The sequence below is a fragment of the Macaca fascicularis genome, chromosome 5, assembly GCF_037993035.2.
Source record: "Macaca fascicularis isolate 582-1 chromosome 5, T2T-MFA8v1.1".
Lineage (NCBI taxonomy): Eukaryota > Metazoa > Chordata > Mammalia > Primates > Cercopithecidae > Macaca > Macaca fascicularis.
Window position 1 is genome coordinate 859749 of NC_088379.1, and position 52296 is coordinate 912044.

A 52296-nucleotide genomic window follows, 5' to 3' on the forward strand; every position below is an offset into this window, starting at 1 on the left:
CTGCAGCCTCTGCTTCTCAGGTTCAAGTGTGGCATGATCTCAGCTCACTGCAACCTCTGCCTCCCAAGTTCAAGCAATTCTCCCATCTCAGCCTCCTGAGTAGCTGGGATTACAGGCGCATGCCACCACACCCGGCTAATTTTTGTATTTTTAGTAGAGATGGGGTTTCACCATGTTAGTCAGGCTGGTCTCCAACTCCTAACCTTGTGATCCACCTGTCTTGGCCTCTCAAAGTGTTGGGATTACAGGCGTGAGCCACCACACCGGGCCTTTTTTTGTTTTTTTGCTTTTTTTTTTTTTTGAGACAGAGTTCCACTCTTGGTGCTCAGGCTGGAGCGCAATGGTGTGATCTCGGCTCACTGCAACCTCTGCTTCCTGGGTTCAAGCGATTCTCCTGCCTCAGCCTCTTCAGTAGCTGGGATTACAGGTGCATGCCACCATGCCCGACTAGTGTTTCTATTTTTAGACAGGGGGTTTCACCATGTTGGTCAGGCTGGTCTCGAACTCCTGACCTTAGGCCATCCACCAGCCTCAGCCTCAGCCTCCCAAAGTGCTGGAATTACAGGCATGAGCCACTGCACGCAGCACTAAGATTAATTTGTATGTGTTACTGGTGAACATGCCAAACTCACTTACTGGCTCTACAAAGGTCTTTGCTGCAATCACTGCTGTTGCTTTAGATGAGTGTTCTCTATATAGACAATCATGTAGTCTGTGAATAAGGAAGTTTTATATCTCACCTGTAATCCCAGTACTTTGGGAGGCTAAAGTGGGAAGATCACCTGAACCCAGGAGTTCAAGCAGCCTGGGCAACACAGTGAGACCCTGTCTTGACTAAAAATACAAAAATTAGTCAGGCTGGTGGTGCATGTCTATAATCCCAGCTACTCTGGAGGCTGAGGCACATGTTCTCTGGAAGGAGGTGCCCACATGTGGCTCACCCTCCTCCTTTTCCCTGCTACCTAAAAGGAGGTCCCAGGTGAGGCTCCCTCACAACTCAGGAAGTTCAGGTCACCTCTGTGAGGGCATATCTGCATACACTATTCGGACTCAGCTGGATGTGCATGCTTGTAGTTCCAGCTACTTGGGACGCTGAGGTGGGACAACTGCCTGAGTCCAGGAGGTCCAGGCTGCAGTAAGGCAACAGTGTGCCATTGCACTCCAGCCTTCTGAATGACAGAGTAAAATCCTGTCTCAAAGAAAAAATATTTGGATTCCTCTTGCATGGTCAATTGTCTCCTCTCTCCCATCTACTTATTTATTCAGTCCTTTGTTTTTTGAAATGGGATATTGCTATGTTGCCCAGGCTGGCCTCGACTCCCGAGCTCAACTGATGCTCCCACTTCAGCCTCTGAGTAGCTGAACTACAGGTCCCACTTTGCCCGGCTCATTCAGTCACTTATTACATCAGCAAAGAATCATCGATATTTCTTTAGCACTGTGCATTATAATCCAACGCTACTCTATTGTGCTATTCAAGTCATTCCAGCCTCGGCCACTGGGACCCCTTGCTGCTGTGTCCCTTTGGCTCACTGTTGTGGTTTTTTTTTTTTTTTTTTTTTTGAGACGGAGTTTCACTCTTGCTGTCCTGGCTGGATTGCAATTGTGTGATCTTAGCTCACCCCAACCTCCGTCTCTCAGGTTCAAGTGATTCTCCTGCCTCAGCTTCCCCAGGAGCTGGGATTACAGGCATGTACCACCATGCCTGGCTAATTTTGTATTTTTAGTAGAGACGGGGTTTCTCCATGTTGGTCAGGCTGGTCTCGAACTTGTGACCTCAAGTGATTTGCCCGCCTCAGTCTCCCAAAGTGCTGGGACAACAGGTGTAAGCCACCACGCCCAGCCTGTGTTCATTGTTTTTTTAATCATTTCCAGGCTCATGGTGTATACCTTCTGCCCCAGTCCTAGGTGAATTTCTCCTGGTTGGTGAGTTTCGATTATTTACCTCTGCTCACACAGGGACTCGAGGAGGGAGACTCGGACTCAGAGTCCTCCTTCATCTCGTCACTTCTCCCAACAATTACTTTTTGTTGGCCGGGCGCGGTGGCTCAAGCCTGTAATCCCAGCACTTTGGGAGGCCGAGACGGGCGGATCACGAGGTCAGGAGATCGAGACCATCCTGGCTAATATGGTGAAACCCCGTCTCTACTAAAAATACAAAAAACTAGCCGGGCGAGGTGGTGGGCGTCTGTAGTCCCAGCTACTCGGGAGGCTGAGGCAGGAGAATGGCGTAAACCCGGGAGGCGGAGCTTGCAGTGAGCTGAGATCCGGCCACTGCACTCCAGCCTGGGCGACAGAGCGAGACTCCGTCTCAAAAAAAAAAAAAAAAAAAAATTACTTTTTGTTGAAGACGCCACATAAGCTGGTTTGAACTGTGTGAAATAATCGTGCTAAACTGCTATTCTCCTTTAATCGTTCCAACCAAGCACCCACGGGGGCCGTTATTCCTCTCCTACAACTGCAAGGCAGTGCCTCACCAACTGGCTTTGATCCTGAGGCAAGCGGCAGGGACCCCTCTGCTTTACTCAGTGGGCAACCAGCTCCTGACCCTGGCGGGTGAGTTTTCTCTTCACAGCCCCCGTCCCTGCCGCCCACTGGGCCAGCCAGCCTCAGTGGAAAAGTCATTCTGGCTCTGAGCTTCCAGCACAGTCCGGGAGAGTACGTGGGTCCTGGGGAGGATGGCTATGCCCGAGGGGCTTTATAGGACGAGTCATAAGAAAGTCCTTCTGGAGGAGCCTCCCTGACTCCCCTCCACTGTCCCCGGCTCACGGGCAGGAAGGCACGGCTGAGGGGGCTGGGGCAGGAAAGAGCTGAGGTCTCTCCCCACCTCTACTGCCAACGCCCTGCAGACCCCCAGGCCACAGCCTTTCCCGGGACTCCTCCAAGGTCTGGGAGGTGGGGCGGGTCCAGTTTACGCTGATTTCGAAGAAGGGAGAGCGCCCCGCCTCCCTGTCGTGGAGGGTCCCGCGCCCCCACCCCTTGCCTGGGGTCGCGTGTGGGCAGCCGCAGAAAGGTCCCCGACGGCAGGAGCGGGGTTCCAGGCTGAGGCCTCGGCGGCGCCCAGGGCCAGCCAGGGCCACCGGGAGCGCGAAGGCCGGTTATGGGCTTGCTGGGGGGGGTCTGGTCCCTACCGCCAGCCTAGGGGGGAACGCGGGGCAGGAGAAGGTCCGGGAGAAACCTGCTTCCGAGGCCTCGGCTTCAGGGCGTCTTCCTGAGCTGGCGCCAACCCGCGCAGGGCCGGGCAGGGACGCCGGCCTAAGGGTGGGGACCGGCAGGGCCTGGGGGCAGGACGAGACAAGCACGCAAGCGACGGGGCGAGGCCAGGCGAGGGCAGGGGGCCGGAGAAGCTTCTGCCAGGCCCGAGACCCGCGCGTACTGGCCTGGGTAGGCGCGAAGGTGCTGCCGCGCGGCGAGCTGCGGACTGACCCAGCGCCAGCTCTCCTCAGAGTCTTGCAATGGTGTCTCTCGGGCTCTGATTGGTCAGGCCTCCACACGTGAGCCTCTGGGAGCCAATCATGACAGCCCGCCTAGCATGCGCTGATTGGCTCAGGCTGGCCAGGGGCGGGCCCGGTCCCTCCCAGGAATGGTGCCGGCTCCCTTCCCCAGGCCCCGAGGCCCAGCCCGAACGGCTTTGCTGGGGGCAGTTCTGCTGGGGGCGGTTCTGAGGGAGAGGCCCGATCTGCGGGGGAGGTGGATATTCTGGAAGGGCGGATCTACTCGGGGAGGGGGCGTAGGGGCGTATCTGCTGGGAAGGCCGGATCTGCCGTGAGGGGCGGGTCTTCTGGAGGGGCAGATCTGCTGAGGGGGCCGGATCTGCTGCGGGGGGTGGATCTTCTGGATGTGCTGGGGGTGGGTCTTTGGGGGAGGATCTGATGAGGAGGTGGATCTTCTGCGGGAGGCGGATCTGCTGGAGGGACGGATCTCCAGGGGAGTGGATCTTGGTGGGTGGATCTACTGGGGGGCAGATTTTCTGGAGGGGCGGATCTGTGTGACGGGGAGGTGGGGCAGATCCCCTGCGGGGTGGATGTGCTGGGTGGGGTGGATGTGCTGGAGGGGGCGGATGTGCTGGAGGGGGCGGATGTGCTGGGGGCCGTGTCTCCGGCAGTCTCACCTGGGCGCCTTCCCTGAGGCCCTTTCCATCCACACAGCCAGGTGTGTGGGTCCCTCAAGCTGTTCCCAGGACTCCTTCCTGGCTTGTGCCCCTCCCCACACACCATTCCCTGCATCACCTGAGGGGCAGCTGCCTGCAACAGCAGCAGAGCTGCTTCCAGGTCGCCTGGGCGCAGTGGCCCCACTGGCCGGCGGTGGGCGGCAGGGCTGGACTGGCTGCGGACTTCCGGTGCCAGGAAAATGGCCTTTAATTGCCAGGCCTCTTAGAATTTGTCCTGAAAGCTCATAGTCAGGTGGCTTGTGATTCAGTAGCCGCTACTGCCCCCAGTGCAGGGCGCTGGAGAGGAGGGGCCCTGGGGGAGGAGGCGGTCAGAGGAGAGATGGCTTCCTGGCCTGGGGAGGAGGCCGTGTCTGGAGCTTGAAAGCCAGCCCAGCTGTGTTCAAGATACAGTTAAACATTCAGAAGGAGACTCCCGGGGCAGGGTGGTGCCCAGCCAGTGCCTGGGGTCAGGGCCACGTTGGTGGCACCCAGGCAGCGCTGTCTCCTGGCTCTTGAATGCCTGTTCCTTTGCCCAGAATGCTCTCCCAGGGGACACCCGCCTTCCTCCGGGTCTGTGCACATCACTCTGACAGAGAGGCCCCCTGACCACTCATGAAATAGTAACCCTCACCATTGCTCTCTGCTCCCTGTCCTGCTCGATTTTCCTCCAGAGCAGACACCACCACTTACATGTTTATCATCTGCCTTCCATCACTAGGAAAACCAGTTCCAGGAGGGAGGGACTAGTATTCCCAGCCCCTAGAACAGAGCGCCACAAATCACAGGGGCACAGTAAACATCTGGGGAGGAGTGCCTTTCCCAGGAGGACTCGGACCCCATCACCTGAGGTGAGAGCTGGATCCAGGAGAAGCTCAGGTCTGACCCAGCTGTAGGAAGGGCTGGTCTAGACTCCAAGGGAGCCGGGCGTGGTGGCTCATGCCTGTAATCCCAGCACTTTGGGAGGCCGAGGTGGGCGGATCATGAGGTCAGGAGATCCAGACCATCCTGGCTAACATGGTGAAACCCCGTCTCTACTAAAAAAATACCAAAAAAAAATTAGCTGGGCATGGTGGTGGGCGCCTGTAGTCCCAGCTACTCTGGACGCTGAGGCAGGAGAATGGCGTGAACCCGGGAGGTGGAGCTTGTAGTGAGCCGAGATCTCGCCACTGCACTCCAGCCTGGGCGACAGAGCGAGACTCCGTCTCAAAAAAAAAAAAGGCCGGGCGCGGTGGCTCAAGCCTGTAATCCCAGCACTTTGGGAGGCCGAGACGGGCGGATCACGAGGTCAGGAGATCGAGACCATCCTGGCTAACACGGTGAAACCCCGTCTCTACTAAAAATACAAAAAACTAGCCGGGCGAGGTGGCGGGCGCCTGTAGTCCCAGCTACTCCGGAGGCTGAGGCAGGAGAATGGCTTAAACCCGGGAGGCGGAGCTTGCAGTGAGCTGAGATCGGGCCACTGCACTCCAGCCTGGGCTACAGAGCAAGACTCCGTCTCAAAAAAAAAAAAAAAAAAAAAAAAGACTCAGAGGGAAAGCTGCCTGGGTCGTTGCCTGGCACGTCCAAGTTGCTGCTCAGGCTTGCAAGGGGGTCCAGACCAGGTTATGGGTGGGAAATGGGAGGCTGGGGGAGGATGGAGGCCGAGCAGTGGCTGGATGTTGAGGTGGCCTTCTAAGAGCAGCCCTGCTGGGGAGCAGCCACAGGCACAGGGGTGGGTGCAAAGACACTGAGTTTCAGTTCCAGGGAGGAAGAGGGGCCAGCTGCTGCCTACTCGGCAGGGGAGAGTTCACCCTGGGCAATTTGGTGGTGCCTGGGGTCCACACTTCCCCAGAGGCAGCAGGAGGAAGAGCAGGATACACCCCTCCATGGGCTTGGAGGAGAGCACATTCCCTCCCAGATCCCACCTGGCATCCAGGAGGGCCCGGCCTGGGGGCAGGGCACATGGGGTCCTCCTGCCCTGGGACTGGGCAGCTCCCTGGGGCATTCCCAGCCAGAAGCGTCAGGAAGATTACAGGAGACCCAGACATGCTGCTCCCTAGAGAGGGCTCCTGACAAAGATTTTTTGTGTGGTCAAACTTTAATTAACTTCCTGAATCTTCTGGTAGGCCCATTGGCCCACTTCCTTGTAAAATTCTGTTTTAGCAAAGAATCTGGCTAGGTCAGTTTAGCAACAAACCCTCATCCTGGAGATTTAATTGGGGTCCTCATCCTCCACCGCCTGACGGGTCTGTCTGATTGCCCTGCCTGTCTCCAGCTAGAATCCAGTTAGATGGGGTTAGTCAGAATCCCCCAACCCTTGATGTTCCTCAGTCATCTTCTGTCCACTGAGCCCACTCTGCTCCTTGGCAACACACCCATTGCAAGCCCTATTGCATGGTCCCTGTACCTATGGCGCTGGTCCTGAGCAAAGCCTTCCTCACCAAGCTTTAACAAATGTCATGGAATCATCTTCGCTTTTTTTTTTTTTTTTGAGATGGAGTCTCGCTCTGTCGCCGAGGCTGGAGTGCAGTGGTGCAATCTCAGCTTACTGCAACCTCCGACTCCCAGGTTCAAGCGATTCTCCTGCCTCAGCCTCCCAAGTAGCTGGGACTACAGTTGCATGCCACCATGCCCGGCTATTTTTTTCTTTTGTATTTTTAGTAGAGACGGGGTTTCACCATGTTAGCCAGGATGGTCTCCATCTCCTGACCTCGTGATCTGCCCACCTTGGCCTCCCAAAGTGCTGGGATTACACGCATGAGCCACCGTGCCTGTCCTGAGCCACCGCACCTGGCCAGAGTCACCGCACCTGGCCGGAATCATCTTTTTTTTTTTTTTTTTTTTTTTTTTTTGAGACCGAGTCTGGCTCTGTTGCCCAGGCTGGAGTGCAGTGGCCGGATCTCAGCTCACTGCAAGCTCCGCCTCCCGGGTTTACGCCATTCTCCTGCCTCAGCCTCCAGAGTAGCTGGGATCACAGGCGCCCGCCACCTCGCCCGGCTAGTTTTTTGTATTTTGTAGTAGAGACGGGGTTTCACCGTGTTAGCCAGGATGGTCTCGATCTCCTGACCTTGTGATCCGCCCGTCTCGGCCTCCCAAAGTGCTGGGATTACAGGCTTGAGCCACCGCGCCCGGCTGGAATCATCTTTTAACAGCTTCCAAACATGGAGGTCAAACAAGGACGTTCTGGGGAAGCAAGTGGTGGGCAGCAGCTAGGGGTGGGCTGAGCATCCAGCGGATTGAGTGTGGGCGGGACCCCCAGCAACCAGGCAGAGGGGCTGTTCTCTGGGCTGGGGTGAGGAACCTCCTCTGGCCTTAACCCAAGTTGGCAGACATTTCCCTTCAGGGATCCCAGTCTGGGACTCAGGAGGAGGGACAGTCCCACGGGGATGCTTGTCGGGGCAGGAATTCCTGGTTGGGCAGAGGCAAGGGCAGCACAGGGTGACCTGGGGCCCCGGGCCGGTGGAACTGAGGAGAGGCACAGGCCCGTGGTCGGGATCTAGGTGGGAGGGAGAGCAGAGGGCAGAGGCTTTGAGGTTCCGTGGAAGACCCAACCTGGGGTCAGGTCCCTGAAGGCGCAGGTCTGCGGTTTAGATGGAGGTTGCTGTGGCTGGACGGCCTGGGGAAAATGAGTCTGAGTGGACGGAGCAGGGTGAGAATGGTGGGATGCCCTGCAGCTGCCCGTGGAAAGAACATGGACTGGGGAAGGCCCGGTCCTCCCACCGGCTGGCGGAATGGACCACTGGAAGGAATGGCCACACGGTATGAAATCACTGGTGTTTATTGGCTGTGATTCCATCCGGAGAGAACACACGCAGGGGCCCCGACATGCAGGAGGAGGCGCAGGCGCAGGACAAACGGACAGAGGACACCACGGTCTAAGCTAAGCTCGCGGCCCCGGGCGCCATGCGCTGGGAACGGGGTGCGCAGGTTCTAAGAGAGGACGCCCTGTCTGCTCAGAGCTGGCTTTGAAAGGTGTGAAAACAGGAGTTTTTTTAAGACACGACCCGGGAGAAGTCAGCGAGAGGGCACAGGGCGAGCAGGACGGACAGCGGCGTCCCCGTGGGCCGCGTCGCTGGGGCGCAGAGGGGCGCGGTGGTCTCTGCCGGGAGGGGCGTAGGTCGTTAGTATTGCAGTCTAACGTTATGGCTTCTCTAAAGCTATGTAAGGTCATGAAGGTCAATGCCAAGCCAACCCTGGCCCGAAACACGTGTGGACTTGATGCATTTGTGATGTGGACGGAAAGGGCCTGGGGGGCGAGGCGACGCCTGTCAAGGTAAAACTCATTAAATGCAAAGACCTCATTTACCTGAGATTCAACAAATTGTGATGCAAATTAAACATGAATGGAGGAGAAACAGGGACTCGGAGGCCGCCCCGCAGGGCCACCAGGTGGATTCGGCCACACTCGCGCCCGCTGCGCGCAGGGAACCCCGCAGGCCCCACCCGAGGAGCTGCCCACGGAGGAGGTGCTGGGCAGGGTCGCAGGGTCTCCAGCGTCCGGAGACCCCCTGGGTGCCTCGGGCCTCTGCGGCTCCTGTGGAGGGTGCAGAGTTCAATGGGCGAGGGCAGGGGTCCTCCCCAGGGAGAAGCAGCAGCCGCGTCGGCGGAGAGGCCAGGAGGCTGGGTGGGGGGCGAGGGGCGAGGACTCGGGAAGAGCGGGGTGACGGGGGTGGGGGGCTTAGCGTCCCCCAAACCTATTGCTTTGTTTCCTTTAGTTTAGTAGTGAACACGGCCGTGGCGTTCGTAAGAAGCAAAACCTTCCAGAGAGGAGAGGAAAGGATGGGGACAGAGACTGACGGACAGGGGCGCGAGGGGGGCAGCCTGGGGGGCGGAGAGCGGCCACGTGCGGGCGCGAACACTCACCGCGGCGCGATCCGAACCCCGGAATCCGCGCGCGGGAGGGGGGCCCAGGCCCCGCCGCCCCCGCCCCGCCCGCACCCCCCCATCTGCTATGGCTGTGCTCCTGAGTGCGGGCCCGACAGGCGCCCACCGCCGCTAATGAGTGCACAGGGGTGGTCGCGGGGCTGCCCTTCCGGCGGCCCTGGCCTCGGGCGCTGCTGGGTGGGCGGTAAACGGCAAGAGGAAGGGGCGTCCCAGGCGATGGGGCTCCAGCCACCGGCGGGCAGAGGAGCACCGGGCGGACTGGGGGGTCCTGGGGGCGCACGCCCCTCGGGTAAGAGAGGGGGCAGGCGCAGGCAGGGCGGGCCTGGGGCTATGGCTTATATCGGCGTAGGGGCTGCACTCTGCTCGTCCCTTGGGGGCCTCCGCGGAGGGTCTGCAGGGGGGAGGGGCGGGGCTCCGCGGGGCCGCTGTCCCGCGCGGGGCTACTTCTTGAGCATGTCCTGCAGCGGCCCGGGCAGGTACTTGATGACGGTGTCCAGGATGCTCTCGTCCTCCTCCTCGACCTCGTCCCCACAACCCGGCGGGATGGCCTTCTTGGGCCGCGTCAGGCTCCCCTCGGAGTTGGCCTCCATGGCGGCCTGCGCCTCGGCCTCGCGCTCCTCCTTCTTCTTGATGCCGTACTGCGAGGGAGGTGGGGGTCAGGGCGGGGGTCCCGGCGGCTCCTAGGCAGGCTGCAGCCTCCCTGGGCCAGGGACTGGCCCAGGAACCCCAGGAGGCGTGTGCGCGGCCCCCTGGCCCACGAGACAAACGAGGACCCCAGAGGGAGAAGAGACCCCTCGCCGGGGGGTGCCTGGAGGAGTGGGAAGCCCCCACGGAGAATGGGGGCCAGCAGCTGAGAAGGGGGAGCAGGGGATGGGGAAGCTCCCATCTTCCTTGAGAGGAGAGGGGGCTGTGGCCCCACCTCTGGCTCCAAACCCAGCCCAGCCCCTGGCATTCTGCCTTCCAGGAAGCCTCCAGCTTGGGGCAGGGAGGGGTGGGCAGGATGCTGTGTGGCAGAGGTGGGGAGAAACAGTCACCCTGCAGCTGACCCTCCTGCCCAGTGCCTGGTCCACGACCTGCAGTCACTCCTGGGCCTGGCCAAGGCTGCCTGCATGCGGCCACAGCCCCAGCAGGGCCACTCCCTGGCAGGCCACTTCAGCTCCATGGGCAGCTGGCAGAGGGGCCTGGGCGGCGGTTACTTCCAGGCACTGGGTGTCCTGGAATCCTGCCTAGTTGTGACCTCAGCTGGCACACCTGGGCCTCACCGAGCCCCTGCCCACCCCCGTTTCTCATCTCCTGTGTGTGTGTCTGCCCTCTGTAGCGGCTGAATACTGTCCCCCTCAAACTCATGTTGCCTGGAGCTTCAAATGTGATCTCGTTTGGAAATAGGTCTTTGTCAATGTGATTATGGTAAGGATGGGGACGAGGCCATCCTGGATTTGAGGGGCCTCAAGTCCAGTGAGAGTGTCCTTGTAAGAGACAGAAAGGACAGACACCCGGACGGGGGCGGGCATATGAAAGCGGAGGAAGTCGCAAGTGGTGAGGCCACAAGCCAAGAAACACCAGGGGTTGCAGGGCAGCCAGACGCAGGAAGGGGCAGGGAAAGGCCCTCCCCCAGAGCCTCCAGAGGGGGCATGGGATTTTGGCCTTCTGCCCTCCAGGCCTCTAAGTTTCTGATGCCAGGCAGCAGGGTTTTGGTTCTTAGATCAATACACCTCCCCACCCCACATTCCTCCAGCCCTCCTGTGAGCCGCCAGCCCAGGAAGCCTGTGGTCATGGTGAGGCCATGGAACTACGGAACAGCCTCTTGCTGCCCAGGAAGGTGGGAACCAGTGGGGTTGGGCTGGCCTGGAAGGATTGGGGGCCTGGTGTCGTACAGGAGCCGGTTGTCCATGCCCTGGGCAGGACCCCCGAGCCGGGTCCAAGGCCCTGGGTCTGAGATTAAGGATGCTCTAGAGCAGTGAAGGCGTCAGCAGCTGTGTCCAGGAGAAAACTTAGAAAGGGAGTGGGCACCAGCACTTTACAGGACCGAGGAGCACACCACGGGATCGACAGCCGCAGGGAGGAGCCTTTCTGCCCAGGAGGAGCCCCTCCCTTGCCATCTCCTGCTCCTGTCTCAGCAGCCCCTTCCCATAGAAGCGGTTGGTTCTGCTCCTGGTGCTGGGCACCCCCTGGCTCTCCAAGGAGGCCCCTCCCTCCTCCCAAATGGAGGCTGCCTGTGTGCCCCCCAACCCCACTGAGGGCAGTCTCGGCACCTCTCCCCTTCCCTGGTGCTGCAGGTGGCTCTGGGTGTGGGGGGCCAGGGCCACCTTCAGTGAGATGGAAAGGAGGGTGCCATGCTCCCAGCGGCCTGCGGCCAGAGCACCACCTGGCCACTGCGGAGAGAGAGGGGCTGTGGGCTCGCCCTGGTCCTTAGCAGCCCCTGCACACTCTTGACAGAGCTGGGACTCCAGGGATCTCCTCAGTGAGGCGAAGAGTGCAGGGTAGGAACGTCCTCCACAAGGACAGGGGCATCACCCAGAGGGCCCTGCAGGCCCAGAACAAAGCCCTGACCCCGCGGGGCAGCAAGAGCAGACTGGTTCTGGTCCTAGCCATCCACAGCAGGAGGGACAGCAGCTCCAGGTATGGAAGTAGAGGGGGCATGTGCTCCTCATCCTGTGGGGCCAGGGGTGTGCTGGGGAGAGCAATGCCACTGGAAGCTAGGTCTGGCCAGAGAGAGCCTCCTTCCAGCCAGGGGTATGGGGGTCTGTGCATGCGGCGGCCACACGTGTGCCCAGCCCAGGAGGCTGTGCTGCCCATGGCAAAGGCACTCAGGAACACGGGTGTGCTCAGAGGAGCAGGCATGTAACAGCGGGAACATAAGTTGTGTGAGCAAAGGAACCTCCTGGGTCAGGGGAGTGACCCTTGGGGCTTGGGGGACCCTGTCTGCAAAAGGTGTGGGGTCCTTCCCTCTGGGCCCAGGAAGGAGACTCCAGGCCCTGCCACCAGGCTGTGGGACACTCAGAGCTTCACTTGAAGTGCCAGTTGCTGCACTGAGGCTCCAGGTCATTCTGAGGCTGAGGTCATGCTGGACTCGGCCTGAGGGCCAGGGTCACTCCGCCGGGAACACGGGCTCTGGGGCTGGGCTGCACGCCGGAGCCTGAGACCCGGTTCTGAGGCGTCTGCTCCAGAAACAAACGCCCAGGCACACCCAGCCCTAGGCCCGCCGTGATGCTGGTCAGCTGCTCTCCAGGAAGTAACACCTGAGGATGGGAGTGGCTGCTGGGGGAGCCTAGGAGGCCCTGACACATCTGAGGTGAGACCCTGAACCCTGAAAACACTGTGTTCCTGAGAAGAAAAGGGCAGTGGGTGCTAATCAATACTGAGAACCAACAATAGGAACGATAGGACCAAACACCCAGCATTCGGCAACCAGGAGGACACCTGCTAGGCGCCGTGTGGGCTGTTGGGGGTGGGGGGGATGCAGTGTACTGGGGCAGCCTAGTGGGCCCTCAGAAGGCCCATGCAGGAAGGCCCAGGCGTGAGCTGCCCGACATGGGTGGCTGGAAGCTTATGTAAGCCAAGGGCAGGTCAGTCAGTGCGCCGAGCACAGAGGGGCCAGTCTCGCTCTCGATCCCTGGGCCTGGGCCTGTCCAGATGGCTGCCTGACTGGAGGTGCAGGTGCGGTGCTCCTCTGGGAACTGCCTGAGGGGCTGGATACTCCGAAAGGATCCAGTCCCCATCCGCAAAGAGGCCTTGGACAGGGCAGCTCAGCACCTCTTCTCTAACCAACCCCCAAGATGCCTGGGGGTGCCACGGCCCAGGGGAGGCTGGAGGCAGCAGGTGTTCTGATCAGGTGGCCACACCTGAGGGCGGGGTTCCCCTACCCCCAAAGGCTCCGTGGAGGAGGGCTCTGTGGAGAAGGTGTGGACGTGGAGTCTGGGGGGGATCCAGTGTGGTGGGGCCTCCAGAGCAGAGAGGCTGGTGCTTCCAAGGCCTGAGGGGCCAGTGGACTGTGGAGGGGGCTGTTCTTGTGGGCAGGTCTGTGGCCTCTATCCCTGCCACCTGTGTTCTCTGAGGGGCTTAGACCAAGACAGAAGCGCAGGTTAGTGCCTGGCAGCAAGGTCAGGCCAGCTCCCCATAGGCCTGACCAGAGAGCTCTGCACCCCAGCTGCCAGCTGTGGGCCCCACACGGAAACTGAGGAGGTGCTTACGCTTCCCCCTCTCCTGGGCCTCACTCTCCCTGGTGTCTCCCAGTCTCTGGAGGGTGCAGCTGCTGCATCCTGTCCGGGCCACTCAGCCACTGACACTGCTGGCCCTGTCCCCACTGCCCTTGGGGCCTGGACATGGTCCCCTGAGCCTGCCCTGTCCTGCCTCTGGGGACCCTGAGGAATGACACGGCCCGGAGCAGCCGGTGTCCCTCTAAGATCATGCCAGCAGAGGCCGGAGCCGGGGGGACCTGACCCACTCTGGAGACACCTGCCCCAGACACAGCTCTCTCAGACCCCAGCCCACCATCACTTTGTGTCCCTCCCTCAGCTGCTACCCACCGCCACCTCCACTTCTACCGAGCGTCAGCTCTCTCAGCTCTGCCGGGGGCTCTCGGGGTCTTGGGGTCTTGGCTCTCTCCTCTCTGTTCCCTGCCTGTGTTGCTGTCTCTCCCTCTCTCTGTGCCTGTCTCTCCTCTCTTTGTCTATCTCTCTGTGTCTCTCTGTCTCTCTCTCTCTGTGTCTCTCTCCCTCTCTTTGTCTTTTTCTGTCTCTCTCTCTGTGTCTCTGTCTCTCCTTGTCTCTGTCTCTCCTTCTTTCTCTGTCTCTCCCTCTCTCTGTCTCTCCCTCTGTCTCTCTGTATCTGTCTCTTTATCTCTGTGTCTCTGTCTCTCTCTGTTCTCTGACTCCTCCTCCCTTCTCCTGTCGCCGTCCCCCGCTCCTGATACCCACAGTCTCCTGAGCACATCTGAATGGGCTCTGGCTGCCTGGCTCAGATGGTGTATATTCCCCTGACTTCCTCCTGAAGCCCTGGGTCAGCTAGGGGAGCTGGAGGGCATGAGCCAGCACAGCAAAGTCCATCAACAGGAGACCCCTGGAAACGTCCAGTGACCCTGGGTGGGATGCCAGGGCACCCAGCCCCCAGTCCCTATCAGTGGCTGCTCTGCACCCTCCAGGGTGCGTGGCGGTGGCGGGGGGTTGCTGCAAGGGACTGGAGGGTGTGGGAAGAATCCGTGGGTGGGGCGGGGCAGCACTGCTGGACTGGCCTTTTGGGTATAGGGGCTGCATGTGCCCCGCCTGCCCCGCCCCTGCCCTCCCATGTCGACCTCTGTCCACTTCGGGAGCTCCAGCCTCCCCACAAGACCCCGTGGAGCCCACCCTTCCCTGGGTGCGGCTGACACAAGGCCAGGAAACAGCTTCTGCACCTGCTCGGGATGCCCCTGGCAGCAGGGAGGGGTCCCGGGAGTCTGAACCTTCCCACCCTGAAGCCAGGCCATCTTGGCCCATCCAGGGCAGGGGACTAAGGGGACCCTCTGGGAAACACAGCTTCCGGCCTGCCTGGCCTGCTGCGGCCCCTACCCTTGGGGCCTGCGCACGGGGTGAGCACTCGGCTCCAGGCAGCACCCCAGGCCCCTCCTATGTGGAATGTGAACATCTCCCACGTGCCCCCTCACCCCTGGCTGGAGGCTCCTCCAGGCTGCTGTCTGTGCCCACCCAGCTTCCAGCCAGGGCCCTGCTGGAGCCACCGAGGAAGCCAGAGCGGTTCTCGGGACCCAGGCTGCTCCCTGTACCTTGTGCCCCTCGGACCTGGCCGCTGCGGGGACCCGGCTGAGTGGGAGTGACGGCGCATGGCTGTCCCTGTGCCGGCAGCCACTCTGGGCCACCTCCTGAATCCCAGCGGGTGCCCCCCTCCCTGCATCCTCACTCCAGGCCGGGCTCACCTCAGAGCGCCCTCCCATGCCAGGTGGTCGCCCCATGACCCGTCGGCCCAGGGCCCCGGGCAGCCAGCCAGGCTCCACCTTCTCCCACAGGGCTGCGCATCGGAATGCGGGCCCAGGAAGCCCGTCAGGGCCGGCCCTGTGGTCAGGAGCAGGACGGGCTGGGCCCCACAGAGGGAACCCAATCCGAGCTCCAATCCCCTCCACCACCCTGAAGCCCCCAAAGGGGAGGAGACCCAGGGGGACGCCCGCCCCTCCTCCGGGCAGCCCCTTCCACCCAGGCGGGGTCTGGATCCCCGCTGGACTCAGGGCCGATTTCCCAGCAGGCGGGGCCCGGCCCGGCGCGCACCTTGTCTCGGATGCCCTGGCGCATGGCCTCGCGCTCCGCCTCCATCTTGGCGTACTTGGCCTTGCGCTCCTCCTCCGCCTGGCGCAGCGCCTCCTGCCGCTCCTCCTCCTTCTTGGCGGCGTCTGGGTCCTTCTCCTCGTCACCCCCGAGCATCTTCCCCATGTCCTTGGTGGCCCCTGGGACACAAGTTGGTGATTCAGACCGCCCCATTCAGACGGCCAAGGCCGGGCTAGTGTCTCAGCCACACCCCCACGCCCTCTGGCCTACTCCCCCAACCCTCCATCCACTCGACCCTCAGGCCGCCCCCAACACCCTCCAGTCGCTCTTCCCACCTCCATCTGGCCCTGACCCTCCTGCCCGGACCCTCCATCTAGCCTGCTGGGGTCTCCTGCTTTGCTTTCTGTTCCTCAAGGGACGCAGGCAACTCCGTGGGGGGCGAGAGAGTGGCGCTGTGGTTGTGCGTCTGTATGCACCTGTGTGTGACTGCGTGCTTATGCATACGTGTGGCTGTTGTGATTGTGTGTGCTCCACATGTGGTTGTATGTCTGTATGTGGTTCTGTGTGTGTTTGTGTAATATGCATGCCTGACTGTGTGGTTGTGTGTGGTTGTGCGTGTGTGTGATTTACTGCATGTGGCTTGTGGTCTTGTGGTTGTGTGTGCAGTTGTGTGTGAGCTCCCAGGGGTTGATGGGTCTTTTCTGGACCTGTGTCCAGCAGAGGCCTGGCCTCCTGGAGGTGGTACAGTTCAGCTGTTTATGCGGGCAGTAAGTGGGTTGAGGGGCAGGGCTGGCTGTCAGAGGCAAGGTCACTGAGTCTGACCCCGCGGGCAGAAGCCGGCATGCGGGCTGGCAGGGGCCCTGCTGGGGCTGCAGGGGACTGCTTGTTGCTGGCACCCAGGCCCTTATTGCTCTGCGGTGCCAGCCACCACTTTTCTCGTGAGCTCCTGATTCACAGGCCCCACAAACACCTCCCTAAACAGCTCTGCGACTCGGCCCACAGGACAGAGATGCGTAATTACAGCCTCTGAATATAGCAGGCACTGTGGGGAGCCCTGGCCCTCGGCAGCTCCAGGGAGCAGAGCAAGCTGGCTGGACCCAGCACACAGTTGTCACTGAGGGAGGTGACCTGGCAGAGCGCCCAGGCTCCCCCACGGCCACTCATAGCCCTCAGCGTTGCAGGGGTGCTCTCGGACCAGCCTCGTGTGTGTGAGGGGACTCCGGCCACAGGTTGCCCCTGCAAATGCCGCTCTCCCCTGGCGGCCACTCGGCCCCCTCGAGGTGCTCCTCAGTGCTCAGGCACTGGCTCTGCCCCTCCTTGAAGGTCTTGCCTTCGGGCTCTGCCCACTGGATGCCAGACCTCCTAAGGACTGCCCCCAGCCAGCTGAGCCAATGCCTCGCGTATAAATGTCAGGTGGAATTCTGGGTTGGGCTAATACCACCCAGCCACTTTCCACCTGGGTCCAGATGTGCCCCCCACCTTGTTTCTGTGAATTCAGCAGTTCCGTGTCCCTGGCGCTCTGGGTGCCCCCCCATTACTACTCTGATACTGGGAAGCTCCATGCTATACGGAGTCTGGGAGAACGCCCTCGCCTGTAGCTATCTGTGCCAGTGCTGCCTCTGCCAGTCATTCAGGAGTGAGCTCCCTGTCAAAGGTGGGCAGGAGCTGTCATTTGGAAGGCCCCCAGCTGTTGGTGGGAGGAGAACAGCTTGTTGCTTGAGTGCTCTGGGCTGAAGGTGTCACTCAAACAGGGCCATGCCTGCATCCTGCTGGCACCTCTGACTGCACCTGTTTTCCTGCCCCCCATACCCTGGCTGTCTGAAGCTATCACAGGCAGCAGGGTGTGGGGAGAATGAGCCCATCTTGCTGCCCTCGTCGCTGTGGGGACAGGCAGGCAGCCTATGCCAGGCACTTGGCTGATGGCACAGATCTGGACTCCTCAACAGAAAGCTAAGAGTCTTGTGGTCAGTTTTCAACCACATCTGCAATGTTTTGCAAAGCAGATTTTAGGCCCATGACTCAAGGGAAACTGGGTCACAGTAGAATTGCTCCTAGATTCTTCTAACAGTCCCCAGTCATTGGGCCAGAATCTCTCTGCCTCCTGCGCGGCTGTCTCTGGCAGGTGTGTGGGGGAGGCAAGGACAGCCCCCACAGCCCTAACTGCCTTTGTGCAAATCTTACCCCCCCGTGAGAAAAGCTAATTCACCCTAAAGTGAGTGACCCATAGCTCTTTCTCCCTCCTGGAAAGGACTGGTGTCTATAAGGAGGTAAGTAAGCCTGGCCTCTCCCCACATTGCTCTCCTGACTGAAGGGGTTCCTGGCTGGGGTGGGGGCTGCAGGGCTTCCACAGCTCAGTGGGCTGGTCCCTTCCCTCCCTCCCCTCCAGCTCATCACATAGGCTGTGGGTCTAGTGGGAGCAGGCATTTATAGAGCACTAGGTGTGCTGCCCTCTGCTCCAGGGGTGGCTGTGGGGGCCGTCCCGCTCTGTGAGTGTAGAGGCCCCACTTAAGCCCTGGGCTGGTCCAGGTGCCAAAGACTTCTGGAAGGCCCACCCCTAAGAAGGGACTGAGCCGAGGATTCGTGCTCCCCACAGGCTGCAAAGCCACTAGGCTCAGAGGCAACCCCTGCGAACCTGGGGAACGTCACAGACGCCGCCCACCACCCGGCTTTTTGGCCTGGCTACTGCGCGGAGCCGCCTCCAGAACCGCTTCCAAAAGCTGGGAATTGGGCGCAGCCAGGAGCCCAACAGAAACTGCGGGAAGCTTGTTCCTGGCACAGAAACCCAAAGTGCCATTTGCTCTCCTGGCACAGACGCCAGAACGGCGGGACAGGTGCAGAAGGGGTGGCCCTGAGCGCTGCTGCGACCCCACCAGCCTCGACCTCGACACCCCACGACCCCGCCGGCCCCTGGAAGCAGGAGCTGCACCCCGCTTCCGCAGGAGGGCGGCGCTGCCACACCCCCGGTTTCCAGATGAGGGCGCTGCGGCGCGGGGCGGTCCCAAGTGGTGCCGAGGCTGGGACACTCCGACGCTGATTGCAGGGGGGTCGGATCCGAGGCTGGGGGTCCCGCAGTCTGGCTGGGGTCCGCTACTGGCCTCGCCGCACAGGGGCCGACCCCACCCCTCCCTCGTTCTTCTCTGAGCCTCAGCTTCCCCCGTGAGAGATGGAGGCGGTCGGGGGCGCACCGGACGCGACCCCGCAGGCAATGATGGGGCTGGCAACGCCCCCCACAGCGGCACAGGCGGATAAACCCCGTGGGAAGGGAGCTCAGTCCCAGGGGGAGGGGCCCTTCCCACCCGGGAGCTCGCCCCATACCTGGGGGTGCAGATCCCGGGGCCTCCCTGCACTCTGGCCCTGCTGAGACTCCATCACCCACCCCACCTCGTGGTAGCAGAAGGGGCAGAAGCTGAGTTGTTTCCTCTGCAGACATCGGAGAGGGTGGGGTCAGGGCCGCCACGTTCCCAGCCCTGAGGCTCTTCCCGGGAACCCACCTTCCAGACCTTTGCTGGAGCAGCACCCACGTTCCCAAGACACCCAGACAGTTTCTGGGGGGGGAACTGCTTCTGTTGAGCAGACGCCCCTGAGGTCAAAACCCTGCTCAGGGTTTCCTTACAGTGTCAGTACAATGACAATGGCTGCATTCAACTTAGTGTGCACTATACATAAATTATGTATATGTACACACTACATCCATTAAAGTCATTTTTAAAGCTTCATTTTGAAATGATTGTAGATTTACAGAACAGTCACAAAGATTGTATGTGGTGCCTGGGCCTCCCTAAACGCTGCCATTGCATCCACCCAGTGTTCGTCAAAGCTGAGACCTGGACATGGTGCCGGCGATCACCCCACTGAAGACTTCCTTTGGGGTCACCACTTTTCCAGATCCACCTCCCGGGCTCAAGCGATTCTCTTGCCTCAGCCTCCTGAGTACCTGGGACTACAGATGCCTGCCACCACGCCTGGCTAATTTTTGTATTTTTAGTAGAGACGGGTTTCACCATATTGGCCAGGGTGGTCTCGAACTCCTGACCTCCTGATCCGCCTGCCTTGGCCTCCCAAAGTGCTGGGTTTACAGGCGTGAGCCACTGCACCCAGCCTAATGTTAATTTTTAAGAAGGTAAAAATTCTTTCTAACTTGAAATAAAACTATGGGGAAAATTATAGAATTGAATGAAAAATTAAATAATACCTAAATAAAGAAAGACACTTGTTATTTTTCTGGGCTAGGTAACTCCACACGTAAAGACATCCATCCTCCCCAAACTCCAAAGAGTTAAGAAGAAAATTCTGTGAAATCTGACAAGCTGAGTGTTGCATACAGACCTGCAAAAGGCCCATCTGCCAGAACAGACACCTGAAGGAAAAAGAAGAGAGTGAGGTCCACCAGATACCAAGACAGAATGATGATGGTGCAGCGGGAGGAAGACAGATAATGGGTCCAGAGTGGGGAGCCCATCCCCAGACCCCCATGGACACAGGACCCACACGTGGGAGCAGAGACAGAGGTGGAGCCTCAGGACCTTGGAGAAGGAGTGCAGTATTCCCAGATGGGACAGGATACTTGATGGGAAAGAATAAAACTGGACTCCTGCACAACACACAGACACATTCTTGTTGATTGTAGATCTAAATATGAATCCCAAATACATGCAGGCAAAGAAAAACACAGTCCCTGCCACCCTCTGGCCCGTCACCAGCTGTATTTCCCTTTGTAGTTGTGCTGTTTCCTGAACTGGTGCTGTCTGTTGTGTGTTTGGCTTCTGATTGCCAGTCTGCTAACAGAAAGCCCTGTGGGAGCAGGCGTGCCAGTCAGCTCAGAGCTGCATCCCTGGCACCGAGAGCAGAGCCTACCACTCAGCAGGTGCTCAGCAAAGAGTCAATAATAATTTTTTGTTTTTTGAGACGAAGTCTCGCTCTTGTTCCCCAGGCTGGAGTGCAGTGGCGTGATCTTGGCTCACTGCAACGTCCATCTCCCGGGCTCAAGCAATTCTCCTGCCTCAGTCTCCTGAGTAGCTGGGACTACAGGCTCCTGCCACCATGCCCGGCTAATTTTTGTATTTTTAGTAGAGACGGGGTTTCACCATGTTGGCCAGGCTGATCTCAGGTGATCCACCCGCCTTGGCCTCCGAAAGTGCTGGGATTACAGGTGTGAGCCACCGTGACTGGCCAGTTGATAAAAAATTTTTTAAATGCAAGCAGTATTTGTAATGTACTCAGCCACAAACAAAACCTTAAGAAACCCACAGCTAACAGGAAAGTTCATGATAGTGAAACAGAACACTTTCCCCTTAGGCTGAGTGACATGAAGAGGATGCTCACGCTCGTTGCTCCTGCTCACCTTTGTACCAAAGGACTTCGCCATCGCACTAAGGCAAGGAAAACAAATAAAAGGCATGAAGGTTGATAAGGAAGAAGTAATGACATAATCATCTATGTAGAAAATCCTAAGGAATCCACAAAAGTACTACTAGAAACAAGTGAATTTAGCAAGGTCGTAAGATACAAGATTAGTAACAGCAAACAAAAAGACTTTTGGCCAGGTGCAGTGGCTCACGCCTGTAATCCCAGCACTTTGGGAGGCTGAGAAGGGTGGATCACGAGGTCAGGAGTTTGAGAACATCCTGGCTAACACGGTGAAACCCCATCTCTACTAAAAATACAAAAAATTAGCCGGGTATGGCAGCGAGCGCCTGTAGTCCCAGCTACTCAGGAGGCCGAAGCAGAAGAATGGTGTGAACCCGGGAGGCGGAGCTTGCAGTGAGCTGAGATCACGCCACTGCACTCCAGCCTGGGTGATAGAGCAAGAAAGACTCAGTCTCAAAAAAAAAAAAAAGATTTTTATATACTAGCAGCAAACAATGGGAAAGTGAAATTTAAAAACAATTCCACTAATAATGCTGCCAAACCATAAAACAACCTATTGCTGTATTTTTAAATTAATGTGCAAGACCACTTCACCAAAAACTACAGAATTGCTGAGAGAAATTAAATAAAACCTAAGTGAACATAGAGATAGACCATGTTCATGAACTTAATACTGTTACATCAGTTTTCCCTCGATTGGCCTACAGATTCAGTGCAATCCCAAGCAAAATGCAAATTGACTTTTTGGGAAAAATTTACCACCTGATTCTAAAATGTATATGAATATGGCAAAAGACCTAGAATAGACAAAACAATTTTGCTAAAGGAGAAAACTTTTAGAGGACTTATACAACCTGACTTTTTTTTCTTCCGAGACAGAGTTTAGCTCTGTCGCCCAGGCTAGAGTGCAGTGGCAGGATATCGGCTCCCTGCAACCTCCACCTCACGGATTCAAGTGATTCTCCTGCCTCAGCCTCCCAAGTAGCTGGGATTACAGGTGCCTGCCACCACACTTAACTAATTTTTGTATTTTTAGTAGAGATGTGGTTTCACCATGTTGGCCAGGCTGTTCTCGAACCCTTGACCTCGTGATCTACCTGCTTTGGCCTCCCAAAGTGCTGGGATTATAAGCATGAGCCACCAAGCCTGGCCACAACCTGACTTTAAGACTTAACTATAATCAAGGTAGTATGGTATAAACAAAAGAACAGACATATAGGCCAGGCGCAGTGGCTCACACCTGTAATTCCAACACTTTGGGAGGCCGAGGTGGGCGGATCACCTAGGCTCAGGAGTTCGAGACAAGCCTGATGGACATGGTGAAACCCCGTTTCTATTAAAAATGCAAAAATTAGCTGGGTGTGGTGGTGCATGCCTGTAATTCCAGCTACTTGGAAGGCTGAGGCAGGAGAATCACTTGAACCCAAGAGGCGGACTTTGCAGTGAGCTAAGATGGCACCACTGAACTCCAGCCTGGGTGACAGTGAGACTCCGTCTCAAAAAAAAAAAAAAAAAAAAAAAAAAGAACAGACATATAGATCAATGGAACAGTATAGAAAGTCCAGAAATAGACCCATACATGTATCATCAATTGATTTTTGACAGAGCCGCAGAGGGATAGACCCATACAAATGTTGCAATCGATTTTTGACAGAGCTGCAGAGGGAATTCAGTGAGGGTGAGGATAGTCCTTACTTCTTTTTTCTTTTCTTAGACAGGGTCTTGCTCTGTTGCCCAGGCTGCAATGCAGAGGCTCAATCATAGCTCACTGCACTCTCAACTTCCTGGGCTCAACTGATCCTCCCACGTCAGCCTCCCATGTGCCACCATGCAGCTAATTTTTTAAAAACATTTTTTGTAGAGACAGAGTCTCACTATGTTGCCCAGGCTGGTCTCGAACTCCTGGGCTCAAGTGATCTGCCTGCCTCAGGCTCCAAAAGTGCTGGGATTGCAGGCGTGAGCCACCACGCCCGGCCACATAGTGCTTTCAGAAGGGCACCAGCTCAATTCATGTGCAAAATAAACACATATGTAAATGTTTTCCTTTACCTGACGCTTTATATAAAAAGAACTCACAATCAATCATAGATCTAAATGTCAAAGCTGAAATTATACAACTTCTAGAAGAAAACATAAGAAAATCTCTGGGACTTTGGCTTAAGCAAAGATTTATTGTATAAGTGACAAAAGCATAAATCTTAAAAAGAAAAATTGATAAATTGAACTTCATCACCATTAAACATTTTTGCTCTTCTGTGATATTATGAGATGTATACATATGTTTTCATCTATGGCTCCTGCCTCACACTCCCATGGCCCTTGCTATAATGTTGGGGCCCTTTAGAATCAGGAACCAGAACCCCATTCTCTGACCTTCTGCCCTCCTTTCCCCTGTGCAGGGCAGGACTCAGATCTTCCCCTGACTTGCTGATGGTGAGTCATAAGCCCTCATTTCAGAAGGGGCCCTGCCCCGCGCCCTGGAGGAAGGAACACTGCAGAGAGAGGCCAAGAATCTGGACAGGCTTTGCTGGGTTTAGATCACACCCTTTTCATTGGTCACTTTCTCCAGGGACGTCCATGCGTCTTCCATCATGCTGATCCGAGGGAGTCTCCTCAAGAGGCTGGGGTTCAGGAGCTTCCGGAGAGCTGGGCACATAGAGGCTAGAAGGAAGGCGAAGAACTCATCCGAGTGCCAGGAGGGTGGCACCCCAACTCAGGGTGGAAGCTCCACAGGGTGGAAGCTCCTGTGCTTGGGACCCTTTAGGCTGGCCATGTGTCTCTTCATCTGGCTCTGTGTATCCTTGAAAATATCCTCAGCTCACACCTGTAATCCCAGCACTTTGGGAGGCCGAGGCGGGCGGATCACCTGAGGTCTGGAGTTCGAGACCAGCCTGGCCAACATGGTGAAACCCCATCTCTACTAAAAATACAAAAATTATCCGGCCGTGGTGGCGTGTGCCTATAATCCTAGCTACTCAGGAGGCTGAGGCACGAGAATTGCTTGAACCCTGGAGGCGGAGGTTGCAGTGAGCCGAGATCGCGCCATTGTATTTTAGCCTGGGCGACAGAGTGAGACTCTATCTCAAAAAATGAGAAATAAAAAGATCCTCTGTAATAAACCATAAGCATGTGTTTCCCTGAATTCTGTGAGCTGCTCTAGCAGTTAAACCCAAGACAAGAGGGGGTCGTATGAACTCCAACATGAAGCCGGTTGTTCAGACGTTCTAGGGTCCTGGACTTGCAACTGGTGGGATGGAGGCGGCAGCCTTGTGGGACTGAGCCCTCAACGCCGGGTTTCTGACGCTGTCTCCAGGTAGACAGGTCAGAATCGAATTGATTTGGAGGACGTCCTGCTGTTGTCCACTGCAGGACTGATTGCTTGCTTGGTGGGTGGGAAAACCCTCACACATTTGGTCACAGATGTCTTCTGTGTTGATTATCCTTGTGGAGTGAGGGCAGCGGGAAAAACAGTTTGAGTTTTTCTTAACATCTTCAAAAGACACTATCTTAAAAAATGAAAAGTTTGGCCGGGCGCGGTGGCTCAAGCCTGTAATCCCAGCACTTTGGGAGGCCGAGACGGGCGGATCACGAGGTCAGGAGATCGAAACCATCCTGGCTAACACGGTGAAACCCCGTCTCTATTAAGAAATACAAAAAACTAGCCGGGCGAGGTGGCGGGCGCCTGTAGTCCCAGCTACTCGGGAGGCTGAGGCCGGAGAATGGCGTGAACCCGGGAGGCGGAGCTTGCAGTGAGCTGAGATCCGGCCACTGCACTCCAGCCTGGGTGACAGAGCGAGACTCCGTCTCAAAAAAAAAAAAAAAAAAAAATGAAAAGGTACACCACAGGCTGAGAGAATATATTTGCAGACCATACATCTGATAAAGATCTTATATTCATGACCGGGCTGAGGCGGGCAGATGACTTGAGGTCAGGAGTTCAAGACCAACCTGGGCAACATGGGGAAACCCCGTCTCTACTTAAAAAAAAAAAAAAAAAAAATATATATATATATATATATATATGTGTGTGTGTGTGTATATATGTATATACATATATATATATGTATATATATTAGCCAGGCATGGTGGCGGGCGCCCATAATCCCAGCTACTTGAGAGGCTGAGGCAGGAGAACTATTTGAACTCCGGAGGTGGAGGTTCTAGCCTGGGCGACAGGACAAGACTCTGTTTCAAAAAAACAAAAGGTTGGCTGGACACGGTGGCTCACACCTGTAATCCCAGCACTTTGGGAGACTGAGGCAGGTGGAGCACAAGGTCAGGAGATTGAGAACAGCCTGGCTAACATGGTGAAACCCCATCTCTACTAAAAAAAAAAAAAAAAAAAGTAAAAATTATCTGGGCGTGGTGGCACATGCCTGTAGTCCCAGCTACTCGGGAGGCTGAGGCAGGAGAATTGCTTGAAACCGGGAGGTGGAGGTTGCAGTGAGCTGAGATCAGGCCACTGCACTCCAGCCTGGGTGACAGAGTGAGACTCGGTCTCCAAAAAAAAAAAAGTCTTATATTCAGAATACACAAGAAAAACCTCTTACAACTCAGTAACAGGAACACAGACAACCTGATTTTTAAAGTGGACAAAAGACATTTCGCCAAAGAAGAGAAACAGATGGCAACCGAGTACAGTAATGGACCATGTAACACAACATGATGTTGCAGCCGTTGTAAGGTGTAGCACCACGTGGAACCTTTTCTATGTTTAGATGTGCTTAGGTACGCAAATACCACTGTGTTACAACTGCTGTGGCATTCAGGCAGTCACGTGCTGTGCAGGGTTGTGCCCGGGAGCACCAGGCTACCCCCAACAGCCTGAGTGTGCAGGGTTGCTCCATCTGGGTGTGCAACAGTGCACTCTTTGATGTTTGCACGGCAACAAAGTCACCTAATGACACAGTCCTCAGAACTCGTCCCCTTCGTTACATGACGCATGACTGCATGAAAAGACACATGTGGCTGTTACAAATAAAGCTGATCGACATGTCAGTCACAAGGGAATTCAAACTTAAATCACACAGAGATACCACCACATTCCTACTCAAATATCTGAAATTAAAAAGACTGACTGTGCTAAGTGTTGGTGAAGAACCTGGTGGAGGAACTGGAATGCTCATGCATACCTGTGGGAAGGTAAATGCTACAACCACTTTGCCCACAGTTTAGCATTTTCCTGTACAATTGAACACACCCACCAAATGACCCAGAAATTCCACTCCTAGGTGTTTACCCAAGATAAACAAACACCTAAGTTCACACAACAGCAGGAACAGGAATGTTCATGGTAGTTTCATTTGTAACAACCAAAACCAGAAAGCAACTCAAATGTCCATCAACAGGTGAATAGACAAACCATGGTATGTCCACACAGGGAGCACCACTTAGCAACAGAGACAGATGAACTGCTGATACACCCAACAACATGGGGGAATCTCAAAGTCTTTATGCTGAGTGTAAAAAGCCAGATACAAATTATTTAATTTCATTTGTGTACATTGGGTACAAACTAATCTATAGTGAGTTAAAGAAAATAGAGATTGCCTGGGGCCAGGCAGACTTAACCATGGTGATGGTGAAACTCAGTGGAGTCAGGAGGGCAATGGTTAGGAGGGCAATGGTTAGGAGGGCAATGGTGAAACTCAGTGGAGTTAGGAGTGGAGAAACTCAGTTGCCTTAGGAGGGCAATGGTTTTTGAAAATAAATTGCATCACTATCGAATTGATCCAAAGCCCTAACAAATTAAAAGCTAACGATATCACAGGCCATTTTCCCTGATCATAATCTAATCAAGTTACAAATGCTAAAAACATGACCAAACCCATAACTATGGAATCCCAAATATTAGAAACAAGGGCGTAAGTAACCCTTCAATTGAAGAGGACGTAAAAACTGAAACTGTAAAAATGCCAGAAAGCAGCCGGACATGGTCACTCACACCTGTAATCCCAGTACTTTGGGAGGCCAAGGCAGGAGGATCACAAGGTCAGGAGTTTGAGACCAGCCTGGTCAACATGGTGAAACTTCGTCTCTACTACAAAAAAGATACAAAAATTAGCTGGGCATGGTGGCACGTGTCTGTAATTCCAGCTACTCAGGAGGCTGAGGCAGGAGAATTGCTTGAACTCGGGAGGTGGATGTTGCAGTGAGTGGAGATCGCGCTACTGTACTCCAGCCTGAGCAACACAGTGAGACTCTGTCTCAAAAAAAATAAAAAATAAAAAATTCCAGAAAGCATGAAAGATAAACACTGAGTATCTAAACTTAGGGTCCATGATTAGAACACTTTGGGGAGGAAATTCATAGTCTTTCGTTTTAAAGAAGAGCAGAAAGTATAGGAACTTCATTGCCATCTTAAAACATTTAAAAGAAACAAAACAAAATAACCCCAAATAAGACAGGAAGAGATAATTAATGAAGAGAAAAGCAGAAAATGGACAATGGTGAACAGTAAATCTGCCTACACTAACACCAAGGGCATGACACACAGCTGCTGCTACGATTCTGCACTGTTTCGGAGGTTCTCGTGAGGTGCATGAGAAAATAAGACACAGTCATGTGCCACATAAGGCCGTTTCGGTCAACAGCAGGCCGCATGTACGACAGCGCCCTGGAAGGCAACAGCACCGAATTTTCACGTTGCATTTTCTTTTCTTTTCTTCTTTCTTTCTTTTCTTTTCTTTCTCTTTCTTTCTTTCTTTCTTTCTTTCTTTCTTTCTTTCTTTCTTTCTTTCTTTCTTTCTTTTCTTTCTTTTTTTTTTTTTTTGAGACCTGTTTCCCAGAATGGAGTGCAATGGCGTGATCTTGGCTCACTGCAACCTCCACTCCTGGGTTCAAGCCGTTCTCATGCCTCAGCCTCCCAAGTAGCATGTGCCACCATGCCTGGCCAATTTTTGCATTTTTAGCAGAGATGGGGTTTCACCATGTTGGCCAAGCTGGTCTCAAACTCCTGACCTCAAATGATCCACCCACCTTGGCCTCCCAAAGTGTTGGGATCACCACACCTGGCCTCACGGTGCCTTCTCTATGCTTAGATCTGCACAGCCTCACCCTGGTGCTGCCGCTGCTGTGGTGTTCAGTGTGGTGTCTGCTGTGCAGGTTTGCAGCCCCTGAGCAATGGCTGTGCCACATGGCCTAGGTGTGTAGGAGGCTGCATCATCTAGGCTTGTGAGGGGAGATTCCATGACAGTCCCACAGTCACGAACGTGTTCCCGTCAACACAGGATGGTAATAAGAGTTATATCATAAAAGAAGACAGCCAGTTCTCTCTGTCTCCGTTTCTCCCACCTCTCTTCTGGAAGACACGATCCTATATCTAAGAAACTCAAGACAGTGCAGTAAAAACCTCCCAGAACGCATCATGGAATGTGGTAGCATGGCTAAATACAATATCCATACCTCAGAATTAATAGTTTTCCCCCGCACTGTCAAGAACAAGCTAGAAACAGGAACAGGAATGACGTTCCACTTACAATAATGAGGAAAACATACAATAAGTAAGAAAATATAACCTACTTAGAAATAAATTTAACAAGGAAATCTGTAGAACCTATCTCAGAAAAAAAATCATCGATTTAGATTGTATGGTGCCGGATGCTTGGTGGGCAGGCTTAATATCATAATGATGTCAGCTGCATTAACATTAATGTGTAATTGTATGTAATCCGGATCGCACCTGCAGCTTAAGCTCCAACGCTTTTGTTCTCTGTGGGGCTTTGGATAAAATTAAGGTTCATATGGCAGAATCGATGTCAAAGGAGACTCAACCCAAGTGTCACAAAGAAGTGAAAATGCACCTTGCGGAGGCTCGGGACGTGCCTGCAGCGTCACAGAGACGGCTCCTGAGGCTGCCAAGCGTGGGGAGATGCACACTCAGCCCCTACGGGAAAGGTGGGCAGCCGCAGCCATTTCGGAAGGAGCACGAACACGTGCGGAGTGCACCCGCGTCCCACTCCCGGGCGGCGGCCTGCTGGGCTGGGCTCCTCTGTGGCAAACGTGCCCACACACGCTTGCGCGCCGTCTGTCTCGGCAGCGGCCCTGGCGTGTGGCTGGAGACAAGCTGGTGTCTTGGGCGTGTGGCCACAGGCCACTGCACGTCCACGGCAGGGAAGCCCCTGAGGCCTGGAGAGGGAGCAGAGGCTGCTGTGGGTGCCGCCGCCTGACAGCCACAGGCAGACAAGCGTGTCGCAGAGCCCATGTTTGGAAATCGAAAAGGAAAAACAGTCATGTATGAATATACCCATGTTGTTATGATTATCTAAAGATAGAAGGAGGATTGGAGGGTTACACACCAGGTTCACAGGGAACCCAAACTCTGAAAAACGTAACAGGTGTTCTTTCAAGCTCTCATGGAATGCTCACAAGGGCCAAGTGTCAGTCTGCACCACAATGAGATACCCACTCACACCCACCCAGACGGCTATTATCAAAAACCGGGGAAATCACAAGTGCTGGCAACAACGTGAAGAAACTGGAGTCCTGTGCCTTGTTGTTGGGAATGAGAAACAGCGCAGCTGCTGTGGAAACAGTCTGGCAGTTCCTCAAAAAATTAAACATAGAATTGCCATATGATCTAGCGATTCCATTTCTGGTTGTAGACCCACAAGAACTGAAAGCAGAGACTCTCACAGATACCTCCACACCCCTGTTCATAGCAGCATTAACCACAATAACCAAGAGGGATAAACAACCCAGGGTATCCATCAGCAGATGAATGGACAAGCACGATGTGGTGTAGACAGAATGGAATATTATGCAGCCTTAAAAAGGGATTAAGTTCTAACGCCAACTGCAACATGAATGAACCTTGAGGATACTGTGCCAAGTGAAATAAGCCAGACACAAAAGGACAAATACTGTAAGATTCCACTTACATGAGGTCCCTAGAGGAGCCAAATTCAATGATACAGGAAGTAAAGTGGTGGGTGCCAAGGGCTGGGGGAAGGAGCGTGGGGAGTGAGTGTTTAATATAGACAGAGTTTCAGTTGGAAATGATGAAAAATTCTGGAAATAGAGTGTTAGCTGCACAACATTGTGATTTTTTTTTTTTTTTTTTTTTTTTTTGAGACGGAGTCATGCTCTGTTGCCCAGACTGGAGTGCAGTGGCCAGATCTCAGCTCACTGCAAGCTCCGCCTCCCGGGTTTACGCCATTCTCCTGCCTCAGCCTCCCGAGTAGCTGGGACTACAGGCGCCCGCCACCTCGCCCGGCTAGTTTTTTGTATTTTTTAGTAGAGACGGGGTTTCACCGTGTTAGCCAAGATGGTCTCGATCTCCTGACCTCATGATCTGCCTGTCTCGGCCTCCCAAAGTGCTGGGATTACAGGCTTGAGCCACCGTGCCCGGCCTATTGTGATGTACTTAATGCCACTAAATTGTGCACTTAAAATAATTTAAATGGTAAATTTTATGCTATATATTTTACCACAAAAAAAGAGAAGCATATACCTGACTTCAAATAATAATACAAGACTACAGTAACCAAAACAGCATGGTACTGGTACAAAAACGGACACACAGACCAATGAAACAGAATAGAGAACTCAGAAATAAGACTGCCCACCTACAATCATCTGATTTTCAACAAAACTGACAAAAACAAACAATGAGGAAAGGATTCCCTATTTAATAAATAGTGCTGGGAGAACTGGCCAGCCATATGAAGAAAATGGAAACTGGACCCCTTCCTTACACCTTATGCAAAAATTAACTCAAGGTGGATTAAAGACTTAAATGTAAAACCCAAAAGTATAAGAACCATAGAAGAAAATCTAGGCAATACCATTCAGGACATAGGCATGGGCGAGAATATCATGATGAAAACATCAAAAGCAATTGTAATGAAGAAAAAATTGACAAGTGGGAGCTAATTAAATTAAAGAGCTTCTGCACAGCAAAAGAAACTTATCATCAGAGTGAGCAGACAACCTACAGAATGGGAGAAACATGTTTCAATCTTTCCATCTGACAAAGGTCTAATATCCAGAATCTACAAGGAACCCAAACAAAAGACATTTATGCGGCCAACAAACCTGTGAAAAAAAAGCTCAACATCACTGATCACTAGAGAAATGCAAATCAAAACTACAATGAGATACCATCTCACACCAGTCAGTATGATGATTATTAAAAAGTCAAGAAACAACAGATGCTGGGAAGGTTGCAGAGAAATAGAAATACTTTTACACTGTTGATGGGAGTGTAAATTAGTTCAACCACCGTGGAAGACTGTGGCAATTCCTCAGAGACCTAGAACCAGAAATACCATTTGACTCAGCAATCCCATTACTGGGTATATACCCAAAGGAATATAAATCATTCTATTATAAAGATACATGCACGTGTATGTTCATTGCAGCACTATTCACAATAGCAAAGATATGGAATCAACCCAAATGCCCATCGATGATAGACTGGATAAAGAAAATGTGGTACATATATGCCATGGAATACTATGCAGCCATAAAAAAAGAATGAGGTCGGCCAGGCGTGGTGGCTGAAGCCTGTAATCCCAGCACTTTGGGAGGCCGAGACGGGTGGATCACGAGGTCAGGAGATCAAGACCATCCTGGCTAACACGGTGAAACTCCGTTTCTACTAAAAAATACAAAAAACTAGCTGGGCGAGGTGGTGGGCGCCTGTAGTCCCAGTTACTCAGGAGGCTAAGGCAGGAGAACGGCGTGAACCTGGGAGATGGAGCTTGCAGTGAGCTGAGATCCGGCCGCTGCACTCCAGCCTGGGCGACAGAGCGAGACTCCATCTCAAAAAAAAAAAAAAAAAAAAAAAAAAAATGAGGTCATGTCCTTTGCAGGGATAGGAATGGGGCTGGAAGCCATTATCCTCAGTAAACTAACACAGGGACAGAAAACCAAACACCGCAAGTTCTCACTCATAAGTGGGAGTTGAACATTGAGAACACATGGACACAGGGAGGGGAACATCACACACTGGGGCCTGTGGAGCAGGGGAAGAGAGAGCATCAAGAAAAATAGCTAATGCATGCTGGGCTTAATACCTAGGTTTTAGGCTGGCAGGTGCAGCAAACCATCGTGGTACACGTTTACTACCTGTGTTACAAACCTGCACATCCTGCACATGTATCCTGGAACTTAAATTTTTTTTTTTTTTTTGAGATGGAGTTTCACTCTTTGTTGCCCAGGTTGGAGTGCAGCGGCACAATCTTGGCTCACTGAAACCTCTGCCCCCCGGGTTCAAGAGATTCTCCTGCCTCAGCCTCCCAAGTAGCTGAGATTATGGGCAGGTGCCACCATGCCTGGCCAATTTTTTTTTTTTTTTTTTTTTTTTAATTTTTAGTAGAGATGGGGTTTCACCTTGTTGGTTAGGCTGGTCTCAAACTGCTGACCTCAGGTGATCTGCCCTCCTCGGCCTCCCAAAGTGCTGAAATTACAGGCGTGAGCCACCTTGCTCGACCTTAAAAATTTTTTTAAAACAGAGAAGCATAAAGTTTAAATGATTTATAATCCCACCTGTCAAAAAAAATGTTAGACCACCTCTGTTGACATTTGTCTTTCTTGATGTATTAATCTCAATATGTTTTCCAGAGCAGAAATAAAGCTCCATGCTTTGGCTCAGAGTCATGGCACAGGTGCAGCACAACCAAGAATAAAAAATCCTCGTCCAGGTGCAGGGGTCACACCTGTCATCCCAGCACTTTGGGAGGGTGAGGTGGCCGGATTGCTTGAGCCCAGGACTCAAGACCAGCCTGAGTAACATGGCAAAACCCTATCTCTACAAAAAAAAATTATGAAAAATTAGCCAGGCATGGTGGCGTGCACCTGTTGTCTCAGCTACCTGGGAGGCTGAGGTGGGAGAATCTCTTGAGTTTGGGAGGTGGAGGTTGCAGTGAGTCAATACCCTGGCTCAAAAATAAATAAACAAATAAAATTAAAAAAAAAAAATCCTCCTCCTGGTCCCTTGTAAATGTAACATCTCTCTAACAACAAATGAGTTGGAAAATATTAAAACCACAGTTACCGCATCTCCAGGAACTGGATGTGTTGAGGCCTCGATCTAGCGGCACCTAGGGGTTGACCCCTGCTGTCAATTCCCTGAAACACTCACGTTCCCGGCAAGCCCAGCCACACACAGCAAAGCATACCTCACTGCAATCGCCAGAGAAAAAGCAACCAAACAAACCAAGGCAGGCAGAGGAAAGGAATTTGCAAAGCTAACGGCAAGATTAATCCATCAAGAAAGACAAATGTCAAAAGAATCAGCAGTTCAGGAGGTGGCTCTTGAACCTCCCATGAAACAGGCATCGGGCAGCTGCTCAGAGTGAAAAGACAGAAAGAAGCCCGGGACACACAAAATTAGGAGAAACAACTGGGAACTAGCCACACTCAGACGGAAAATAAGATGGTCAAATAATAGTTTACACATGCTTTCCTAATACACTTAAAAACTTGAATGAAATGGATTGTCTTTAAAACCCGTTGTAAAAATCCGAGAACGACGTCTAAGAATTCACAGATGGATTCTTTCAAACATTCAAGAAACAGATAATTCCAATGATATTTAGAATGTTCTTGGAACGGAGAAAAAGAAGGAAATCCTCTGGGTTATTTTTGTGAAATTAACATAAGAGCAATGCCAAAAATTGGTGGAGAGATAGCGATAGAGATAGAGGGAGCGCGGGTGCGCGGGCGGCAGGCCGGGCTCCAGCGAGAATGTCAGTGCTGAGCGCCGGGCCAGAGCGGGAGAGTCTGGCGTTCCTTACTGAATTCCACGGGAAACACAATGAGTACTCAGTGGGGCTCCTTTTAGCAGAGTGAGGATGGTTCAATATTCACACACAATTATGCTCCTCACACTCTGAGCCATATCTCGCGGGTGCTATTCTCAGGGCTGGCGGTGGCTCTTGGCACCCCACGTCCTCGCCCACAGACAGTGGAACGGGGATGACTCCCCAAGGCCCCTTCAGCCCTGGGTAGGGCAGGAGTGCACGGGGTAGGGCGTGGCCAAAGCTTCTCATTCTCCCCTAGGAAGGGGCCCTGTGGCCGCTGAGCCTCTGCCCTGCCTCTGGCCCTCACTCAGCCTTGAACACGGACACATGGCCTGAGGGGGTGGGGAAGACCTCAGGCCATGGGGTCCACATGTGTGACCACTTCATGACCATCACAAAGGTAGTGTCCTCCGTAACGCTCAGTGGAGTGCAGTGGCACTTTTAAACAGCTTTATGGAGGCATAATTGACATACCCTAAGTCTGTGTTGACGCATGTATACGTGTGTGAAGCCATCACCACAATCAAGACAGTGGACACGTCCAGCCCTCAGGTTTTGTGGTGGCCCGTGTGGCCCCTCCCACCCACCACTCCAGCCACTGACCAGCTCCTGTCACTGTGGATTATGGGCTTTCTCTAGAACTTTATATAAAGGAATGCACACAATATGTGGTATCTGCAGCAGAGGGGGGACTGGCCCCGTTTACTGAGTTCGCTGCTTTCCAGGATGCCCCATCACACCAGCAGTTCGCCCCTCTCCATGCTGAGCAGGACCCCACAGCATGGATGCCCACGGCTCCTTCCCCCGCCCACCTGTGCGTGAACCGTGGGTTGTTCCTGCACACGTCCGTGTCGATCTGTGCTTTCATTTCTCTTGGGTCAACATCTAGGAGCAGAATTGCTCAGTCGTGTATTAAATTTCTATTTTGCTTTTTAAGAAACAGCCAAGCTGTTTTCCAGTGTGGTTGTGCCATTGTAAGCTCCCACGGGAGTGTGTGAGGGCGTGGGTGTCTCCACACGCGTGAGTAGCTCTGTTGACTCCAGTTGCCCTAGTGGGTGTGGCGGCATCTCGCTGTGGTGTGTCCCTGTGACCAGTGCTGCCAAACATCTTCATATATCCTTAATAGTCATTCCTTTAATTCCCATATCTTCTTTGGGGGAATATCTATTCAAATCTTTTGCACATTTTCTTTCTTTCTTTTTTTTTTTTTTTTTGAGATGGAGTTTCACTCTTGTCGCCCAGGCTGGAGTGCAGTGGCGTGGTCTTGGCTCACTGCAACCTCCACCTCCTGGGTTCAAGTGATTCTCCTGCCCCAGCCTCCCAAGTAGCTGGGATTACAGGTGCCTGCCACCACACCTGGCTACTTTTTGTATTCTTAGTAGAGACGGGTTTTCACCATGTTGGCCAGGCTGGTCTCGAACGCCTGAACTCAGGTGATCCATCCGCCTCAGCCTCCCAAAGTGCTGGGATTACAGGCATGAGCCACCGGGCCCAGCCTCTAATTTCCTTTTTTTTAATAAGAAGTGGGACCTTGCTCTGTCACCCAGGCTGGAATGCAGTGGTGAGATCATGGCTCACTGCAGCCTTGAACTCCTAGTCTTAAGTGATCCTCCCACCTCTGCCTCCCAAGTATTTCAGACCATGAAGGCACACTACCATGCCCAGCTAATCTCTAAATTTTTTATAGCGATGGGATCTCACTACATTGCCCAGGTAGTCCGGGCTGGCCTCAAACTCCTGGGCTCAAGTGATCTTCCCACTTTGGCCTCCAATCAGCTAGTGCTACAGGTGCATACCACTGCGCCCAGCTACATTTCTTAAATTTTTCATAGAGATGGGATCTTGCTATGTTTCCCAAGCTGGCCTGGGACCCCTGGCCTCAGGCAATCCTTCCTCCTCAGCCTCCCAAAGTGTTGGGATTACAGACATGAGCCACTGCACCCAGCCTCTAATTTCCACTTTGATTTCTTCCTTGGCTCGTGGGCTGTTTAGAAGTATGTTGTTTAGTTTCCAACTATTTGGAGGATTTTCCAGATACTTTTCTTTCTTTATTTCTCATTGCATTTCATCGTAGCTGGAGAATATATTTTGCACGACTTGAACCCTTTCACGGGCGCTGAGACTTGTTTCGGGGCCTGGATATGGTCTGTCTTGGCAAATGCTCCCTGTGTGCTTGGAAAGAAGAAGACCTACTCTGCTGTCGTTGCTCAGAGCGTCTGTGGACATCACGCAGGACAGCCTGGCTGCCCGTGTTGCTCAAGTCCTGTCTATCCTTCCGGCTTCTCTGTCCTTTGGGTACCAGTTTTTGAGTTGAGTATCTCCAGCTAAAACTGTGGATTTGTGTGTTTCTCCTCTGATCTCCTTCTGTCTTTGCTGACATAGGATGGAGCTCAGCTGTTGGGGGCAGAAGCAGTTGAGACCATGATGTCCTCCTGATTAACTGATCTCTTCATCACCAGGAAATGACTTCCTTCATCCCTGGCAATATTTCTTGCACTGAAATCTCCTTGGTCTTGTATTAATATAGTCACTCAAGTTTTCTTCTTATTTGTCCCTATCTTTTCACTTTTACCTGACTAGAGTTTTTATATATTTATTTATTTGAGACATAGTCTTGCTCCGTCACCCAGGCTGGAGTGCAGTGGCACGATCTCGGCTCACTGCAACCTCTGCCTCCCAGGTTCAAGTGATTCTCCTGCCTCATCCTCCCAAGTAGCTGGGACTACAGGCGCCCACCATCACGCCCGGCTAGTTTTTTGTATTTTTACTAGAGATGGGTGTATCACCATGCTGGCCAGGAGGGTCTCGATCTCCTGACCTCAGGTGATCCAGTTGCCTCAGCCTCCCAAAGTGCTGGGATTACAGGCGTGAGCCACCACGCCCGGCAGAGTCTTTTTATATTTAAAGTGGGTTTCTTGTATGTAGCACAGAACTGGGTCTTGATTTTTTATCCAATCTGACAATTCTGCCTTTTAATGAGAGTGTTCCCAACAGAGAGAGGAGAAAAAGTCATAAATCACAGGGTGTCCATCACAGTACTAAGAAGGGTATAGGCTTAAGGGTGGGGAAATTACCTTCAGACAGAATACTGCTCGAATCCCACCCAGCAAAACTCCAAAACAAGAGAGGAAAGGACCAAACTGTTTCTAAGTAACTTGACCACATCCAGAATAAAACTCAAGAACATACTTAGGGGCCGGGAGCGGTGGCTCTCACCTGTAATCCCAGCATGTTCCTAATGCTGGGTGTTCTAATGCTGGGTGTCCTAACGCTGGGCATCCTAAGGCTAATGCCTGGTGTCCTAACGCTGCCTGCTCTAATGCTGGCTGTCCTAACACTGGCTATCCTAATGTCCTAACGCTGGGTGCCCTAACACTGGGCGTCCTAACACTGGGCATCCTAACACTGGGTGTCCTAATGCTCTGCATCCTAAGGCTAACGCCTGGTGTCCTAATGCTGCCTACTTTAATGCTGGCTGTCCTAACCTTGGTTATCCTAATGTCCTAATGCTGGCTGTCCTAATGCCAGACACCCTTACAAATGATAGTGTACTGAGTTTTGTTTAAACATGATGGATTGAACATATATGCTTGACACGCCCTTCCACAACCCCACTAAGATGGGAGTAAATAAACTGAATAGGTTGGGGGGGTGGCTCACACCTGTAATCCCAGCACTTTAGGAGGCCAAGGCGGGCGGATCATGAGGTCAAGAGATTGAGATCTTCCTGGCCAACATGGTGAAACCCGTCTCTACTAAAAATACAAAAAGTAGCTGGGTGTGGTGGCGGACACCTGTAGTCCCAGGTACTCGGGAGGCTGAGGCAGGAGAATCGCTTGAACCTGGGAGTTGGAGGTTGCAGTGAGCCGAGATTGTGCCACCGCACTCCAGCCTGGGTGGCTGAGCAAGACTCTGTCTCAAAAAAAAAAAAAAAAAAAAAAAAAAAGAGAGAAACTGAATAGTATAGTTTCACAAGAATAACACAACAAGAGAAGAGAGCCTGGGTAAATGTGGTATCAGATTGGCGACGGTGCACAGTATCAGATTGGGGACGATGGAAAGCAGGTGCACGGTGTCAGATTGGCGACGATGGAAAGCAGGTGCACGGATGGGCTCTGCAGAAGGAGATGCTGCTGGGAAGCTGGCCAGCCAGGTGGAACTCCAGGAAGACTCTGGGACTGGAGGCCCTGCTGTCAGGGGAGTGGCGCAGACACGAGGGATGGTGAAAGATCTGTATAAAGGGCACTGGGCCCACCACCCACGTGGCAATGAGATATCAAGAAATCACTTCCTTGGAGAAACTGAACCAGAGACCCCCAGGCTCAGACCAATCTTCAGGCACCAATCCTAAAAAGGCAGCAGTGATTCCTTGAAAACAGAGAGTTCAGGGAATGTCTGCAGCCTACAGAGCCCTCACTCAAGCCCAGCCCACTGCCCTGCTCACAGGTCCATCGTCCAGCCACACAGAATCCATTTCTGGGGAGACAGAGCCACACTCCCCAAAATACCTAAAGGACCTGACCTGTGCGGATTCCTGAGCATAAAAGCCAGCTCACCCCGTTCACCCCACAGGTAAGCCCAGAATTCCCACACATTCACAGAAGACTCCCACAGCTTTTCCTGACTCACTGAAACATAAATGTGCATCCAGGGAAAGTCTCCGATACAAAGAAAGCTGCAAGCTAAATGGACAGAAAAGGAGCTTGTAACAAAACGACACAGCAAAGCCCACTGCCTGGGCATCAGAGGCAGAGCCACACCTGGGCGACCCAAACCGGTGGCCAGACCTGTGAACTTGGAGGCTTCTCTCCTGTCCAGCAGGGGAACCCCTGCTTTTCCCGCCACTTGCTCTGAAAGGACCGTACAGGTATCTGCCTGCAAATATAAGGGACCCACACTCCACTTCCTCTTATAATCATGCTAGCTGTCCCCACTCTGATTTTTTTTTTTTTTTAAGATAGAGTCTCGCTCTGTTGCCAGGCTGGAGGGCAGTGGTGCAATGTCAGCTCACTGCAACCTCCACCTCTCAGGTTCAAGCAATTCTCCTGCCTCACCCTCTTGAGCAGCTTGGACTACAGGTGCCCGGCACCACGCCCAGCTAATTTTTGTACTTTTAGTGGAGATGGGGTTTCACCATGTTGGCCAGGCTGGTCTTGAACTCCTGACCTCAGGTGATCCACCTGCCTTGGCCTCCCACAGTGTTGGGATTACAAGCGTGAGCCACCGCGCCTGGCCCTTTGCCTGACTCTTCATCCCTGCCTCATGTGACCCGGAGATGGAGGATGGCCCCCGTGACTCACAGCATCCTCTCTGCCAAGATCTGTAGCAAAAATCTCTGAACTTGTTTCCTATTGCAGCGGTGGATTGAATCTGTGCCTTAAAGCTGAAGAACCAGGGGCTCCCCCAGGCCAGGTTTTCCCCAGGAGTCGGGGAGAAACACAAGGTTGGGGTCCCTGTGCCAGAGTGATGGCCAGGCAGGCATAGCCTGTACTTGGGGCAGACACAAGCCACGGGGCATCTGCCGGTATGAACAAGTGTCCTGTGTGAGGGGCCCCCAGCCATGGGTTGGGTAACTACGGTTCAAGCCATCCACCAGGCGAAAGAAGTATTCCATGGCAGGCACCGGGTCTAGCCCCATTCATTTCCCATTAGGGCAGGGTTGCCAGCTCCCACACACTGGACCCCAGTTTATCTAGGGGCTCCCAAAACAGAGCTCAGAGACAGCACAGAGAACAGAGGAAAATTTGTAAAGAGAACAAAAATTTAGAAAACAGAAAAGAGCTCTTGGAAATTAAAATACAAATGCAGAAATTAAAAATTCGGTTGAAGAATTAGAAGATAAAAACAAAGGGTCAGGCGTGGTGGCTCACGCCTGTCGTACCAGTATTTTGGGAGGCTGAGGTGGGTGGATCATCTGAGGTCAGGAGTTCAAGACCAGCCTGGCCAACCCGGTAAAACCCCGTCTCTACTAAAAATACAAAAATCAGCCAGGCGTGGTGGCGGGTGCCTGTAGTCCCAGCTACTCGGGAGGCTGAGGCAGGAGAATCACTTGAACCCGGGAGGTGGAGCTTGCAGTGAGCTGAGATCCGGCCACTGCACTCCAGCCTGGGCAACAGAGCGAGACTCCGTCTCAAAAAAAAAAAAAAAAATGAACTACAGAACAAACAAAAGGCTTTATAGGAGGTGTAATTGCAGTGCACTGCAGGGCTCATGGCTGAGCAGTATATACATACAGCCACGGAGGGGCATGGGAGCATTATGGGAGGTTAACACGTGGCATCTGAGATGAACACATGTGGCACTTACTCAGAAACATAAGACATACTTCTGAGTGGGGCAGCTTGAGAGTCAGTCACTGTAAGTTCCCCAGTATCTTGTTCAGTCTCAGCTGCAGTTGTGACAGGTTTCACAGGCCATAAATCTCTGCGGCACTTGGAGAAGCCCCTTGAGAGGCTGCCGATCCAAGTGTTTGCCGCTGCCCAGGCTCTTGTTACAACGGGTGGGGAAGTTGCAAACCTTACACACCACTTCCGTAACTTGGACTTAGGTCTCTACTTATTCCAGATCCCATCACCAAAAAGTTGACTTTCTGTCTAAATGTCTACAAAATAAACAAAGACGTCCCTGAAATATCCACCCATTCAAAGATCCTTGAGAATATAAATAAATGCCTGTGAAGGGAAATTATATTTGTTACATGTTTATTGTTGCGCTATTTAAGTTATATTCATCTTGGATGCTGGTTCTTCTCACCAACCTGAGACGTCAGCTCACTGACTGCACTCACAAGTCCTAATAAATCAACAGCACTAGCAACTTTGCAGTGTCTCTTAAATTCAGAAGTGGATCTGAAGGCATTCTCCATGAAAATATTCTTTTTTTTTTTTTTTTTTTTTTAAGACAGAGTCTCGCTCTGTCATCCAGGCTAGAGTGCAGTGGTGCAGTCTCTGCTCACTGCAACCTCTGCCTCCCGGTTTCAAGCAATTCTCCTGCCTCAACCTCCCAAGTAGCTGGGATTACAGGCGCCCGCCACCAGGCCCAGCTAACTTTTGTATTTTTAGTAGAGATGGTGTTTCACCACGTTGGCCAGGCTGGTCTTGAACTTCTGACCTCGTGACCCACCTGCCTCGGCCTCCCAAAGTGCTGGGATTACAGGCATGAGTCACTACGCCCGGCCAAAAATATTCTTAAATGAAGTGATGAGTGATTTCAAAACAATGCAGTATCTCAATTTTCCCAATGATTTTCTCATATCACTTCTTTATACTTTTCTATATTATTTGAATTCTCTTCCTAGCCTGGGAAACATGGTGGGACCCTGTCTTAAAAAAACAAAAAAATTAGCCAAGTGTGATGGTGCACACGTATAGTCCCAGTTACTCAGGAGGCTAAGGTAGAAGGCTCACTTGAGCCTGGGAAGTTGAGGCTGCAGTGAGCTGTGATCGCTCCACTGCACTCCATCCCGGATTACAGAGTGGGACCCCCATCTCAAAAATTGCAAAGACCAAAAGATGGGAGAGGGGTAGGATGAGTATACAGTGCACAGAACTGTCGAAAGTGTGCTGGCAAGGACTGGAAATACACTGCATCATCTTCCACTCTGACAATTAAAGCTTACGTCATGTTTTCAAAGAGCAGGCACGTTCCAAAGCACTGCAGAGGTTTTAAAGAGAAAACGTGGTCCCTAAGTTAAGTTAAAATAAATGAAACAGCAAGAAAGCATTTAAAAAGGCAACAATGAAGATGACAGAGGTTAGATCACATACGTTGGTCGAAACAGTGCACATTAAACAGATGCATTAAGGCTCCAATGAGATAAAAAATGAAATCCAACTCCATGTATTTCTGAATGGCAACCCACATAAAGCGACAGAAATGTTAAAGGCTCAGCAGGTGCATACTGGGTGAACGTTAAAAAAAAAAAAAAAAAAAAAATCAGGCCGGGCGTGGTGGCTCACGCCTGTAATCCCAGCACCTTGGGAGGCCAAGGCAGGTGGATTGCCTGAGTTCAGGAATTCGAGACCAGGCTGGGCAACACAGTGAAACCCTGTCTCTACTAAAATACAAAAAAAAAAAAAAAAAATTAGCCAGGCATGGTGGTGGGCATCTGTAGTCCCAGCTACTCAGGAGGCTGAGGCAGGAGAATCACTTGAACCCGGGAGGCAGAGGTTACATGAACTGAGCCGAGATGGCGCCATTGCACTCCAGCCTGGGCAACAGAGCGAGACTCCATCTCAAAAAAAAAAGAAAAAAAGAAAAAAAAAATCAGTCCAAGGAGACTCCTAGGCAAAAATTAAAACAAGACCCAGCATAATCAGGATAGTTTAATATTAATTAAGAGAAAAATTTTAAGTAAGGATGAAGCGTCAGGAATCCCTACACACAGATCACCTCGTGGGAGCAGATGATCTGCAGTGACAGCCTCATTCCCTTGCGCCCCCTTGGCCATGAGGACCCCCTCCAGGCCCTGGGGCTCCCTTCCCCTCCACTTCCATCTGGAGATGCTGGTGGCCAGGACCCTCCCCGGGTGCCCGTTGGAGGATGCATTGATCCCACCAGCCGTGAGGGGAGGTCCTGTGGGCACCCAGGCACCCACCAGCCGCGAGGGGAGGTCCTGGGCACCCTGGACATGGTAACTCAGTATTTTCCCCATCTGGTGTCAAGGAATAAACCAGCATCCGAGAAGCCAAGTCCCACACGGGACACTGGAGGCGCCGCCGCCCTCGGGGCTGGCTCACTGTCCACCTGTCATCCCTGAGCGCATTGGGCAAGGTCAGAAGAATGACCACAGTGAATTTGGTATAAAAGAAAGTTGGCTTTCGGCTCCTGTTCTTGCATTGCAGACAAGCCCACACCCCTCCTGAGAGCTGGGTGCCCAGCCTGGTGCTCGAGAGGCCCCAGTGCAGCTGAGCACAAGTCCAAGCCAAGCCCGGCGCGCCCCAGCCCTTGGGCGGGGAAGAGGGGAGGCACCGAGGCGCTGGAGAGGTGTTGTAGTGCCGGGCCGTGCCCACCTGACCTGCTCACCTGCTGACACCCAGGGGCCCTGGGCCTGACTGGCCGCCACCGCCTTGCCTTGTCAAGCTGACTGTGGACCAGCCCCAGCCCCGCCACGTGCCTCAACTGCCACCGTCTCAGAGAGGCTGACGCGGTGGCCTCACAGGTCCCCGGGCCCCGTGTCCGATACACGTCCTGATTTCCTGCAGTGCTTCCTCCGTTTCGCACCCACTTTGACGTGCCACAAACACTTCTTCTCTCCTCAGCAACTCTGGTGGCTTTGCAGATCTTCATTAGCTCGCCTGGGATCAGACACTGGCCTGCGCTGGGGCCGGGGTCCTGCAACCATGGCTGCGGGCACTGCTGTCCTTGCCTGCGGAGCCGAGTGCCAGGCTCTCTGAGAGAGCACCTGGTCCTGGCTTTCAGGAGGGGACATGTGGAGACAGAGGCGAGGTGGACGTGCCACTGAGTGACCCAAGCAGAGCCAAGATCAGTGGCAGATGGCGCAGCTGTCGGTTTCCAGGACAGTTGTAATCCTCGTCCCTCATTCGGCCTCTTCCGGTCACTCACATGGTGTGGGTTTCCTGGCCTCAGCAGTGCGGATGGGGGGGCCCCGGCCTCGGGCTGCCCTGGGCACCTCTTTTGCTAAGGTGGATCAGGGCCAAGGACGATGACTCCGGGTGTTGTGAGTCCTGAGGAGGGGCCCGATGAGGGTCTTCACGTGCCTCTCCAGCCTGCACGCAAGGGTCGGGCATTCCCATCAGGGCAAGGCTGCCAGGCTCCCTCAGAAACATCAGGGCAGGTGCAGGCCAAGGAGCAACCAGCCGTGCCAACAGGCCCCGTTCCTGCAGAACTGAGAGGTGCCGGCCTGGCCGCCAGCCCCATCACACCAGCTGCTCCAGGGTGTGACCCCACAGCCTTCACCCTCCTGGCCTCAGTCTGCACAAGGCACCCTCGGCCCCGAGGGAAAGCCCAGGCTTGGAGCCAACCCCTCCTGCCTTGAGAACAAAGGGGACCCGGTGGGCAAAATGGGGGATCTCTCCCCACCCTGCTGGGCTGGCCATGCTGCGAAAAGCAAGCCAGAGGCCTCAGTCCCTGCAGGGACAGAGAGGCAATGTTCACCCTGATCCATAGAGGGAAGCACAGCCTGGAGACCCAGTGTCCCCGAGGCCCCCAGCTGCTGGGTGGGGACCGCGCTGGGGAACAGCAGCACAGGCAGGTCGGGGGGCTGGGGAGACTCTGGGCCAGAAAGGGGTTCCTCTGTTCCTCGGGCAGGATGAGGGTCCGCTGGGCAGTGCCCAGCCGGCAGCAGGGACCCTGTACTCCGGATCTTTGCCCACCTACAGCAGGAGCCCCACTGTCCCAAGGACAGTGCTGGACTGGATGGTGGAGCTGGAGGGTGGGGCCTCGCCTCATCCTGGGGGACCGCCTAGGTGAGGGGCCGCTGGGCACTCAGTGTCCCCCTCGTCTGATCTCTGTGTGGACCAGGAGACCCAGGTTCTCTGAAGTTTGGCAGCGTTAGATTTGCCTGGACTCAATGTTCATTCTGAAGCTTTCATCAGTTCCTTGTTCTGTCTGACACCCCAGCATTAAACGCTCGTGCTCCCCACGCGAGTCCAGCAGCGTCTGATGGCAGCAAAGCGTGACTGAAGTAGTCCTGTCAGGAGCTGTTGAAACAAACGCTCTAACCCCAACAGGAACGTCTTGCCAATCAATGAGGCAAAAACATAAATAACGTTGTCAGTTGAAGTGCATAATATCCGTTTTATTCCCAAGTTGGGGCTGAAGTATTTATAATTGAGTTGCAGCTTAATCAACCAAGAGTGTCCTCTCCAGATGAAAGGACTGCCCTTCCTGGTTTCGGGAGGAAAGGCAGCTTCTCTGAAGTGTCCTTCCAGCCTCCCAGAAATCTGGGGTAAGAGGCATCTCTGCCGAACCCAGCAACGTGGATGAGCGCTCTCCTGACCACACGGCGTTTGTGAAGTCTGTTCTGAACGAGTGTTGGTATTTTACTGTCAGGTGTTTGCAAACTGCCTTTCAAGCACGTGCCTTGTTCCAAGGTGTCAGCCTGGGAAGGACACGCTGCTGGGGGATCACTGTCTAGGGCTTCTGCACCTCGAAGCCAAGTCTCCCCAAGTTGGGTGTGAATCAGGTACTGTGGAAGGCCTGCCCAACACCCAGCCCTTGTTTGGAGGAGGATGGGCCCACCTTGGCCCCCACCTTCCTCTTCTAGCTGTGGCGAGTAAATGGAAACCCTCCGTGAGAGTCCATAAAGACCACCACTAAACAGATGAAGGGGTTGCCCCTTAGCTCCTCTCTTTCCTTCCCTGACTATGGATGCAACGCTGGAGCAGCAGCAGCCACTTTGAGACTGTGAGGAGTGGCTCAGAATGCAAGATCCACTGAGGATGAAGGTGGCACCTGATGGCACCAGGTCCCCAGTGGCATCGCTGAGCAGCTGGGCCACCTCCTGATGCATCATCACCCCAATTCAAGCCCCTCTCACTCTGAGTGTTACTTGCAGCCAAAAGCATCTTCCCCACGTGGAATTCAAGAGTTTCTCCTCTGGATCTGCTGCTGTCCCTGCAGCTCAGCCCAGCCTGCAGCTCCACCGTCCTCCCAGGTCCAGCTCAGCCCAGCCTGCAGCTCCACCGTCCTCCCAGGTCCAGCTCAGCCCAGCCTGCAGCTCCACCACCATCCCAGACCCAGCTCAGCCCAGCCTGTAGTTCCACCGTCCTCCCAGGTCCAGCTCAGCCAGCCTGCAGCTCCACCATCCTCCCAGACCCAGCTCAGCCCAGCCTGCAGCTCCACCACCATCCCAGACCCAGCTCAGCCCAGCCTGCAGTTCCACCACCATCCCAGACCCAGCTCAGCCCAGCCTGCAGTTCCACCACCATCCCAGACCCAGCTCAGCCCAGCCTGCAGTTCCACCGTCCTCCCAGGTCCAGCTCAGCCAGCTTGCAGCTCCACCACCATCCCAGACCCAGCTCAGCCCAGCCTGCAGCTCCACCGTCCTCCCAGGTCCAGCTCAGCCCAGCCTGCAGCTCCACCACCATCCTAGACCCAGCTCAGCCCAGCCTGCAGTTCCACCATCCTCCCAGGTCCAGCTCAGCCCAGCCTGCAGCTTCACCGTCCTCCCAGGTCCAGAGAGCCTGGTCAGTGGCCCAGTGGGGCAGGAACTGGCAGAATTCCCCATTGCCTCAACCATCGGCAGCCTGTGGGGTCCCCAATAAACAGAGAAGGCTAAGCTCTAAACTGGGCAAGAAGAGAGAGGCAGGGGAGCCAGAGGGACCTCTGTCTGGGACAGGACGGACACCCAGCCTTGTCCGTGGTGTAAGTCTTGGGGGTGGACACTGGAAATCAGGGCAGGACTACCCAGATCCCAGCTGCCTCCATGGCCCTGCCTGAGGTCCCAGGTGGTGAGTGCTGAGCCCCACTTTGGTGCCAGGAAGGAGGAAGGAGGTGCCCCCTCCATCCCCGTGGAGGGCTGGGGGAGATGCTGGTGTTGGCTGCAGTGTGGCTGAGGCATCCATGGCCTGGACTCCTGGCTCTGGTGGTCTCCGTTCACAGAGGGAGATTCTTTCCCAGCTGCACCCCTCACCAGCCTCACGTGAACCCCCAAGGTGGACAGCGCTCGCCAGCCTCACGTGAACCCCCAAGGTGGACACTGGTGGCCCCCACAAGCCCCTTGGGTTGTTCTTGCCGAGAACTCACAGCCCATCCCTACAGGGGTGCGGAGGGGCTCTCCGATCGTGGATGGTCCTCGAGGCTCTCCCACAGGGCAGAGCCCTGCACTTCCTGCTTGGGCCATCCACGAGACGCTTCTCGTCCACCCCGGCCTGGGTGACCACAGTCCTCCTCCTCACACCAAACCCAGGACCATGCCCCTGAGGTGAGTTCTCCCCAGACGTTCAACTCCTTCCCTCCCCATGTAGGACTGGACACAGAACCCAACACCGCGCCACTCTCTGGGGATAAGGACAGCTTCTCCACCGAGCCTAGGCCAGGCTGCGCCCCCTGGGTTGGGCCTGGATGGGTGAGGGGCACTCACTGCAGGACACTGCCCACCGTGACTGAACCACCGGAGTCACTGGACCTGCCCACTAGCCCTCCCCACACGTGGCAGAGCCGAGCATTGGTACGTCCTGCCTTGGGCTCCGTTGCTGGGGCTGTCAGAGGCTCTCCTGAGTGTGTCCCGCTGCCTCCCACGCCCCCGCCCCCGCCCCACTCTGCACCCCACCCTCTCCACATATGCATCCTGCAAACCCTCTCCCACCTGAAGCCCCTGCCCGCCTGCCCCGCACACTCCCGAGGACCTGAGCATGTTTAAACAGGGTGTGTGTCACATCAAGGCGGAAGGACGGGAGAGTGGGTGACTGTCGCTTCTGCCGAATTTAGCCCTGTAAGGGTCTGTAGTGATCACAGCACCCACACGTGCCACGTTCCTCCACGCTGTCCACAGAGCTCCCAGGCCGTGTTTCTCCCAGGCCGACTTTCTGGCCTGATGAAACCAGTTTCTTTAAATTACTCCCATGAGGACCCTGGATCCAAACCCACATGTTGTGGAGGGAGGCCCGGCCCCAGTTCAAGGTCACTTTTGCTGCAGAGGAGCCTCCTGCTCCCCCGTGAGCGGTCACCCCAGCAGCCACCGTGCTTCCTTCCCTCGGTGGCCCCAACAGGGGCCCCTCCTTGAGACCCAGGGTTGGGTCAGATGAGCAGGCCTGGGCCACTCTCTCCTCGGCAAGACTCACACCTGCAACCCAGCCTGCCGTGGACAGCCCCCGAGTGGCCATGACTTCACTAGGCCGCCTCTCAGTGAGGCCCATTCCCCTGCCCAGAGCCCCCAGCAGGTCCTCACCTCTTCCTCCTCTCCGCTGCGCCCTCTGACGGGCGTGCACGTGTGCGTCTGCCCTGCTGCCTGCGCTCCCGGCCCTGACTCCTCTTAGCAGTTCATTTCTCATGCATCTCTCCCCACTGTCTCTCCCTCTCTCTGTCTCTCCCTCTCCCCACTGTCTCTCCCTCTCTGTGTCTCTCCCTCTCTCTGTCTCTCCCTCTGTCTGTCTCTCCCTCTGTCTCTGTCTCTCCCTCTCTCTGTCTCTCCCTCTCTCTGTCTCTCCCTCTCTCTGTCTCTCCCTCTCCCCACTGTCTCTCCCTCTCTCTGTCTCTCCCTCCCTCTGTCTCTCCCTCTGTCTGTCTCTCCCTCTGTCTCTGTCTCTCCCTCTCTCTGTCTCTCCCTCTCCCCACTGTCTCCCCCTCTCTCTGCCTCTGTCTCCCCCCCTCTCTGTCTCTGACGTGCCTTCTGTTTTCACCTGTCTGGCCCTGTGCGTGCTGAATAACACATTTGTCTTTTTCTCTGTCTCTGTTTCTGGGCTGTCATTTTCTTTCTCCAGCTCCCCCCTCCCTGACCCTGTTTCTGGGTTTGCCTCTCTCTGAACGGCTTCCCGGGTGCCTCCTGCTCCCTCACCTGCCAGTTTCTTTGTGTCCGGGGCTTGGTGTGTTTCTCAGTACTTCTCTTGGGGTCTCTGCCAAGCTCTGTCGTGCTGTCTGGAGGTCCCCCCATTTTCCATCTCTGTCTCACTCTGTCTCACTCACACGCATCCTGAGACAGCAACGATGAGGCTCGCCGGGTAAGGGACAGAGGCACAGAGGCAGAAAACAAGGTCTCGCCTGGGAACCCCCACCAGCTCCCACCCTCAGCAGTGCTGGCTCCGAGCCTCACGTGCTCTGCAAAGCCAATGTGGGGTGCTCTAGGCAGCACTCAGCGTGGAACCCCCTGGGGTCCGCCGGCTGCCCCCTCTCAGCTCCACCACGCTGAGTGATGCCTGCCCCGTTGCTGCTGCAGGAGAAACTTTGGGCTGCCATGAAACAAAAAGGGAATTCAGGCTGGTAATTACCCAGCTAATTTCAGTCATGCAGACAGCCAAATAAGATATTTCAGTTTTCTTACAAGCCCACCTCAGGGCCTGAATTAGCCACCTAATTAATTATCTGTAACAGTCTGGGACTCCCGGGGTGGAACGTGCGTCCCTCCCAGCGCAGATGCAGGCTAGTCCCTGAATCACGGCCCGGTGACGCAATCATTATAATTAGACTCAACCTGCAGCTTACCCTTGACCACGAAATCTCCAGGATGTGGCCCCAGGCCAGGCTCAACATCTTTTCATTTAATTTGTGCTGAGTGGAAGCACAGTCACCCACCAGGAGACAGCCAGGCAGGCAGCTCCTGTCCTGGGGGAAGCGGCACCTGCCCTCTGTCCACCCTTGTCCCTGGCCCCTCGAACCCAGCTGGCTCCCCCACTGCAGAAATGCTCCAGGCGGCCTGACTCACACCAAGGTGTGAACGGCATCAGGTCAGGATACTCCCCTGTGGAGGCCACCCAAGTAAGGTGTCTCCAGTGGTAGAATCGGGCACTGGCCACAGGTTCCCTTCACAGGAGTTCTGGGCACTGGTGCTGCACCAAGGAGCTGGGGGAACATAAGATGGATGGCTCTGAGCAAAACTGAGACTCGCCAGGACAGCCCTGAGGCCTAAGTTGACCCCATCAGCTCTGCTGGGACATGTCTGTACCAGTATGGCCCAGGCTCTGCCCACCTCCTGGACTAGGGACTTAGCCGCTGCCCTTGGCATGGTCTCTGGCCACAATGAAGTGGGGACGAGGTTCCTTTCAAATAGCAGACAGCAGGTTGGAAGGGGGCCTGCCCCCACCCCAGTACACACAAAAAAGGCTGCACGTCCCTCCTGGGAGGCGGTCAAGACACACAAGTTGTTCTGGGCCTTTTCCTTTGCTCCTGTAACCAGCAAGCCCTGGCTCCCTGAGGACAGCACTGCCTCACCCAAGTGAAACCCACAGAGTCCTCACCAAATGCACAGGCCAGCTCTGTCCCCACACCTGTCCCTGAGGCCGCCGCCTGCATCCTGCTCTCCCACCGCTGGGCCCTCCTCACCCAAAGGAAGCCCCCTTGGGGGCTGCCTAGCCTGGCCACTTAGAATTGGCCCTGCAAAGCCTACACCAGGGTGTCCACCCTCCCCTAGGACCTGCATCAGCGTGGTCCATGGGCTCTGCCCCGACCACAGCAGCGGGGCAGAGTGAGCTTACAGGGCAGCCCCTATCCCGCCAGGGACACCAGTTCTGTCTCAGGGACACGAAAAGGGCCGGGCTGGGGGCGCTGCAGGGCACGGTCCTTGCTCCTCTGCCCCAGGCGCTGCTGGGCACGGTCCTTGCTCCTCTGCCCCAGGCCCCAGGCTCCTCCACACAGTTGGTGGCTGTGTGGCTGCCGTGGCGCTGCTGCGGTGGACCGCTTGAGGAGCAGCTGGTGTGGTGGTCTCTCCATGTCTGCCTGTCCCAGCGGCCCGGCCCCTCAGCCCCTCCCCACCCCACCTCCTGCTTCCTACCTCCCAGGGCCTGCTTCATCACGAACTCCATGGCGATTGCTCTGATTCCACAGCGGCTCCTCCAAGGGTCAGAACTCACATGCGAGTGTGGCCAGGAGTGAGTGTTCTTCCTGGGGGAGAGTGAAGTGGTCACGGGTCACCCTGAGCAGGCCTCTGCCTGGCCTTCCCCAGAGACCATCATTCGTGTCCCCCTAATACCTTGTGGGCTGGACCCTCCCCACCAGGAGCGGCTGCTTGGGAAGTCCGTTCGTGAGGGGTTTCTGTCCCCACACCCAAACCAGGACCCCAGAGGACCTGAAAGTGGTCTCCCCAGCTCCTGGGGTGTCTGAAGCCCCTGCAGGGAGGGCTGCTGACAGCTTAGGGGGTAACGCTCAGAGGCGCCTGGCGCCAGGCTGCGGAAGCAGGGGCGGGGCCCAGGGGGCGTTTGAAGGTGACTGCTCTGCTCTGCAGCTCCGTGTCTGGAGCAGCGCCTCCTTGGTGGTCCGGAGCCCAGGGCAGTGGAGAAGGGTTGGGGGTGGGTCTTTGAGCGGCTGCCCTTCAGGGCGGGCTCCTGTGGCTTCTGACCAGGCAGGCTTGGGTCACCCTATCCCTGATGGCACTGCAGTCAGTGTGTCCCCCACATGACCCACGTAGAAGAGATCGGGGTTGGGGAGAAACTTCAGGGGGATCAGCCTTCCGGGAACACATGGGAACGGGGACCGAGCACTCCCGCCTCCCGAGATGTGCATGGGGTGGGGTGGGGCGCTCTGGTCCCCTCTTGGGAAGCGCTTTCTGAAATCACAGCAGCCGCAGTGCGCCCCCCGCGTTTGTGGGGTCTCTCCTGTCAGGGAAACACAGGTCCCTGGAGAGACACTGTTAGACGGTTCACCCCCCCGCTCTCCGCAGAGGAAGGAGACTCGCGCGCGGACTGGGAGGGCGGCGGGTGGGGAGCGCCCCTCGGAGCCTTTGCCGCAGCGCCGATTCTCCTCCAAACTTCTCCCCTGGCTCCCGCGGCGCGGGGAAGAAGGGCACTGCCGGGCCCCGCACACCCGCAGGGCTCCAGCCCCGCCGCACCCGCACCCTTCGGCTTTGCGGGCGGGCGAGCGGCCCTCAGGCGGGAGCGCGCCAGGAGAGGAAAGAAAGAGGGCGAGGGAGGAGAGGGGGAGCCTCGGAGACAGGAAGAAGCGAGGAGGAGGCCGGGCACGGGCCGGGACCGCGGGGGCCGCTTCAGCACCGCGGCAGTGGACAGCGCCCGCCCCGGACCCAGCGCGCGCGGAGCCCGGGAGAAAAGCGGGGGCCGCAGGGAGAAGCCGGGGACGGGGGGAGAAACGGGGACCGGGGGAAGAGGCCGGGGCGAGGGGGAGAAGCCGGGGCCGTGGAGGAGAGACCCGGGGAGTGGAGGCCGGGGGGAGACGCGGGGCGAAGCCGGGGCCGCGGGGAGAAGCGGTGGCCGGGGAGGAGAAGCCGGGGCCGGGGGGAGAAACGGGGGCCGGGGAAGAGAAGCCGGGGCCGGAGGGAGAAGCGGGGGCCGGAGAGGAGAAACCGGGGCCGGGGGAGAAGAGGGGAGAAGCCGGGGCCGGGGAAGAGAAACCGGGGCCGGGGGAAAAAGCGGGGAGAAGCCGGGGCCGGGGAGGAGAAACCGGCGCCGGGGGGAGACCCGGGGAGCGGAGACCGGGCGGGCGCTGCGCTCGGGGCGCGGTTACCTTCCCGGGGCGCAGGCGGTCAGCGGCGGGGCGCGCTCGGGCCGGCTGGGTCCATGTGGCGCCCGGTGAGCTGCGGCGGCGGCTGAAGGGCACAGCGAGGAGGGCGCGTCACTCGGAGGCGCTCCCCGCCCCCCGCCCGCGTCCGAGCGTGACGAGCAGGGGGAGGGGAGCGCCGAGGGGCGGGGCCGCGGGCGCCGGGCGGGGGCGGGGGCGGGGCGGGAGCGGGGGTGGATCCGAGTGAAGCGCCCCCGTCTCCTTCCAACCCCGCCCGGGTGCGACCTTCCCCGGCCTGGGCCTGCGACCCCTGCCCGCCCCTGATCTGGGCGCCCCCGGCCCTGCCCCCGCGCCCCGAGCCCGACCATGCGGGCGACCATGCGGGCCTGCTCCCTACAGGGTCCGCACCGGGCCGATGGGTGCGAAACCCTCGGGCGGAGAAGTCGCTGCCTCCCGGGCGGAGGGGTCAGGGGTTAGGGGGAGTCGCTGCCCCCCCATTCTCCGGGGACCGTGCCCCTGAGCGCCGCCCGCCGCCCCGAGCCCTCTGCCCGGACCTCCCCGCATCGCAGGGCGGGAGAAGGGGGCCCCCAGACCCCTGAAAACCCACCAAGCCCCTCGCCGCGGGAGATCCGCAGGTCGGCCTGGGCTGACTTTCAGTGTAACAGAGTCGCTGTTTCCTTTAGCGGGACGAAGGCTGGAGACCCCACCGCCCCCTCCCCCGGCCCCCAGGATTTCCTCTGCGGCGACGCGGCACTGCGGGAGAGCAGGGTCGCCGCAAGGTCGGCTCTCGGTCTGGTCCGCCCTGCGGTCGGGTCCCTGCTGTGCAATGTCGGGCGCCGGGTGGCGGGAGGGATGGGGC

At 55.3% G+C, this 52296-nt stretch overlaps 1 protein-coding gene across 1 annotated transcript; it reads right to left on the reverse strand.

Annotated features, from left to right (window-relative positions):
- Positions 1-7891: 7891 nt before the first annotated feature.
- On the reverse strand, positions 7892-51503 carry CPLX1 (complexin 1). The gene is made up of 4 exons (XM_015449986.3): positions 51444-51503; positions 49762-49871; positions 15265-15440; positions 7892-9651 (listed from the first exon to the last, which is right to left on the reverse strand). Exons 2-4 carry the CDS (start codon positions 49790-49792, stop codon positions 9454-9456), a joined length of 405 nt encoding a protein of 134 aa, XP_015305472.1. The 5' UTR covers positions 49793-49871; positions 51444-51503; the 3' UTR covers positions 7892-9453.
- Positions 51504-52296: the final 793 nt, after the last annotated feature.

What these genes read in the sequence shown, in the direction of transcription:
- CPLX1 (XM_015449986.3), bottom strand. Translation starts at nt 49,792, where the DNA reads ATGGAGTTCGTGATGAAGCAGGCCCTGGGAG. An exon ending in GATGAAGCAGGCCCTGGGAG is followed by an intron (nt 15,441 to 49,761) that starts GTAGGAAGCAGG and finishes CTTGTGTCCCAG; the next exon opens with GGGCCACCAAGGACATGGGG. An exon ending in GCCAGGGCATCCGAGACAAG is followed by an intron (nt 9,652 to 15,264) that starts GTGCGCGCCGGG and finishes CCTCCCTCGCAG; the next exon opens with TACGGCATCAAGAAGAAGGA.